The following is a 70,916-nucleotide window of genomic DNA, read 5'->3' on the forward strand; positions in this document are numbered from 1 at the left end:
TCCTTAGAGGCTGCCATTGCCAATGAGGTTTGGGGTTTTGGTTTTTTCTTTTTTTTTTTTCCTTCTTTTTTTCCTTTTTTTCCTTTTTTTTTGGTGTTTTTTTTTCTTTTGTTTGTTTGTTTGTTTGGTTTTTGTTTCTTTTGTGTTTTTTTTTTTCTGTTTACAGGGACATGTTGGAAGCTGGAATATACATCCTGCATTACAAAGTGCAAAATACTACATGCTCAGAGCCCAAGCATGATGTCTGAAACAGTCCACAGCAAGATGTAAGAGACAAACCCACCACCCTCTCCCTCCCTCCCTCCTCTCTGGGACATGCTCCAGTGCTCCTCCCCAGATGCCTTGGATAAGCAGTTTGATCTTACTTTGCTTTTAGTTTGGTTTACAGGATCCAAAGTGGATCAGAAGGGAGCCCTCTCTCCCCAGTCCCTCCCCACCAGGCTGCTCCCTGGCATCCCTGTGCACGTGTGGTTTGGGGGTGGGATGCTCAACGTGCTGCTCTCCATGTGCAGCACGAGGACCAGCACCTGCTCCATTCGTGTTGCTGAAGGTGCCTGAGAGTTTTGGGGTGGTTTTGGGGGGTATTTTGGAGGAGTGGGGGTGGAATCTGGGTACGTGTTTTCACCCAGGAGAAGTTGGCTGTGAATTAAAAGTGGTTTTCCAGCCTTGTCAAGGTGGGGAGCAGCCTGGGGAGGAGGAGTGAAGGCAGGAGGGTGATGGGGCTGCTGCTCGCACCCATGTGGTCCCTATTCCCACCCCCCCCAGCCCCAAGAAATTGAGCAAAATACCAATTGCTGCTTTGTTTGGGAAAGAAGAAACTAAATGGGGCCTGTTGCCCTTCTCCCACCTTTCCCATCTTGATGGGGTTCGTGCCTTCCCCCTGCTCTGCTCCTCCTCTGCACAGCAACGCTTCTCCTCTGGCCAAGGGGGAGGGAAGGAGGGAAGGAAGGAGGGAAAGAAGGAGGGAAAGAAGGAGGGAGGAAGGAAGGAAGGAAGGAAGGAAGGAAGGAAGGAAGGAAGGAAGGAAGGAAGGAAGGAAGGAAGGAAGGAAGGAAGGAAGGAAGGAAGGAAGGAAGGAAGGGAGGGAGGGAGGGAGGGAGGGAGGGAGGGAGGGAGGGAGGGAGGGAGGGAGGGAGGGAATGAAGAAGAAAGGAGGGAAAGAAGGAAGGAGGGAAAGAGGGAAGGAAGGAGGGAAGGAAGGAAAGAAGGAAGCCTGATTTTACTTTCCTCCCCCATTTGCTCCATCATTAAAGCTGTTGTGGATTTCTCAGCCTGGAGCACCCCAGGACCCCTTCACCCTTCAAACAGCCTCTCCCCGTGGTCCCCTCATCTCGTGTCCCTTTGGGGGTTCACTGCTGTTGCCACAAACATACAGAATGAATTATTTGGGGGGAGGGGGGGAGGAAGGGGGAGGGGAAGGGAAACGAGGTTGTTGTCTTTTAATTTTCTTGGGATTCCTTCTCATCCTTTCCAGTGTTGGGGGGGCAGAGTGTTGATAGCATTTTGCCATGCCACACAGCATAGTGTTATACAAGCAAAGAATTTTGGCTAAAATCCAAAAAACATTACCCAGGAAAAAAGGCAAACTGTGAGTGAGACTCAATCATTTGTTGTTCTTCTGTGAAAAGACTTGGAAATTGTCAGAGGACAGTTCAAGTTAGGATTCTTTTTTTCTGTGTTTTTTTTCCCTTTTTGCTGCTGTTGTTTGGTTTTGATTTGTTTGTTTTTGTTTGTTTTTGTTTTTGTTTTTTTTTTCTGGGTTATTTTTTTTCCCCCCATCCATACATGTAACTGTTATTTTTGCAAACAAGACAGTCTTGAGTTAGATGAAAAAGTTAATAAACAAAATGGCGACTCCAATATTTAGTAAGATCACCATGACTACCAGGATGGGAGCCGAGCCCTGCAAGAGAAAGAGAAGGAGAGGAGTTAGAGGAATGGGCTGAAAAGCTGCCTGGGGTTGCTGTGTCGTAGGGGCTGCGGCTGGGACACGGTGGGGCTGCAGTCCAGAAGACCCCAGGGATGATTTAGAGACCCCCAGCCCAGCCAAACACACCCCAGAGATGTTTTACAGACCCCCCCCTAGTCCAGACCAGCAGACCCCAGGGATGATTTACACACCCCAGACCAGACCAGCAGACCCTGGGGATGGTTTACAGACCCCAGGGATGGTTTACAGACCCCAGACCAGCCCATCAGACCCCAGGGATGATTTACACACCCCAGACCAGACCAGCAGACCCCAGGGATGGTTTACAGACCCCAGGCATGGTTTACAGACCCCAGCCCAGCAGACCCCAGGGATGTTTTACAGACCCCCCCAGTCCAGCCCATCAGACCCCCGGGGTGATTTACAGACCCCCAGACCAGCCCAGAAGACCCCAGGGATGATTTAAGGACCTCCCAGACCAGACCAGAAGACCCCAGGGATGTTTTACAGACCCCCAGACCCCAGGGATGATTTACAGACCCCAGCCCAGCAGCCCTCAGGGATGATTTACAGACCTCCCAGCCCAGATCAGCAGACCCCAGGGATGATTTACAGACCCCAGCCCAGCCCAGCAGACCCCAGGGATGATTTACAGCCTCCAGCAATGATGCCCATGAGCCTTGGGGTGGGGACCAGAGTCCAGGGATGAGCTCTGGACCCAACGTGCCCTAAAGCCCCCCGATGCACACACCAGTTTGGACAGTGGTTGCTCTTGGATTTCACTGTGTCGTGGGCATGGGCAATCTGGCCTTAAAAGGGTTAATTAAAATCAGCCCCTGGCCTGGGCTAGTTAATGAAAAGGAAACAAACCAAACCCAAGAGATGGTGTTGGAGCACTTTGGGGGGGTGCTGGGGGTGTTGGTGGGGGATGTTCCCCTGTAAGTTGCTCGTACAGGTCTCCTGACAGCAGCACAGGTCAGGCTGGCACGCAGTGGTCTGTGGTATGACATGGTTTGGGGGAAGCTCTAACCATCTTTCCTGAGGTCCCACATTGCTGCCAGCCCGTGTCAGCCACCCACCACAGCCAGAGCTGAAGCCCCCCCCCCCCCGAACCCCTCCCTCCCTGAGCATAAAGACAGCCCAGTCAACTGGTGTGGGACCCTGGGAGCACCCCAGGAATGATGGGAAGAGACTGGCCAGCATCAGGTCTGCAGACAACCCTGTGCTGCAGCATCCTTCTGAGGAACATGGGTCAGAAAAACATCCCCCACCTCATACAACATTTGCTGTCCTGAAGCTCTAACGCATCAGGGCGAGCGAAGGTGCAGGTAGGTGGTAGCTATTTCTTGGAGTAGCTGGTATCCTCATCTATTCTTGCTGCAAAGGAGCTGTGCCAGCTTTAATCGCCTGGAGTGGTGGAAATGGCTTTTCTGCCCTGGGAACAAAGCTCCCAACTCCTTTAGGTTGGTGTGGGGCAGGGGTGGGAGCCCTTTCCATGCAAGTTCTTGGACCAGGGGTGGGGAAAAAAGAGGAAAAATAAAGAGAAAATAAAAATTAACAAGGAGAAAAAAAAAGGAGGGGGGAAAAAAAGAGGAAAAAGCTCCTTGCTGGCCAGAGATGGTTCCTCTCCTGAGCTGATTCAGTTCGCATTTGGGAGTGGGTGGGAGCGAGGATGCTGGAGCTTGCTGGAAAGGCATGTGTGTAGCTTAGCAACAGGGTCAAAGGAAGCCAAGCAAAGGAGGGATTGCAGAGAGCCTCTCCCCGCAGCCAGGTATCCACGCCTGGATGCTCCCAGCCAAGCTCTCTGCCTGCACCCTGCAAAGGCTTTCAAAGGCACAAAGGTTGCCACCCCTCCACCCTCCCCGGCCTGGCCGGTGCCAAGCGCCGCGGTGCAGTGTGGTATTTATGGTTTGGGGAGGGGGGTGTGGAGGGTGTGTTCAGCTTCATTTCAAAAGATTATTGGGTTGGACGCTTTTTCAAGCCTCGTGTGAAGGTAATGACAGATTGCAAGTGATTATCACTGGCACTGGTGCTGCTGGCAGGGCACCAGGGAGGCACAAACTGCGCCTGGTTCCCTCCAGCCTGCAGCCAGGGGAGGCCCGAGCTGCTCCCGCTCGTGCTGCCATCCCCCTTGGGCCACTCACCACTCGCTTTCTGCCCCTGCTCTGCTCAGACTGGTACGTTATCTGTGCACTGTGAAGGAGGCAGAGTTGCACACCGGCTCTCACAAGCCAGGGATAAGCTGGAGGCTGCTTCTTCCTCCCCAACAAGCAGCACAGAGCTCGTCCGGCTGCCTCTTGATTCCCCCTGAGCTTCAGCTTTACCCACACAAACACGGATGCTTCCCCATCCACCTGTTGGGCTGAACTGAAAACGCAGCCCTGCAGTACTTGTGCTCAGAGGATGCTGATGGAACAGGGTCCAGGGAGGGAGCACGCCCTCCATCTGTACACCAGCACACCCAAGTCGTTCCCCCTCTAGAAAAATGGGGTGACTCCACATCACAGCAGCAGCAGCTGGGCTGCCTGTGCAGGGATGTGTTGCTCAGTCTGTGCCTCTTGCAGCCCCCATTCAGCCCAGAGGCAGGAGAAGAACCTTTGTTTTGCCACCGTGCCTGCGCCCTTCTTCCCCATTTGCCAGCAGGAGCCTCCCAGAAATAGGCTGGGTGACTTGGGAGGGGGTCTCTGCAAGCTGAGCAGCTCAAATCCGACTGTCTGACAACCTACAAATTCCACTTCCTTTTTACAGTTGTCACTTTCCAACCCCCTGTCCCCCATGCTAACCCCAGCACGGGCTCTGGGCGCAGCGACTGCAGGTGTGGCTGCTGCTCCCCGGTGAGACGCCGACGTTTCTTAGCCGGGGCTGGAGTCCTGCCTGCAGCAGCTGGTGGATAAGCAGCTTTGCCACTCTGAAGCTTCTGGTTTAGCTCCAATTACGAATCGTGCTGTGCTTCAAAATGCTTATGTCTGGCTTATTTCTAACTTGTAAGGTCCTTGGGCCTTAACCTCTGCTCGGAGGAAACGTTTGCCCTTCTCCCCTTTGATGGCAAAGATGTCCCAGGATACGTGTCATCTGCTTCTAAGAAGCGATTCCCGCGCCGTGCCCGGGCAGGAGATGAATCATTTGGGGCTGGTGCTTTGGAAGAGCTGTTTTGCTGAGCCCAGCCCAGCAATGGGTCAGTGAACTCCCTCTGACTGCACGCAGCCACGGCTGGCCAGTTGGAACTGGGGCTTTTACAGCTCTACACGCCACAAGCAAGCCCTCCATCTCCAGCCCTCCATCTCCAGCCCTCCATCGCCAGCTCTCCATCTCTAGCCCTCCATCGCCAGTCCTCCATCATGTGCCCTCCATTGCAAACCCTCCGTCGCGAGCGCTCCATCATGAGCCCTCCATCACAAGCCCTCCATTGTGAGCCCTCCATTGTGAGCCCTCCATCATGAGCCCTCCATCACCAGCCCTCCATCACCAGCCCTCCATCGTGAGCCCTCCATCGCGAGCCTTCCATTGCAAACCCTCTATCATGAGCCCTCCATCATGAGCCCTCCACCACAAGCCCTCCATCACGTGCCCTCCATCATGAGCCCTCCATCTCCAGCCCTCCATCTCCAGCCCTCCATCACAAGCCCTCCATCACGTGCCCTCCATCATGAGCCCTCCATCTCCAGCCCTCCATCTCCAGCCCTCCATCACGAGCCCTCCATCACGAGTCGCCCACATTTAGACAGAAGACCAACAGCCCCTCATTTGCAAATTCACACGTTGCTTTCCATAATTTCAGCGATGCTTTTTCTCCTCTTTGGCCTCCTGGAGACTTCAAAAAGCCCAAAGAAATCCCCGAGGCCAGTGGTACCGCGGTGCTAGAAAGCCAGAGGTGGAGTCGATGCGCTGAGCCTGGGGTTTGTGTGTCACAGACAGCAAGCAGCCCACAAAGATTCCCTTTTATCTGGGTTTTTGGGATGGTTTTGGTTTGTTTTAAAGAAAAAAAAAACAACCCTACAACCCTCTCTTTAGCCCTGAAGCAGCAGTGCTGAAGCAGATCATCAGGCTCTGCAGAGATGTCTTTAAACTCCCCTGCCTGTTATTGAGGAGACGGGGCTGTGCCGCCTCCCAGCAAGTCCAGACCCTGCTTTACTGGGAAGCAGACGCCAGTTGGCAGCTTCCTCTCACCCAGTTGTAGCTGTCTAAACGTTAGACATCTAGTCTGCACTAACCATCTAGGCTGTCTGTAGAGAGAGTGATGTGAGATGAATCCCACCCGGAACGGTTACCAGCCTGGCTCCAGGAAAGGAAAAATTAAATCAAGCTCTGGTGTGCCCCAGCATCATCCAGGGTGATGGCAAATTTCATCAGCTCATCAAGGCAGCTCTGGGGCTGAGGTTTTTTTAGTTGTCTTTTGGATAATGAGATCCCTGGGCTCCTTGGCAGGAGGAGGAAAACATCTGCCAAGGATGGGCAGCGTACGCCGGTGTGAGACAGGTGAAAGGGGCCCTCTGCATCAACAGGGATCATCCCCAAGGACTAAGATTTCCTCTAAAGGGAGCTGGAATGTGACTAAACCCTTGTTACAGCCCTGGGGTCAGTGTGGTGATCAGACCCATCACCGAAATGAGTGGAGGTCTCTCCCAGCCTGTGGTTTTGGGCATGCTGCAGCCGAGCATCACTGTTGCTGCCCCTCTGTCTTGTTTGTTTTTATCCTTTTAACTGTTGTGTAGCAACTCAGGAGCCTTACTGGGAATACAAGGGACAGCTGGTTTACAAATACAATTGTAGCATAATTAATTTAAGCATTAACAATCCATGATTACCTGTTATCACAGGGTACAAGCTCTGCCTCTCTGCCATGGAAACCATAGTGCAGGTTACCTAGGAATCCCTCTGGGATCTATTAAGTGTAATTACTCAGGACTTGGATCAGCAAAAAAATATATATACATGTTGTTTTCCAGCCTCAGCACTGCGGAAAGCGCTGAAAACTTGGCATCTGTGTGACATCTGTGCTGAACTGTCCCATAATCACCAGGAACAGGCTGCTGTGAAATGGTTAAGGAGCATTTCATAGAATCATAGAATCCCAGACTGGTCTGGGATGGAAGGGACCCAAGGGTCACAGAGCTCCAACCCCCTGCCACAGGCAGGGACACCAACCTCCAGGCCTGAAGCTACACAAGGTTGCCCAGGGCCCCAGCCAACCTGGCCTTGAACATCCCCAGGGATGGGGCACCCACCCCCTCTCTGGGCAGCCCCTTCCAGCCCCTCACCACTCTCTCTGGAAAAAGCTTCCCCCTAATATCTCATCTAACCCTTCCCTCCTCCAGCTTTGATCCATGCCCCATGGATCCATTTAGCAGAAGAACCATGAGGGATTCACTTCACTTTCTCCAGCGTGTCACAGCATCTCCCGTGACTCGAGGAAGGAGCCCAGGAGATGCCGAATATGCCTGTGTAAGAGGAACAGGCACCAGTGGGTATCTGGGTGGGGTGAAAGGGGGGAAAAAAAACACTTCTGCAGATAAAAACCAAGGGGGAAGCAGATATTTGTCCCCAGATTGTGTCTTGTAATGAGCTGTTCTGGTTCGGGCCCCGCATTGCAGAGCTGGCAGTGAGCCAGTGGTTTGGGGCTCTAGGTATAATTTTTAAGAGGGTTTTGCTTCTCGTGAGGTCAAAAGCCTGTGTTTGACCCCCAACCTTTTTGGAAGGAGAGGGGTTGTTGGGTTTAAAACCCTAAAATGAGTCTGGGAAGACAGGAGCCAAGCCAGCGAGGTGCTCTCTCCAGGTACAGCAAAGGGCCCCTGAGATTAAAAGGGTCTTTAAAGGACATTGTCAAGTGAAGCATCACATTTCTCCCCAGTTATGTACCTTGTGTTGTGACAAGCAATGCCTGTGATGTCTGCACCTGAAAGAGCTTAGAGAAGAATAGCTTCCAGTTGTCATTGGTCAGAGACAACCCCCAAGCCCTTGGCTCTGCACAGGCAGCAGCTCTTCCTGTAGCCCCTGAGGCGATGCCCAGTCCAGGTTTGTCTCTGGGATGGTGGGATGGCAGCTGGGTGGCTGCAGGACTGACTCTCCTCCTGATTCCCACGTAATCAGAGCTTGTACTTGCACAGACACGTGTATGTGCCATGGCCATTTGGGATCAGGGCTTGAGATGAGAGGGGTGAGAGAAGCCCTGACACGCCTCTGTTAGGAGACCTGGGGAAGGCTCCTGGTGGGGAAAAGAAAATGATGGAGAAACCTGATATGGAAAGGCTGAGAGGACTGAAGGAATAGTCCCCAGGGTTTCGTCCCCAACCACAAGATGGTCCCCTAACCCCTTTCCCAGCAGAGTGGTCTGAAGGCAGATAGACGGGAGCATCTCCGTGTGCAGCATGAAGATGCAGGGGAAGCTTCACCACACACAGCGTGGGTGCCTGTTCAGGCAGGGATGACCCAAGCTGTTGGCTTTATCTCAGTTTACCCCCTTGGCAGCTAAAGGCACCTAACTTTGGGAGAAAACACCCCACCCTTGAGAACAACCTGGCAGCAAAAGGGACCATCCATCACCCACATCAGCAGGGATGTGCCATCTCTGGGGCAAGCTGCTGGGCTCTGGTCCCCCCCATCCCATGCCCACTCCCTCACTCCTCCAAAGCCTGGGCTGAGCCCCTTGCCTGGGATCCCTCCCTCATCTCCCAGCTCTGGCTGCTCAGCGTGCTCCAGCACAGCCCTGCTCTGGCTGCAGATTGGCTGCCTCCTCCTCACTTTCCCCAGCGACAGCAAAACCTGCTCAGAATATCCTGATGGAAAATACGCCTCTCGAGCAGGAAAGCGGGTGAGGAAGATGCTGCAGCTGCTGGAATCCCTTCCCTGCCTTCCCAGCGGGTACCCAGAGGCAATGAGACGGGTCTCTCTAAGACCCCTAACCCAGCAGACCCCTCCCTAACTCAGCAGACCCCCTAACCCAGCAGATGCCTCCCTAACCCAGCAGACCCCCTAGCCCAGCAGAACCCCTAACCCAGCAGATGCCTCCCTAACCCAGCAGACCCCCTAACCCAGCAGAACCCCTAACCCAGTAGAACCCCTAACCCAGCAGACCCCTTCCTAACCCAGCAGATGCCTCCCTAACCCAGCAGATCCCCTAACCCAGCAGATGCCTCACTGTCTCTACTTGCTGGGACTGTTTCCCTGGGAAAGAAGCTGGGACCACTGAGGTTTTATCTGACAGCGTGTGACGATGAAAGAAAATGTCAGGGGTGTGGCTGGGGTGGGGCTTTTTTCTTGGCTTCTGCCCTACCATGGTGCTTTCCCGGTGAGATGAGATGGGGGGGGGGATTTTAAAGGGCCAAGTCTTGAGCCTACTCACATCCCCAGGGTGCCTGTAGTGAGACCACAACGTGTCCCTAGAAATCTTCACCTAAACACCCATGATTGCTCCTGCTAAATGAGGACAGGCAGATGAATCAGGCTCCGTCCGTGCCTGAGTGCTGGCCCTTCTCACAGGCATGCTGAGGAAGGACCTCTGTGCCTAAATCACCTCTTTCCTCTTTTAGAAGCTGCAGATGCTCAGCACCTGCAGAAACAGAGATGTATTATTCTTTACCCCTCCCCTCCAGCCCTAACAACGTGGGTTTTGCTGATGGATAGAAGGGTTGCTGGCATTTTACAAAACCTCTTTCTCTTCCCAGCGTCTCAACAACCCCCTTTTCTCCATCTCAGATCTTCTCAAAGGCTCTAGGAACCTGTGAAGCATTCAGGCACGGGCTCCAGCTTCACACCTCACAGGCCTGTAAGGCCAGAGAGGATGATGATGGTCATCTAAGTCCCTTAATCTGACAGCACCGACACCGGGCCCGGCACGTTGGTTTCTGTCTGCCCCAGCGATGCCAGCGGATGTGAGTTTGTCCCGTGTGTGCCAGGCTCAGTGCACAGGGACACAGAGCGATTGGGTGGCTCTAAATGGAATTTTAGAGCATTTATATGGACGACTGTAGCACCAGCTTGATGACCCTGAACCCCCCCCCCCCCCCCCAGGGTCCCCTGACTGCAAACACCAAGCAGCGCTGGATTTCATCAATGTTATTGAGCGGCAGCCTCAAGAAACGACCTTTGTAAGAGCAATTTCCAATTACTGATGTGTGGCTGCAGTGAAAGGGGGGGTCTGGGAGCTTCTTTTGAAGGGACTGGTGAAAAACAACCAAGAAGAATGAAGTTTCTCTATCTCATCCAGCACCCAAGAGGTCCAACTCCTCTGCTGAGCTCTTCATCCTCGCTTCCTGAGCGGATGGACATCGAGGTGGTACCCCAACCCACCCAGCCACACTTCTAAGACAGAAACCCAGAGGTGTGGGGAGAGAAATGATAAGTTTAAGGCTGTGTTTCTGCAAGAAGGTGTGTGCTCACTCCCAAACCCGGGGCTGGTGGTCCCAGGCAGAGCCAACACTGGGCTCATCAATGGCAGGGCAAATGATTTAAAAAAATGAGCCAACCTGTGAGGATGACCACAGTCCTGTGCTGGGATACACCAAGTAGGGCAAGAAATAGCCCTCCTGAGCTAAGAGCATCCTTCCCGATCGCTGACAGGCACCTTTCTGAACGAGCCCAGCTGTCTGGGAGAGGAGAGATGCCCTTTTCAGTGAGCAGCTTCACAGATGGCAGCGCTGTGGATCCCAGGGAAGCTGACTGTCAGGCAAGCCCAAGGGGCGTGTGGGCACACCCGTGTCCATGCACACATGTGCACACGCGTGTGCACAGCCGGCCCCGCCCCTGCATGCTGATGGTGTGGGTGTGGAGCACGAGCTGGACGCGGTGGGTTTTGTGTGAGCCCCCCCATGTCCCTGAGCGTGCACCAAGGGAGGTGGATGGGATAAATCCTTCCCCCCTTAGCTTCCCCCTCCTCTTCCTCAGGGACTCACTACGCTCGCCCAAGTTTGAAATGCTTTGAGATCCTTGAAGGTGGGTGCGGGCGAGGTCACGGCGCCGGGCAGGAGGTTGGAACAAGGATCACATCCCATTCCTCTCCTACACCTCCTTCCCCTGCCCGATGACCCCCATCCCTGCCAGGCCACAGGGAACAAACCCCTGCTAGCACGGCGCAGCTCTTGCTAGAACAAATTGTTGCTGGCATCGTAGGTTATTTAAATCCACATATTATCTCTTCCTCTGTATTACATTAGCTTCCTCCCAAACCTTCGCCATCTGTTCCACCCTCGGTTATGAATGTGAGAAATCTGAACATGCTGCTTCACAGCTACAGCACTTAAAAAGTATGATGTGCATCCTAATGGCTTTCGCGTGCACCTCTCCGTGCAGGCTGTGCCCCTTCCTTACTGGGATTCACTTGAATCAGCCAATTAATGTGCTGGTGCCTCAGTGGGTCTTTACCTCCGGCTCTGACGTGCAGGCTGGGGTCTTGCCCGCAAGGTGGGAGCTCTGTCTTGGGCTGGGAGGGGGAGATACTAGGGCTACTCACGCCAGAGATGTCCCTGAGGAACTCAGTGAGGAGAAGTGACGGTTTCATTCCTCCCCTGGGACCTGTGTGTCTCTCCCAGCTCCCCATCACCACGTGAAGCCACATTCTCAGCGGCGCTGGGACCATCTGGGAGCCCCACAGACTTAGAATCATAGAATCCCAGCCTGGTCTGGGTTGGAAGGGACCCCAAGGGTCACAGAGCTCCAACCCCCTGCCACAGGCAGGGACACCAACCTCCAGGCCTGGAGCTACACAAGGTTGCCCAGATCCCCATCCAACCTGGCCTTGAACACCCCCAGGGACGGGGCACCCACCACCTCTCTTCAACAGGGCTAATGTCCGTGCAGCCACCGCTGCTGCTTTTCCCCTCAGAAAACTTGCTGGGCTCCTACTGCTGCCTGTCATTTCTCTGGTGCTTCACAGGTGTCTCAGCTAGCAGGGGAGGGAGGACATCCCACCCGGGCCTCCACACCCACTCACACGCCCAGGATGTGAGCTCAGGGCTTCCCTTGCAGCTCGTCAGGGTTTATTTGCTGGGCTGGCAGGATGTGTCCTATAGGAAAGTCCAGCAGCAAACCCAGCGTGTGGGTGCTTTCAGACCTGCGAGATGAAGAGAAAGCTACAGGGCTGGGGCAGGGGGGGTGGGGTTTATCCACAGCCACAGCATGGAAGCTTTGGCAGATCTGTAGTTTAGTCCTTCCTGCATCCCAGCTGCAGATGGTTCTGCTTAGACAGCGTTCCAGTGCTCCTCCCAGTGTAGTATGGCCTGACCTGTGGAGCCCTGACAGCCCGCAGCACTCACTGCACTTGCCCGTTACTTTCCCTGCCTGAATTCTTGAATTGCATCCTCATTCCCATGGAGCTTCCTCTGCTCCAGCTCACAGCTCCTGCCCCTTGTCCTGTTGCTGCCACCCCTGAGCAAAGCCTGGCCTCCACCCTTTACATATTTATAGACATTAATGAGGTCACCCCTCAGTCTCCTCCAGGCTAACGAGGCCCAGCTCCCTCAGCCTCTCCTCACAAGGAAGGGGTTCCACTCCCTCCATCACCTCACTGTCCCTGCACTGGGCTCTTTCCAGGAGCTCTGTGTCCTTCTTGATCTGAGGGGCCCAGAACTGGACACACTATTTCAGGTGGGGTCTGACCAGGGCAGAGCAGAGGGGGAAAGAACCAGGAAAACCTGAGCAGCGGCCAGTCCCTTCACCATGTGCCCTGCTCCGTGACCATGGTTCTCTCCTCTGCCTGAGTCAGGTCCCCAGTACAACAGGGTGACAAGTTCACTGGTTCAGCAGGCAGTGCCATTGCATCATGGCAGCGTGACACAGAGCCACAGCAGGCTGATGCCCAGCGACCAGGATTTAAGCACCGATGCTGCAACAGGGTCCCTCCGTGCTCTCAGGCCAGCGTGAAGTTCTGTTGCTGTAACCTAACCATGAGGAAGCATCACCAACACCTTGCCTGCTCCTGTGGCTTAGCTTTCCCACCAGGACAATGCCCAAAAGCCCAGCCCAACCATATTTTTACTGCTGGTCCCAGGGCTGGGTTGCAAAACAAACCCTAAACTTGCTACTCACGTCCTCCAGTGGAAAACCTGCTGTTCCTACCAAGAGAGCCTGCAGAGAAAGCCCCACACCGGCTTCCAGCACATGCCATTATGCAGGATGGGAGAAGGGAGAAGGATCCAAGGTGCAACCCCATGGTAATTTGGGGTCTGGCTCAGCTGGCCGAGCCACCTCCCTTCCCACTCCACCACAACAGCTCTGCACTGGGGTTTCTCAGCCAGGTCCCCACACACAGTTTCACCTACTTACCGTGCTGGATTTGAGCGCATCCCCACTGTCCTCTTCAGATTCTAGTGCAACAGGTAAAGATTTCTGTGGCGGGGAGAAGGTTAAGTCCCACCTTAGTAGCCGAGGTTCAGCTTTGTCCCCGAATCTCAGGTTTTCCAGTTTCTGCACTGTGGGCTCAGCAGAGGAAGCTGGCCTGAAATTCTCTTTGTTCTGGGACTTAGACCTCAGTCTCTGAACCCCGAAGCCCCGGTCTTCCCCGCGGTGGTCATCAGCCATGCTCCGGCAGGGTCCCCCTTTGCTATAGTGTCTTTTTTGGGTGTGAATCTCTTGCATATAAGAATCCATCCTCATGAGGGGCTTCATCTCCATCTCGTAATTGCTCATCTTCTCCTCATCTAGCTCAAGCAGTTTGGAGCTCCCTGAGCTGTGGTTGTGGGACCTGTGGTGGGAAGTCCATGAAACCGTGGCTGGGGAATCTGTCCACCTCTCTCTTTGCTTGTGGTTGGAGGCCGAGTGTTTGTGTCCTCCACTCCGACCTCTGTAGTCTTCAGGGACGGAGGCTGACCCCAGCTGACCGCTGCGCAGCGTCCCGCTTCTCATGCCGCGAGTCCCGCCGACCTTCTCTTCGCTCCAGCTGTTGGGTCGCAAGTAGTCCCCGCCACGTCCCTCCAGCAACATCTGGATCTCCCCACCCCTCTCTTCGTCCACCGAGACCTGCCTGGAGAAGTGAGCGCTCTTGTTCCTGCAAGAAGGACCCAGGGGCGGCGTGGAGGAGGGACTGGCAGGGAAGCTCTGCAGCGGGCTGTCGTCGGGGGTCAGGTCGGACGGCGTGGTCCCTTTGCGGTACAGCTCGGGGCTCTCTTGCTGGAGAGGTGTCCCGGTGGAGAGGACCTCAATGTCATCGCTCGAGTTCTGGCGCTTCGGTCTCTGGCATTCGAGTCCTTCATTTTTTGCGTGGTCATTAGGAGAAAAGAGAGAGGGAGAGAGAAACACCACGGGATTATTTCTATTCCACGGGCCCCCCACCGGGTTTTTCACAGCAAGGAACAGGGCTGAGGTGGTTGGATGGGCGGCAGGGGACCCGCGGGGCACGGTCAGCACAGCAGTAGTGTAGCACGATATGCAGCTTCTGCTACTAGCCCCAGAGCAAAGGCATGGCTGGTTTTACACCACCAAACCCACTATCACCCAGTGTCCTCAAGACAAAGGTTGTCTGCTCTAGGGTTGTGTTTCTCCACTGTGCAGACCCAAAAGTAACAGCCCACATTGCTCTATGGCTCCATTCCTGCACCATGCACGCAGTTTCTCTACCCCCATCCCCAAGTGTGTCACGTCCCTGTCCCTGGATATTGTGGGGGGGTCCACCTGGCCATCTTTTTCCATTAGCTCCCAGTCTGCCAGCATGAGATGCAGCTGGGCACAGCCCACAGCTCACCCCATCCCCATGCTCACCTCTGCTGGGCGCTGCTGGCATCACCCTGTGCCCGACTCACCGCTGGCATCACCCTGTGCTTAGCTTGCTGCCGGAATCACACCCTGTGCCCGACTCACTGCTGGCATAACCCTGTGCCCAGCTCGCTGCTGACAGCCTTCACACCTCTCCCCAGCCGGGGAACACATCAGCTTTGTGGCTGTGAGATGCAGAAGTGGGGGTCTCACCTCTGAGAACTTGGAGTTGCTCTCACCTGGGCAAGATGCATAAGCCTCCCATTAAGAAGAAACCCCATGAGCCATAGATTCAAGAGCTTTCCTGCCCTGTATGGACAAGGCGGACACGGACATTCCCCTGCTCAGCCCACCTTGCAGGACCTTAAGGGGAGCACGCAGGTGGTCGTGCCTCATGCGTTCAGGTAGCAGGGTCAGGGCTACATGAGTACATGAGTACCTGTTGTCTTATCTGTACCAGACAGTGATGCCCTGGGGACAGGGACTTGGGGACGGGGACTTTGAGAGGGTGTCTTTTGTGGGAGGTGGCCAGCTGGCAAGAAACACATCTCTTCTCCCAACAACTAGATAAACCCCCACAACTTATCCATCATGGATGAAACCCTGACTTATTTCCAGGGGGTACAAGCTAATGGTGGTTAATTCTCATTTTACCCTCTCCAGCCATAGCTGTTCCCAGCTGCAGCCATGCTAAGTTACGTGGATAATTAGATAAATATATTAATGGCCTAATGCCCCCTGAAACGCATCTAATTGCAATTGCTACGGCTGGGCAAGGAACAAATCTCAAAAAGGAAGAACTCCATTTCTTACCATGGTTTAAAAAGAAATGCTCTGAAGCTCCTGCTCTAATCTCTTCCCTATCACATCTTCCTGGGGAGCTGCTGCTGCAGCCAGGACGTGCCTTTGCCTGCAGCCATCCCTGCGTCCTACCACGCTGTGGTCCAGATATGAGCGGGGAGTACCAGGAGCATGGGGATGGATGTCCCTGCTGAAGGTAAATAGCAGCAAAGCTGCTTGGGAATTTCCTAGGGAAGCAATTTCTCAATGGGAAATCCACCTTCTAATGACAGACAATTTGTTTTCTGGTATTATTTGCCCCAGAAAATTCTGTTTGTGGCCTGGGACAGTGCTCAGTTGGGTTTAGTTCATTCCCTGTATCCCTTTTTGTCTGTGGGTGAATGAACGTCCTGGAATTCATCTGGGGTGCTCCAGCAATCCTCGGACCTGTGAGAAATTGTGGTGAAGGAGGAAGGCAGAGGTCACCCCCTCCGTTTGCCTGCAGAGTGACCATCTCTGGGCAACAGCACAGACTGACTTGGTGGCTCTTGCTGAGATGCTCCCGTTCCAGCTGCCTTCCCATTTCTTCTCAGGCTGGAGGGGTGGAAACTTGAGAGCTTCCCACCAGCTCTGGTGACTCCAGAGACGATCTCCAGCAGCACAACCAGCCACAGCCTCCCTACACCCTCTGCACCTTGATCTTCCCTGGCCACCCCCAGTCCAGTGCTGGAGGCGAGAAAGCCCAATGATGCTCCAGCATCTCATCCCAGACACCCCCACCAGCGACCACATTATTAATCACTCTCTATCCCTAAATCTTTCCCACCCAGGCCTGAGATGAGCTGACCTAATTCTGCCTCTCCATGGGTTAATTCCCTGAGTTTTGCATCCCCTGGTTGAGGCTCATAGATGAGCAGGGGCTGGTGATGCTGGAGTTCAGCTGCCCCTCCAGCCCTGGTGCCCGGTGGGGATGCAGGCGTTTCCCTGTGGAGGAGCCCGGCAGATGCACGGTGCTGTCTTGCCGCCTTTCGACACCCGAGGATGTGCAACAATTATTCTGAGCTAAAATTAGTGGTGGAGCACGTGATGTTCCTGGAAGAACGGTTGTGAGAGCGCGAAGGAGGATGCAGAGCACCAAATCTGGATCTCCAGCAGGACGGAAGCAGCCGTGCCAGGCCGCAGCACCTTCAAAGCTCTTGTCCCCTGGCACCGTGGTGCCCCTAAGGACCCACGTATGGGATTTTGGGAGTGGTGCTGAGCTCCTGCCTCTGCCATGAGCATCCCACTATCACCCTGGGGATGTCACTTCACCTGCACTGTGTGGCCCATCTGCTGACCCCAGCCATGGCCAGGGGTGTCTGGCAGCGGGGGTACAACCGCAGCCAGGGTGATGGATGGGGAGATGGGAGATCTCACTGGCACACAGAGATGCAAAACCACTAGGGAAGAGGGTGAGCGATGTAGGGTACCAGTCTGGAGTCTGTTCAAACCAGGGCTGTGCCGTAGGGATGCTCTGGGCCAGGATTCCCACGGGGCTGAGGATGAGGTGGGCAGGAAAGGATGCTCGGGAGGTGGGTGGTGCACAGCACCCACAACGCTGTGCGAAGCATGCGCATCCAGCACCCACAGGGCTGAGCAAGGTGGGTGGCACACAGCACCCACGATGCTGTGCAAGGTGGGTGGCACACAGCACCCACGGCGCTCTGCAAGGGAGTCACATCCAGCACCCACAACGCTGTGCAAGAGGGGCGGTATGCAGCAGTGTGCAGGGCAGGCTCTGCAGCCCCTGCAGTGCTGTGCAGTGTGGTGGCAGCTCACCCTGTCCCTGCTGCTGGTTTCCCTCCCCATTCAGCTGCTCCCCCACCTGGGGTTACGTGCTCTGTGGGGTGGCACAGCCTCTCACAGCTGTTATCTGCCTGACTTGCTCCCAGGTTTTCCCCATCACGTCTTGGATGGTGTGTTTGTTTTTTAATGTGCTCTAAGTGGAAACTCCTTCTCCCCCTCCACACAGCCCCCCCTTCACTCACACACAACCCACCCAGACGTGAGCCCCAGGAACACAAGCCCCAACACAAGTCAAGCACTGTGTCCCTGTCAAGGAGCTAGTAAAAAATGTATTACCTAAAAACATATTTTCAAGAGGTGGTTTAACCCAGCAAAGTCTCTTGGCAGGAGGAAATGGAGAGGAGGAATATCTCAGGGCTGAGGAAGCCCCTGGGACCATGCAAAAGCTCAGATCTTTGATATACAAATTGGACATGAGCGGGAGAAACACCGAGGGGTGTTTTAACAGGGCTGTGCCTTCTTCCAGTGAGCAGAGAGAGGTGTGACGCTCTGCACACTCTGCCCCCCTCCAAAATGCCCACCCATGATGTCTGGGGTGAGGGGTGTGCTCTCCACAGCACCCCAACTCAGGCTGGAGTCAGACCTCCAACCCCATTTGGCTCAGAGCCGCGGAGCCATGGGATGCCCCCAGCCGCCCCCACGTTCTCCACGCTGCGGTTAAGTGAGGACTCAGGGGCCGGCTGGCCCAAAAGATGCAGCCATCCCATTCCCCTGGCTCTGGGCAGCGGCGCCGCCGCCGTGAGTCACCAGCACCAGCCCCTGGAGCAATTAAGCCCAATGAGTAATCTTCAGTTAAGAGAGCTGGAGCCGGGGAGAAAAGAAATGATAGACGCCTCCTAATGAGGAAAACCTTTGAATAAAACCATTCACATATATTAATTACTATGTTAATTGCTGCTGCAGGGATGTGGAGCTTCCCTCTCCCACTGGCGGCAGCCCCTCTTGCTCCTGGATAGGCGCAGCCTTCGTGGGGTGACTCCTCCACGTGCCCCTCGCCCGGCAGCAGCTCCGCTTCGGATTCCTCCTCCCTGAGACTCTGGTCCATGAGCACAAAGTTGGACATACTAAGCTCAAAAGCTCTGGAGGGATGGAAAAGCTGCCAGGAGAGACTCAAACACGTGTTCCCCAACACCTCTGTGTGCTCGTGGGACTGGTTTGCACACCCAAGTGAAGGGCGGGGTACTGATGTGCGCTGCCCCAGCCCTCTGAGCCCAGGTGTTCTAAAGAGAAGTCACAAACCTATAGAACTGTATAAAATATATACAATAAAATATAAAAATAAAATATAAAAAATAATAGAATATAGACCATACAATAAAATAAAATATGAAACTAAACTAAACTATTAAAATTAAACTAAAATATTTAAACTAAAATGAAAATATATAAAATGAAATAAAGTAAATAACGAAAACATGAAAAATAAAATTATATAAAATTAAATAAAATATAAAATATAAAACATAGAATATAGAATATAAACAATAAAATAAGATATAAAACATAGAATATAGAATATAAGCAATAAAATAAAATAGAATATAGAATATAGAATATAGAATATAGAATATAGAATATAGAATATAAACTATAAAATAAAATAAAATAAAATAAAATAAAATAAAATAAAATAAAATAAAATGCCACAGGGGTAAAATCATTGGCTGTCCCTGGGATCATTTCTATTTGCATTCTGCTTCCAGAGCAGTCGCTGGGTTTTTGCTGCAGGACCATCTATGTGGTTTTTTTAAAAAAAAGGGGGTGTTTTGGTGTGAAAAGAGGAGATCCCTGTAATGACAGGACTGCACGAGCTGGAAGTGTTGAATATTGAAAGCCTTGTGCTAAAACTCCTGAAACTGGTCTTACGGGGCGGTTTCCCACCCTGAGGGTCCTGGTGAGGCCTGGGAGCTGCAGGCACACTCTGAGCCTTGGCACGGGGCTGGTTTTGGGGAGTTTTGGGTCTCTGCAGGGCTGAGTGGGGCAGAGAGCAGCATGGGGGTGTCCGTGGGTCTGTCCGGCATGGCGGCACGCACTGACCGTTTTCCCTGTGCTGGAAGGAAGGCGAAAACTCTTTGGCAGTGATCCTGGCGATCCGCGCTTCCTCCTGAGCTTTCTGCGCCGCCGTCACAGCCGCCTCCGCCTTGGCCCGGGAGTGAGACGTCCTGCAAGGCAACCAGAGAGACAAGGGCAGCGTTAGGCAGCTCCCCGCTGTAGGCCGAGGCGCGGAGAAACCCTCATTGCTCCTAAAAACCCCGTTAGGCCGCAATGGAGGAGCCATGTGGGGCACTGTGGGGAGCAAGGTGGGGGGGGATGTTACAGCGGCGACATGTTCATGAGCTGCTTCTCAGTCTGCAAATGGTCCTGGCAGTTTGGAAACAGGCACAGGATGCTTTGTTTCCCTCAGGGATGTGTCACCCCAAAGCAGGGTGGTCCCCTCCGTCACGCATCCCTCCGTGGGGGAACCAGCCAGCGGCTGCAGCAGCCTCTGCGAGCAGCTCCCATGAACCTCTGGAGCCAAAGGCCTGGATTTAAAGCCAGCCTTTCCGGGTTTATTTTTTAACCAAAACCACTTGCTTTCAGATGAAAAAGAGAAGCTTCCCACCCCCGCCACCACACGTCTTGCGTAAAACGCTGGGTGTAAACACAAGCCCTTCGTCACCAAGAGCAGCAGTAGGAGCCGGGTTGGGGAGGGTAGGGGGATGCTTCTCATCAGTCCTGCCTTCAACAGCCCTTAACACACCTTTACTGGGGCATCTCTTGTCACTCTGCATGAATGTCTGTCCCCTGCATTCCCATGTTACCAGCGATTCCCTGGACATTCATCTTTGGTGGCTTTTCATCCCCTCACTCAGGATCCACACACACTGTTACACAGCCCCTCCGCAGACCATCCTCCTTAGGCTGCTTTGCCCCTTCCCCTCAGCTGAATTACTAAGGCACTTCAAAAAAACCAACCCCAAACCCTCCTGTTCCTACTCACCCTATGCAGGCAGCATTATAAATAGCTCCACTGATTCCTTTTCCCTCCAAACTCAGCCCCTCCACCTCCTTTAATCATTTTTTCCCCCCTTCTCTCTCTCCCCTGCCGCTCTCTGAATTCCCTCTAATTGTTCCACATCTGCTTGGAGAGGAGTGCCATTTCTGACAGGCTCCTATAAATGGAAAACAGGGCCAGTGATGTGCCTGGCGTTGCATCACGCAGCCCAAACTGGGGATATGAAACCGGGCGGGCACGGGGCTGTTCACTGCCACCTCTTTGAGCCCTGGGTGAGATGCCTGGTCCCCGCTCCCAGAGCTGACCTGTCACTTGTTTTGGAGTGCTGACGAGTTGTCTCTGCTCTAAGAAGTGGTTTATTTATATAAATTGGCTGCTTTTGGAGTAGACACGGGTGCGACCTGTTCTCTCAGAGCTATCCAAGACGGTGGAGGGGCTGTGGTGATGCTGTTGCAGGTCCCACAGGTCCTCTGTGATGGATGCAAGGGAAAATTTGTTTGAAATGGGGTATTTTTTACCCACTCTGGGTCCAGTGCTCACTCTGTTTGACACTCATGCAGCTTTTGGAGGAGGGGATGAGCGTATTCCAGCCCCATCCCCTGGCAGGGATCCCAGTTCAGCTCTTTTAGGAGGAGGAAGGATGCTGGGAGCAGGAGGCTGCAGCAAACTGCTGGGTGAGGAGGAACAAACTGCTTCTGGTTTTGGCACAAACATGGTCGGCGGGGAAGGCTGGGGTGTCAGACTGGGTTAAACCAGCCCGGTGCCAAGGATGCTGCCACCCAAAGCTTAAAATTAAGGTGCTGACTCTCTGAGGTTGTTAAAAAGGCTGGCATCTTCCATGGGAGCTTCTCAGTGGTCTGGATGTCAGCTCCTGAAGATCCCTCTATCCCTTTGCTGTCTCCTCAGATTGGAAACTGTTCAGGGGAGGGACTGTCCCTCCCATACTGCAGCACATCCATGGAGCACGCTGCCAGTCTCTGCTGGCCTGATACAAAGGATTAATAATGTCTGATAGTGTCTGGACCAAACTCAGCAGGCAGGATTACACACTGCCTCCCTAAACTCCTCCCTGGAGATGCCACTGGAGGCAGTGATCTGTCACTTCTTGCCAGGGAAGGAGGCTGGAAGCGCTGAAAAGCAGATTGTGCCACTTCCAAGGGTCCTGGGGACACCAGAAGGTGTCTGCAGAACAGGAGGTTACGCTGGAAGAGCAGATGTGGCGACACCACCCAAGTCATGCTCCCCTCTTCAGTGTTCATCACCCCTCCTTTTTTTCACCAGAATGGGTCAAAATCACCATTCCTGGGGGAGGAAGGGAGGGATTTCCTGGGGGATGGATGGATGGATGGATGGATGGATGGATGGATGGATGGATGGATGGATGGATTCATTGATTGATTGATTTCCACACCTGGAAAACTAACTCCATCACCTTCCATACTAATCCCTGCCTGTGAACTCCTGGATCAGCCCGGGAAGAGCAGCAACTCTGGTCTTCAGCCCATAAAGAGTTAAAAATCAATCACATTAATTAAGCCATCTCCAATCCAAAAGACTCCACTCAATACCCACGGAGCGGATGCAGCGCCGAGCGCGGCGCAGAGGCGCAGGCAGCCTTAATTGTTTGTAATGCTCTCTAAGATGCTCGGAGGAGCGGCGCCGTCGGGGTGAAAAGCGGCATTACCATGATCTATAGGTTGCATAATAAAATACATAAGTATTCCCAGAGAAACGCCAGTAATCCAGTTAGCGCTCGCATGACTTTGCCACGTACTAAATTTAACAGCTGTCTCCTTTCTACACGCCCGCTGCTCCGAGCGTGCGGCAAATCTTAATCCCCCAGTTAATTGCTGGAGTTTGTTTCCTTGCAAAGCAGGACTTTCTCCCAAGAATCACCAGGTTGGAAAAGACCTTTAAGATCATCAAGTCTGACCATTCCCATCCTGTGCTGCCCCAGATCCCTGAGCACCTCATCTCCCCTCTGTTAAACACACCCCGGGGGTGACTCAGCCCCTCCCTGGGCAGCCTGTGCCACAGCCCCACAACTCTGCCAGGGAAGAACTTTCCCCTCCCAGCTGAGCTGACCCTGCCCTGGGGCAGCTTGAGCCCATTGCCCCTTGTCCCAGCTCCTGTCCCCTGGCTGAAGAGACCATCGCCCACCTCTCTGCACCCTCCTGGCAGGGCAGTGGAGGTGGGGAGAAGGGCTCCCCTCAGCCTCCTCTTCTCCAGGCTCAACACCCCCAGCTCCCTCAGCTGCTCCTCAGAGGATTTGCCCTCCAGCCCCTTCCCCAGCCTGGTTGCCCTTCTCTGGACTCACTTGAGGCCCTTCATGTCCTTCTGATGGTGAGGAGCCCAGAACTGGACCCAGCACTCAAGGTGCAGCCTCACCAATGCTGAGTACAGGGGCACAATCACCTCCAACGACACACGGACGGGCCCCGATCGAATCACTCTTCTCCTGCCCTAAGTGCTGCTATAAATCTTCCCTGGGCAGAGATACCATCCTGGAAACTGCTGTCAAAATAAGGCTGGATCCTTCCCTATGGAAGCACTGCAGCTGGAGGAGGAGGAGGTGGCTGGGGATGCTGAGGGGTGGGAGGAATTAAACAGATCCTCTTGCATCCCTCCTTCGTTACCATCCCCTAATGAGCCCGCTGGACAAAAGCACGGTGAGAGCACGGTGTCCCTCTCATCTTATCTGACCTGATTTAACATTGTGCATCTGCTGGAAGGTGTTCACCTGGGTTTCTTCTGCAATGGATGGGTGAGCAGAAGAGGAGCAGCAACGCATCCAGAGGTGATGGGGATGGCTGGGACCTCTCTGAGCATCATTTGCTGATGAAGAAGGACTTTTGAGGACAGCCACAACCTCTAAATTACACTTCAGTGCACTTCACCATCAAAGTGAATTGTGTTTGGGCAAGAATGGGGCTGGGAAGACACAGAGAGGTGGTGGTTGGGGTGCTTCATGGCTCTTGAGACCCAAGGGTCTGATTTGGGTCAGGGCAGATGTCCATGCTGGGACTGGCTTGGGCTATTTTATTTATTAATTGTTTTGCCAAGCTGACTCACTCTTCTTGGAGGATGGGTGGGCAAGTGGTCAAACTGGCAAGGAGAGCTGGCAGGAGGCAGGGAAAAAATCCCAACCAACCAGATTTCTGTGGATCTTTGCAGATCTCCTGTGATTTGGCCAGAACTGGGAAGGGAAGGGGTAATGCCCACGAGTGGTCTGGAATGCCAAGTTTATCAGCACCAGCTAATCTATAAGAACCTGGAATAAACTGATTTTTCCAAGGAAGAACTTGGCTTTTTAGGAATGCCAATGGTGACTCTGGCTGGGCTTTTGCATGAGAGAGGAGTTGGTACAAGCACTGCCACTGCAGATCTGATGCTCAGGGATGGTTTAGCCAAAAAAAGGGGTGAGCTCTCAGCAAAATCTGTGGTACCCAGTGGCTTCACGAAGGAGTGAAGCAAAGATTAAAACCAGGCAAGGTGTTGATGGGATGCTTTGGCAGGAGAACAAGTGGAACAAAGCACTTAAAAATTAGGCTTGAAATTCAAGCTAGTTTAGAGATGGGCAGAGATATTCCTGAGGGGAGATGGGTCGGTTCAGGAGTCGTAAGAGTGATGCTGGTAACCACAGGGATAGCACCTGGTACCACAAGAAACCTGCAGCATTTCCATATCCCTCACCTCCATCCAGCTTGCTCTGAGCACAGCCTTGGCATGATGGGAGAGCTGGAGCTGGAGGAGGGACTCCCCATCCTTGTTCCTTTAGGTTTTTTTGCATTTCTGGGTGGAAAAGGGGTTGTTCTTCAATAAAAACCAGGCAGCGGCTCGCTGAGCAAAAGGCTGGCTGGGGCCAAGGGAAGCTGTGTGCTGGATGCAGGGGAAATCCAAATTCTTTGTGGTTTAAGTGTGAAAAAGCATCGTGTGGGCAAGATTCCTGGGAAAGAAGGGCTGTTCCCCAAAATGCACAAGGCAGGTCTTGTTGGGGAGGATTTCCTTTCTATTGCAAGCAAACTCCCTGCTCCTCTGACATCCCCAGGAACCCAAAGCTCTGCAGAGGGGATCCCTTTCTCAGGGGGATTTAGGCTTGACAGAGGAGTATAAAAATGCTGCTTTATTGCTGTTTGTTGGGGTCTCTCCACAGGGATGGGCATCCCCAGTGCTCCAGCATCCCATGCCAAGAGCTGATGGAAACCTTGCCTGGGCTCTCCAGAAAGTCCCAACTCCTTGATGAGGGCACACACATGTTTACCACAAACCCTTTGCTCAGCACTGAGCTGGTTTCAGCAGCACTACAAGGGGTTTAATCTTTTCTACCTTGTTTGTGGTATCTCCAAAAATCCCAGTAACTATAAAGGGGTTTGCTGCCTTCTCCCCTTTGTTTTGCACTTCTTTAGATCAGATGGAGGGACTGGAGTGATGCACAGACTGCCCAGAGCATAGAAACAAAGTAAGAAAGCTGATTTCAAGAGAAAATGATTAAAAACTATTATTAAAGCCTTCTTCCATGCAGCTCTTTAAACTCCTCCTGCCCTATAAAAGATAACCCATATTTTCATGGAAAATAAGCAAGCTCACCACGTGCCATCCTCACCGATGACTTTGCTTGGGCAGATGAGTGCTGCTGGCTCACAGGCAACTCCCAAGCATCAAGGATAGAGTTAACCAGCCAGTGAGCTCATCCTGGGACATAAGGAACGGCCTCAAGTTTTCCTCAGGGGCTGGGCTGGCTCCACTGGATTCACTTTGTCTCTCAGGTCAATATGTAATCAGGCAGCTTTTTGGGTTGGTTTTTTTTTTTAAATGTGCCTTTATCTTCCAACAGGAGGAATGTTTTCCCCCTCCATTACAGAGGCTCATGTATTTTTCAAATGGCAAAACTCAATTAAAACATGTGCTAGCTGCAAGGAAATACTTGAGGAAATATTCCCAGAGAGAGTTTTCTGGGCGTTCCAGACGTGATGCTTCTGCTCTCCCCTCCAACCCCCCAGCTCTGTTTGCACCTGAAAAGCAGCTGGGCTGGCTCAGGGATGCACAGGGACACATGGAAGGGATGCATTTTTATCCTGGGAAGGGATGCATTTTATCCTGGGAATGCATTTTATCCTGGGAAGGGTTTCATTTTATCCTGAGAATGCATTTTACCCTGGGAATGCATTTTATCCTAGGGATACATTTTATCCTGGGAAGGGATGCATTTTATCCTAGTGATGCATTTTATCCTGGGAATGCATTTTATCCTGGGAAGGGATGCATTTTACCCTGGGAATGCATTTTATCCTAGTGATGCATTTTATCCTGGGAATGCATTTTTATCCTGGGAAGGGATGCGTTTTATCCTGGGAAGGGTTTCATTTTATCCTGGGAATGCATTTTACCCTGGGAAGGGATGCATTTTATCTTGGGAAGGGATACATTTTACCCTGGGAATGCATTTTATCCTGGGAATGCATTTTATCCTGGGAAGGGATGGCTGGATGAGGTGAGGAAAAGGAGCTTCTCAGCCCAACCACCCCACATGCAACAACCAAGCTCATGTGAGTCCCTCCAGCCCTGTTACTTTACACTCCCACTGGCACAGGATCCAGCCCTAATTGCATCGAGCTGAGACACACCAAGAAACACAGAGCAAAAGTCACCAAGTGATCGATAGTGGTAACCAAGCCCCAGAGCTGAAGAGAGAGGAGCTGCTGCATCCCCCTCCCCAGGCTATCAGATCACCCTGCAACCAAGGAGAGGCATTTCCAGACCCCGGCGTGGGAGAGATGAGGGGTGGAAAGAGGTCCCACTGGCTTGGGGCAGTATCTCTAACCCTGCCTGTGAGGAGGGGGGTGTTGGCTGGTCTCCATGCTCTCCTAGATGGGACAAATTGGGACTGAATTATTAATAGCTGCTGCAGACTGTCTGGCTTCTACCTCTGCGGGAGCATCGCTGATTTAAGGGCTGAGCTGGGGAGAGCTGTAGAGCCCATCCTGCCTCCCTTTGCCCCCAGAATAGGCTTTGGCTCAGCACCCTTCAGCAGGCACAGCCCCCTGCACACCCAGAACCTCTCTGATCCCCAGAGACCATCACAATAACCCCATGACAAGGGCCAGGGTAGGTGCGACCCAGGGCCAGGCTCTGTCTAGACATTTCCTTCAGGGAGTGGGGAGATGGCAGCAATTAGCAACCTGTTTGTTATTTTCCCTATCTGGCATTTATTGCCCCGATAAAACCCACTCTTAATTCCAGCTTGAACTCCTTCCACAGCTCTCCTGGCTTGGTTACTGCACTCAGCTTGCCTTGAGTGATTTGTGAAGGCAGTAACACAGTGCTGGTACTCAGGGGGTGGAATATTAGACACACCAATTAGCTAGCTGTGCATAAATTCCCATTTACCTGCTTATCAGAAGCATATTTCCCTTGCCCACTTCCTCTGTCTGCTTTTTCTACCACCACCGCTCCCCCCTTTCCCCCCCTCCCCATTCCCCATCGCTGGAATTCTTAATCAAGGAAAAAAAGCAGCTTAATGTGACCTCTGACATGACGTAATGCAGCCCAAAACGTCTGCTCTTGGCTTTTTGCAGCCAGACAGAGAGCAGGTGCTGTGCATAGCAAAGAGAAAGCCTGGCTTCCCTGTGCCTGCTGCCAGACTGCCTGACTCCAGGTGATTTTTGGGGGTGGAGAGGATGGAGCACCCCTGCTCTGTCTATACCAGTGGGGAGCAATGAGGGCTGGGCAGAGGAGTGGGAAACCTCCCATCAGCAAGAGGGATGGGTAGGGGGATGGTTGGGATGGCATGGGGCAGAGGGAATGGTTACTGTGGGCTCTGAAGAAATTTCTCAGAAGGGCACATTTCATGAGAAAATGTCTTAATTAAAAAAAAAACCAAAACAAACTAAAAATTAAATAGTCAAACTCTTTAATCCTGAAAAAAATACCCCCATGTGTTTGTTATCACCCAAGAAAGTGAAATTATAGAGAATGTGGAAGATTCCCAAAAGCCCAAACCAATACCCCCAAAAGCCCAAACCAATAGTTTCCCTGTGGAAATGTAAGGTTTTAGGGGAAAAACATTCCTAAGTCAGCCAGGAAACCTCACTGAGAGCAGGCACCTGAGTCCCAGCACAGCACATGTAGGGTCACCAAAATTCATGGATACAGGGATGGAGCCAGTTCCCATTCAGCTCCTCGCTCCAGGAACCTGTGCCAGATCTTCTCTACCTTTACATTTTGGGGCCCACAATCAGGGACCAGGCATCATGTGCCATTTCACACTGAAATACCATTTTTTTCAATCAAAGTAAGGGGAAAAATGTCACCAGGTTGTGTCCTTCTGTCCCATGCCTTGCTTTTAAGTAGACAAAGCGAGTTGCACTGGAGAACTGAACTCAGGATGTGGGATGGTGCACAGGGATGATGACTTGGGGGGGTGAGGATGGGCCACAATCAAATGTCAGCTCCTCAAAATCCTGGGAAAAACACGTCTCTGATGACAGGCCACAGCAAGCAGTAAGTTGTATCACAATCATCTTGGCTTCTCCCATCCCCAGGCATCCCCAGAACCTTCTCCTGGTGGGGAGGGATGAGAATGGCCGTAACACCACAATCCTCTCCGCCTCTCCTAATTGTCATCATCCCAAATCAGTCATGGGGCCTCTTGGATTTATTCATTTCATCCCTGTCATCACTAATGAAAAACACCGGGCCTGGCATGGGCAAATCAAACTTCCAAGGGCTGGGCCAGAGGGAGCTGGTACCCAAAGGTACATCTGCCACCGTTAGCTGCCAGCATCTCTCTCCAGCCAAGGGCTGCAGAGAATAAGCAGAGCCAGGCAGACCTGTGTGTTTCCCTCCCAGTGGGTTCCCAGCCTTTTAATTCTTTGCCCCTCCAGCAAGGGCAAAGCCGATGGGTCTTTCGCACCGGAGACGATGCACAAGCTGCCCTGAGATGTTATTTACAGCTCACAAGGTAATTAACATCTGGAGAGGGAGTCTCATCTCCTGCCATCTGTCACTTGGAATGAAGGGATGGAGGATGCAGGTGAGCGACGCGGCCAGGCGGTACCTGCCGGCGCTTCGGTGCCTGCCAGCCCAGACCTGCACGCAGGAGACAGGCTTTGCCTTGGAAAGAAGAATGGCTTGGATGCCATCGTCCCCACCACTTGTCCTGGGAAGCAAGTTTGGCCTTGCTCTGGACCCAACACTTCACTGGCTCCACGGGAAGAGCTCAACCATGGCAGCGGTGGAGCGGGGAGCTGCTCCGGGACACAGCCGACCTCAGGGCAGTCCCCTCTCCCACACCAGATGCGGAGGCAGCAAGAAGAAACTCCAGCTCCAGGGATGGAATTTCCCCTTTTCTTATAAACCCAGGAAGGTATGAGATAATTGCAGCAATGCCAGGAGAGTCGTTATATTCCGGGAAGCGATGGGTGGTGATGCAAAACCTGCAGGAACCCGCTGGGAGCAGGGTTTGGGAAGAGTTTAGCATCAAGGAGAAGAAAGGCGTGAGCAGAGTGGGGGGGGATGCTGCCTTCTTGCCAGCTGCTGTGCTTTGGATGGGGCAGGTTTCCCTGATTTTACTGGGCAACTGTTGAGTACGTAATGGAAAATGGACATAATGGACCTGGACATAATGGAAATGGGAACCGCTGACGTCACCCTTCTTCATCCCCTGACAGCCCTCCACGCACACATCCCTGAGGCACATCCCTGCCACAAACCCTCCTCTAACCCTGTGCAAAAATAGCCCATTACAAACGAGCCTGCTGCTTCCAGGCAGGAGGTGAAGCAGGTTGGAAGAAATCACTAACAACCCTTGGAAAAGAAGGGGGGGGGGGGGGGAAATCAAATATATAAAAGAAGGTGGGGGAAAAACAAACCCCAAGCCCCCCAAAAACCCTCAAGAAAAAGCAAATGAAGGAGTGAAAGCTCCAAGGAACCCCCAGCAGTGCTGGATGATCAGCATGTTGCAGATCTACACTGCCTGTAGTAAATGCTAGAAGGGACCAGCAGAAAAGCCCTACACCGATGCTGCATTCGGGAGGAGACTTTTAAATGCACACCAGGCCAAGCTACAGCTCCCTGAGCAGCCATAACTCAGCCTGCTTGGACATGTGGAGTGCTGGGTTTGGCTGTACATGCTGCCGACTGTAATGACTTCAGGCTGGCTCCTGCATTCCGGTTGCATCGCCCTGTCTCCAGGCAAGGCTGGCTCCAAAGCCGGCACCGCTGAAACCCTCCTGAGCCTGTCCCTGCCTGTTACACCAGGGGTTTTGATGGGAGGTTTGACCATGGTGGGTTTGGATAGGTGTGGATTTACTCATCCTCCTGGATTTATGGAGGAGAGGAGGGTGGAGAAGCGGTTGGGACATCATCTCCATCAGCCCGGCCACAAATCCAAAGTAACCTGTGCAGGATGGATGAAGGATGCTAGGAAAAGCTCAGCATGACCTGCAGGATACCTGCCATGAGCTGGGGAAGGTCAAAAGGAGGAGGGTTTGGGAGACCAGCAGCACCCCACTCTGGCCTCCGTCACCAGAAGGCTCCTCAGAACATCCCATATCCCCCCGTTTCTCACTCTGACCTCATCAGCTGGGTGGTGCCACGTACAGGATGAAGAGCTGGGTGGAAACCTCCATGTCAAAGGTGCGAAATGGAGCACAGAGAGAGAAACCCAAGCAGACCACAGGCACAGGGAGCAGATGGAGCCTCTGGTTTGCCTCCAGAGAAGCTCCTCACTTCCTTCCAAGGGCCATTGGCACTGCTCAACCCTTTGGGAAGCCTTTCCCTACAGCCAAGGGACAAGTTCCCAGGATAAGAGAATGTGGGGACTCCAAACAAACAACTCCAGGTGAGGGAGGTGATGCCAGGCAAGCAAAGCAGAGCCGTTGATTTAATTTCAGCTTCACTTTGCTGCCTAAAAGAGAACAATTCAAACCAAATTCCAAAGCAAAACATGAGGGAACCACAAGGAAAAGTCTTTTTTCCTTCCCTGACCCTTCACCCCATTCGAGTTTTTGGCTGAAGCTGTTTGGCAGTTTCACAAGGTTTGGTCACCTCAAGCAAAAGAGCCATTTGGCAAAGGAACTTTCCAGGCAATTCCTTTTTTTCTCCTTATTTTTTCCCCTGCTGTTTGAACCACAAAGGCTCAGAAGATGCAGCATAAGGTCCAGCTCACAGTTCTCCTTTCCCCTGGTGATGGGCTGATGGATGGATGGGGATGATCCATGATGTACCTCCAACCATGCACTGTTTTAACTGCCCAACACCCAACAGCAAAACCCACACCAGCTCAGAGGGAACTGAAGAAAACAACCCCCAAAACAACCAAAACTCATCCCTAGTCAACGACAAACTCGTTTAACTGAACTTAATACTTTAATTCCAGCGTAGACTGGACTCAGGCCAAGACATGGAGCTGAAATGGCCTTGGGAGCACTGATGGGTGCTCTCCAGCTGTCAGAGGAGAGCTGGTTGATACCCTCTGGGACTTCTCCACCACCTCCAGCCCTGTGGGTTAGAAGAGATGGCTCTTTTCTGGGTGAGGGGATGGGGTTCTAAGGGATTAGGTTAAAACCATCCTCTGAGCGATGGAAAAATGTGTTTCTGTGCCCAGAGCCCTAGGAGATGCCTGGTAAGTGAAAAACATCCATGTTTTGCTCCATGAAAATGCCACCCCGGAACAAAAATGCTCCCCAAGGAAAACCAGCCACAGAGAGCATCCCCTTAACCCCACTGCTTAACACCACCCCAGAAGGTGCCAAGGGGGGATGAGGACCGTGCTTGGCTGTGCCCCAAACCCAGGGTACCACCATCCATCCGTGCAGAGGAGCCCTACACAGAGTTTGGTTGGACATGGACAGAAATCTCAGCTGGAAATGGTACCTACCAAATCCACCCTACTAAAAGCAACATCAGATGCTAAATGGCTGCTGTCACCAGTCTCTGCAGCTCCAGTCCCCATGGGGAGAGGCAGAGGGGACAGGAGGGTTGGGTGAAATTTCTCATCATTTGGAGTACTGCCTGGGGCTGAGCCAGCCCCGTCCACACCTCCCCCAGTCCCCCACATCCTCCACAACCCCAGTGGGTGCAGGCTGGAGGGTGAGGGGCTGGGGATGCCTTGAGGGCTGCGCTCAGCCCATGGTGCCCAGGAGGAGGGAGCAGACCCCTCTGCGGTGGCCAAAGCCCTGCGGATGGAGGGGGGAAATATGGCATCCAGGTTGCCACAGCAACAGGCAGCTCCTGCCTCCCTCAAACTTCACAGCCCACCCAGAAGGAGCTGCTTTCCTCATCCCCACTGCCTGCACAGGCCCCTCCTCCCTGTTGCCTGGGGGTTACCTAGGAGCCCAAAAGGCAGCCTGGACCCCTAAATACCCCACTTCTCATGAGGCATCTCCAAGATGGAAGGCCATGCTTGAGCTGCTGGGTCCACAGAGGGGTTGGTCTGCTCAGCCCCACTGCCTGAGCCCATCCCAGTGCACCCTGAGCATCCCACAGGATCTCATGGATGGGATGCTGATGGCAAGGACCAGCTGGAGTGGTGGGTGCCCTTTCTGGTCCCCAAACACCGAGGTGCCCCAAGGCCAGTGGATGGCCCCAGGTTTGCAGACCTGTGCTGCCTCCAAGGCAAAGCCTATGAGAATTTCCACAGAAGCAGCCAGCAGCACAACAGGGGAAGGGACTCAGAGCCTGGTCCTGCCAGGAGGGAACCTGGGCTTTTCATTATTTATTCTTCACCCCCATGCTGTGGCCAAGGGCTACCGACCCCTGTCCAAATCCCACCCCACCCCACTCCTGCTGGAAAAGTTCCTTCTTGCCAGCATCCCTTGGCTCTGCCACCTCTTTCCCACAGGGTCTGTCCCATGCAGATTGCCCTGGACCAAAGGAAAACCAGTAGTCCCCAAATAATGTGCCACATCCCTGGAGGGGGACACATGGAGACGGGACAGGGTGGATTTGGGCTGGGGTTGCAGTGAGGCTCTGCTGTCCCAGCTGGCAGCCAGCGGGCAGCAAAGGGGTTGTGGGTGTGGGGTAAAAATGAAAGGAGGGTCTCATCAGACAGCAGGCTGAGCACCAGGCATGGCCACATCACTGACACCATGGGATTTTAGGGTGCTCAGCACCCTGAAGAATTGGGGCCTTTCTTAGTCACAACTTTAACGGGATAATCAGTCAGATCCATGGGTTAAATCCCCCTGGGATTTTCTAGGGGGGGGTGGAAATTCGCTTAGCAGGGTCTATGGCCAAATCCTCTAATTTCCTGGATTAGGAAGCCAGGACAGCTTGTCATTTGTCCTGCACAGAGGCGACAGAAACCTCATTGCTCCAGGCTTTTCAAACTGACTGCAAGAGCACTGTAGGATTGAGATTCCCCCCCAGCCCAGCTCCTGTGATCACCCCACGGCGGTGCCGGTCCCCCCCCCAGCATCCCAAAGGCTGGCTGCAGGAGGAAGCAATGCTCCCAAGCACCAGCAAGGAAAATAATACTCAAAATTTTTGCCCAGCTCAGCATTTTCATCTTGTTTGCTCTCCTGATATTGCTTTCACCTCTCTCTGGGGAGGAAGGGGCTTTGAGAGGGGGTGAGTGGGACAGGAGAATGGGGGTGTTGGGACTGTTGCTGCAGGGAAGCAGGTGGGAGGGTGGCTGGGGTGGGAGCAGTGCAGCCAGCAGGAATGCATGCCAGAAACCCAAAAGAGTAGCTGGGAGAGGAAAAAAAGCATGCAGGCCTGTCTTGCGAGGTGGGAAGGCTGCATAGGGACCCCAAACCTTCCCCTCAGCTCTTCGAAGCGATCAGAGCTTTGGGGTGCAGCATCACTGGGGTGCAGCATCGTCAGGATGCAGTGAGGGAGCTGCAGCTCCCACCAACATGGTTTGGGGGATGCAGGGGTTTGGGGTGGTGGGACAGTTATCATCCCCCACTTTCACCCCTTGGGCTTGGCTGCAGGTTTGTGGGTACCCACACTGGTACCCCAGCCCCCCAGGGAGGGGTGAGGATGAGGATGGAGGAGAGTGTCAGGGCTGTGAGCCAGCCTGCCTGGCAGGCAGCTGCGCAGGCTGGGGGAGGATCACCCCCCTCCCAAAGATCCCTGAGAAAAGCAACGCTGCAGTTTCTGCTCCTTGAATAGGAAAAGCAGCAGAAGGGAAAAACAGGGGCTGGCTTTTTTGCTGTTGGTATAGGCTTTTTCTTTCCCTCCCTCCTTCCTCTGATGAAGGGCTGCTCCACTGGAACGTGAAGAGGTTTCACCATCCTCTTCCTCAGCTCAGGAAGTCAGGGCAGGCAGGAGGGATCTCACATGGGTTGAGGGGGGCTGAAATCATCCTGCACTTTTTCCTGAGGGGGGCTGATGCTGCAGCAAGGCCAGGCAGCAATGCTGACCCCAAGCTGGTGAAAGGTTTGGGTAAGAAACCAGGCAGATGATCCAGGCTGTGCGATGCCGGTGAGGAAGAGGAGGAGGAGGCAGCATCCCCTTTGGCCCCCCCACGCTGCCCCTCACCTCCTGCCCAGCTCTCCAGGGGAACCCCTTCCCGTGTAAGCAGCGGTTGCCAGGAGTGAATCACCCTCCTCCCACCCTTCCTGGCTCGCTGCTGGCCTGTGCCATCCCTGCCCCTTTCCATCTGGTCCCGCTGCAAAGGCGACCGCAGAGCCGGCACCGGCACATCACGCTCTGGCACCGGCACCGGCACTACATCACGCTCTGGCACTGGCACTTTGGGCTCCTGCCTCTGTGCAGCTCTCCCCATCCAGGTGTTTTGGTTCCTCCTGCATCCCAAAGCCCATCTCCTGCTTCACTCTGTGCCAGAACCAGCCCATCACACTGCACTTTGCTGTGTCTGACAGGACTGCGGAGATTTTGGAGGTCTTCCCCTGTGAGCATGGGAAGGACGGGAGAGTGGGCAGATGCAACAGGCTGTGAATGGGCATCACAACCTCGTGATGTTGGAAACGACACCATGAATTCATGTTGCACACCTAGGCCATGGAGAAGGGGTGTTTTATTCAGCTGACCCAGCAACAAAGGCAATAGGAGCCACCACGTCAGGAGCTGTGGCCAAAGGATGTCAGAGCACTGAGGGGCTGGCAAACCTCACGCTGAGCCACTCCTCTTAGGAGCTAAAAAGGACCCTGGTGAGGTTTTTCTCCATCAGATTCCTTTTGCAAAGCATCGTTTTCCAGCTTGTTCCCATCTGCACACAGATGCAGAGGCAGGCAGCAGGGTGGCAGCCGGGGACACGCGGAGCCGGCCCTGTACGAGCGTGCCAGCTAGCCCTGACTTTTGACACAGCCACAGAAGGGCTTAGAGCTGTAAGTCCTGTCTGAGCAGGAAGTTATTAAATTGGCATTGCAGGAGGACTTAAAGAGTCACAGCACAGAGCGAGCCAGCCACGGGGTAAGGATGCCACGCTCCAGGGTGCCACCCGGCAATTCGCTGTTCCTCGAGGGTGTCCTGGACCTGAGGTGGAACTGGTGTTTGCTGTTGAGTCAGAGGTGCCCGTGTCACCGCGGGTGACAGCGGCACGCGAACGGGAGGAGTAACAGCCGATCCTAATCGCTGCTGCTGCAGTATCGCCTGACCCCTGTCAACACGCAGGAGCTGGGCAGGAGGAGGGGAGGGAGGTGGGAAGGGGAAGGAGCTGGAAGGAAGGAAGGAAGGAAGGAAGGAAGGAAGGAAGGAAGGAAGGAAGGAAGGAAGGAAGGAAGGAAGGAAGGAAGGAAGGAAGGAAGGAAGGAAGGAAGGAAGGAAGGAAGGAAGGAAGGAAGGAAGGAAGGAAGGAAGGAAGGAAGGAAGGAAGGAAGGACGGACGGTGTGCTCTGCCGCAGCTCAGCTCTCTGTCCATGGAGGTGCCAACCCTGGGCTCCACTCCTCTGCATTGCACAGGGGCTGGCCAGGGGCAGAAAGGGCAGGAAGGAGAGAGAAAAGCCTGATGTAAAGAGAATTCCCTCCTGTCCCAGCTCATCTCAGCCTTCAAGTTGCCTCCATCCATCCATCCATCCATCCATCCATCCATCCATCCATCCATCCATCCATCCATCCATCCCCTCTGTGCTTTTCTCCCAGTCACTCTGTTCTCTGCACCCCTCAAAGAAAGGATGGGGGGACTGGGAAGGGATAGAGGGGGCATGCTTTCCTGGCATGAGACCCAGCAGGTACTGGGTGATGCTGTCAGTGACCCCATCAGTCCTCAGCTAATGGGTAGAGGTGACTCTGGCACAGCCTCAAGCTCCAGCTGGCGAGTGCCGCACCGCAGGTAGCTGTGGATGCTGAACACTTGCATGGACTCACCGGGGAAAGGGACAGCAGCACCTCTTCAGGGGACCATAAGCAGAGGAAACCACCCCCCTGAGAGCCAGAGTTGCCCAAAGAGGGGGTGGACAAGGTGCTGGGAGTCCCCGACACGCTTGCTCTGATCCCTGAAGCATTCGCTCAGCCCCATCCCTGTGGCTGGTTCAGCCACGACCCGTTTCAGCATCAGCCTGCTGCCAGCTGATCCCTGCCACCCCGACCCAAGGAAGGGCACACACAACTCTTCTGGGGCCACAGCGTCCCCCTTAACCCACGTCCCTCCTCCTCCTCCCCCTTTCTCCATCCGCAGCGAGAGCCCCTCCAGCAGCACGAGGCGGGGATTAGGGCGAGACTAATGCGGGCGCCCCGCAGCCACCTCCCCCAGGCATCAGAGAAGCCAGCAGAACCCTTAAATCAAACACAGCTCAGGACAATGGCAAAGCTGCAGGCACAGGCTGGGGAGAGCATTAAGCAGCATTATTATGGCTCAGCATACTGCCAGTAGTGACATTACCACAACTTAAAATGTTTGGGATCAGGCCTGCAGAATCTATTCTCTTTTCTTTTTTCTGTGGGTTTTGCCTGGGCTGTGTTTCCATTTTTATTTATTTATATATATATATATTTTTTCCCCCTGAAGAAAATACCTGTTTGGTTCAAACAACCTTCTGTGCTTTGCTGTTCAGCTCTCCAGGGCTTTTCTTGCCTTCCTGCTCCCCATCGTACGTCAAACACGGACGGATGCTTCGCCCTCACTGCAGCAGCCCCAAGAAGCAGCCATGCTGAGCCCAAACACAGTTTCCTTTCCCCACCCTCCCTGCCAGGTTGTCTGTATTCACTTCCCTTTTCTTTTTAATCCCTCCAGTTTCCCTTTCTGAAGTTGAATGACACTGTGCTAATTTGTAGCCCGACTCCTCCTGAGACTATTGAGCTTAATTATATTTTTCTCATTGTTGGTGAATGCCTCAGCTATAATTATGCCTGGAAGTGCATTACTTAGGACTAACCTGAGAAGAGCATCCCCTCCAGGGTGCCGGGGCATGGGCTGCTCTGAGGAGTGGTTATTTAAGGTGCTGAACAGCAGGGTCCCAAGAACCTTGTGCTGGAGAGGAGCCGCTTGCCAAACGCCGCCCGTCCCTGCAGCTCACATCCCCAGCACTGGTGATGGCCCTTCCTCTCATAAGCAGCCCAGCCACTAATTACAAAACCTTGAGCTGTGGTAGCAGAAGGAAACCCTGGAGAGAATCAGGGTCTGTCTGCCTTGCATTAAAACTACCATCATCATCATCCACTGTTAGAGCTGGAGTCGGTCCTGAGCTCCCCCTGAGCATCCATCCTCCATGTCCAGTGGCTCTGCCAAAGGCTGAGGATGAGTTTTCTGGCTCACCTCTCTTGCCTGTGTGTTAGAGTCAAGCTGACCATGACACATCAGTGCCTATGGACAATTTACCTTAGGTATCAACCTACTGAGATGGGAGCCAGTGTCTCTGGTGCATCCTTCATCCTTCCAGGGTAGGAGCAGTAAGAGTGATGGCTCTTGGCTCGTATGAGGGGGGAGGAATGAAGCACCCCATAGCACAAAGAAGCCACTCTGCACCTTCCTTTTACACAGGCTGAAAACAGGGTCCCTTCTCTGGCTACCTCTGAAACTCAACAGCTTTTGGGGAGCCTTCCTGACCCCCTTCTCACCCATTGACACCACACAATTTCAGCAAGCTGGGGATATAAGAGGAAAGAAAGCATTCCTTCATTTTAATTGCATCAGAGAGAATTTAGGAGACCCATCCACCAAACCTAAAGACTATATCCTTAAACGAGCTGGCTTTCCCATGTCATGGATAACGTTGTGCTCCGTTCAGACTAAAACAACTTCAGGAATCCAATTTCCTTGTCTTCAGCACACTGTGTTTTTAGCCTACTTTCCTTAGGAAATGGGGCTTACTTGTGTGATTGTGCTGTTTATATATCTATATGCCATCACTCCCACACTAATAACTTTTGAACGTGTTGGCCAATTCCAACCAGAGCTGACAGAGCGGTAGAAGTTTCAAAAATACTGAATTTCTTACAAATTTAATGAAATCCGTGGGTGGCCACATATTTTTTCCCCCACCAAGGGAAAGGCTGCAGAGTGAACTCAGCCATATTATTAGACAGAAGAGAATACACACACACACATACACACGTACACAGCCCAGCACTCTTTACACAATTCCCAGGTGTTGGTAAGCCAGAGCTCATGTTGGTGTTGGGTAAGGGAGGGGTACAGCACCCCTGAGACTCAAAGCCACTGGAATGAGTGTTGGGATTCCCCTGCCAATGCTCCTGCCACTGATTTCCTTTGCTTTTTGGGCTACATGGTTGGGTCTGGGTGCTGCAGGAGAGTGTTTAGAAGCTTTAAAATCAACCCAAATTCTAGGAGAGTCTTTTTAGCTGGTTCTAGGTTTGTAAATCCTCCATCTCTTCTGGCTCTGCATGCTAGGATGCAGCTGAGGAGAACAGTGCCCATGCAAAAATCCTCATGATGGGGAAGATGGAGCTGAAGGATCAGGGGGTTCAGACAAAGCAGCTCCCCCCATTTGCATTTGGAGGTCCTTGGGCCTCTCCAGTGTGCAGCCAAATTGCAAACTCAAGAGAGAATCACAGAATGAGCAGGGTGGGAAGGGACCTCTGGACATCACTCATTCCACCCCTGTCAGAGCAGAGTCCCCCCCCGCAGGCTGCACAGGGCAGCACCCAGGATCACAGGGTTAGAATGCCTCTAGAGATGGAGGGACACTCCCCAACCTCTCTGGGCAGCCTGGCCCAGGGCTCTGCCACCCTCCCAGCAAAGAAGTTCCTCCTCAGGGTCAGGTGGAGCTTTCTCTGCTCTAGTTTGGGCCCACGGCCCCGTGTCCTGGCCCTGGGCACCACTGAACACAGCCTGACCCCTCCTCCTGAGCCCACCCCTCAAGGATCTATCAGCACTGAGAAGATCCCCCTCAGTCTTCTCTTCTCCAAGCTGAACAGCCCTGAGTCCCTCAGCATCTCCAACAGAGAGATGTCCCTGTCCCCTCAGCATCTCCATAGCTGTGACTTGGGGGCTGAGCCTGTACACCCACCTAATCCCACCTTCCCCATGTCTCCAGCAAAGCCTAAACTCTAGTTTGGCTCTTCACTGGTGTGTTTTGGGGCCTCAGCAGCAGCCTTTAACAGTGGGCAGCAAACACCCCCAGGACGGATGTCATTCACGGTCGGTTCTCCAGCGCTAATGCACAGCGCGGGTCACGCCGGAGTCCGTCTGTCCCCGGCTCGTGCAGCGAGAGGCGGCCTGTGCAGCAGATCAATAAAGGGCTTTTCAGCACCCCAGCAGCCCTGGCGCAGCACCCGAGGCCACGGCAGTGCCACAACAAGAGCTGAGCCCCGCATTCCCAGGGTTAACTTGCTCCCACCCGTGTCTAGTCAGGAGCACACACCTTAAAACTGAGCGCAAAGGATGGAGGGTACAATGTATCCTGGCTGCAGGACAGGGGATCCTCATGGAGTGTTTTCTGGGGGGGGCAGGCTCAGGCTCTGATGGAACATCCCTGGAGCAGTGTGTTCCTGTTCAGTAATTTCTTTGTGGCATCATTAAGGGGGTCCTCTGGGTGGTCCCCAAACCCCACAGCTTTTTCTCCTGCTGCATCCTCCAGCCCAGCACTGCTGCTGCTCTCCAACAGAGCTCAGGACCGCATTAGCCTGGCTGGTACAGAGGAGGAAGGTGCTCATCCCTGGGCATTGCTATCTTCTTCTTCTTTCTCATAATTAGATGGTGGAACATTACACACCAAGAGCTCATTGAAGTATTTCCAACAGTGCGGGGGCATATCCCCTCTAAATCCCACTCTCATGGATTTCCAGGACCCTTACCACCTGGGGACAGAGGATGCTCAGCTTCTCAGAGCCTGTATCCCACCACAGTAGACAAGAGCTCCACATTTCCAGGATTCAGGCCTTTGGATTGAAGCATTCACACCCTCAGATCACAGGGAAAGATCTGGTTTCTCCATGGCTCTGAAGGCTGTTTCCTACCTGGCAGTCTAATGGGATTATTTTTTTTCCTGGGGTTTTTTTTCCTCCCTCCAAAGCTTTGACAACAATTTGGTACAACATCAGCTCAAAAACATCATCAAGCCCAAATATGCTCCCAAAGCAGGCCTGGGAGTCTCATTCACATTGCAGATAAGTCATCAGCAGACATGCTGATAAAGATTTCAAGTGTGGCTCTGCATACAAATCATCCAGCCCCAACAATTAATCCAGCACAGGCAACTGAGGATGTACCTGGGTTTTTCCCTTTTTCCCCAGCCTGGCTGCTATGTGCGGTGCTTGCTCACAAACCAGAAAGGATTGACCTTTAATAAACCACCCCCTCCAAAAAAAAGCCTCTGAATACATCAGAATTTCCTCCTCTGGTCTGGGTGCTTGGCTGCAAGTCATGAAGCTCCAAGGTGCTTGAGCTGGCCTTGCTTTGAGCTGGGAGTTGGACCATACTCCAACCTAAACTAGACAGAAACCACTTCTTCACCCCAGTCTGGCTAGTTTTCAGGTCAGTCAGGTCCCTGCCCTAAACCACTGAGCAGCTCCATGATGGTCACAGCCAGTCTGAGCACTGGGGTGGTTCCTGGGGCTTGTAGGGATTACTTGGGCACCCAGATCTGCTGCTTTCAAGCAGCGCCTCAGGCAGGGCAAATCCTCCCAAAGCATCAGCTGCAGCCAACGATCTGGTCTGACTGCTTTCCCACTCAAAACCTCTTTTGGGAACAGAAATAGCTGGGAATCCTCCCAGCACAGGCCAGCCCTGGGATGGTTTCTCTTGGCTGTGTGTCAGAAAGAGGATACGGGGCAAGAGCATCTCAGGAGCGCTTCCGCTAAGGGTATTGTCCTGCTTATTAAAGAAGCTAGGGAGAAACAGGGTAAAGAACCCTCCAAAGTGACAGCTATCAGCCTGGGGAGCCCCACACAGTGCCCCCCAAGTGCAGTCCCACCACGATGCAGCCACCTGCTGCATAGCAAACACACCTCTTGCCCCGCTTCCAGCAGCAGCATCCCTAAAATACCCCTCTGAGCACCTACCACCACAAAGAAGTCCCATCATCCCACTCCCCCCCATCGAACCACATCCACTGGGGAGGGACCCGTGCCGAGGCGCCGCGTCGGGACAAGGGGCCACCTTACCTGGAGGCCGCGATCTCCGCTTTCTGCTTGGCGATGGTGGCCGCTCGCTCAGCCGCCTCGACCGCCCGATCCACCTTCTCGCGGATCTTGCTGGCCCGCAGCGGGATGAGGTTCTTCCTCTTGCCGCTGACCAGGACGTTCTGCTTGTACTTGCCCTCCTCCTTGGTGCCATCAGGGAAGGTCATGCAGCCGTAGCCGTGGCGCTTGTTGTTGGCCCACTCGCCCTCGTACTTCAGCCCATCCGAGCGCTGGCTCACCCCGAAGCCCGACCGCTTGTCGTTCTTCCACTCACCGACGTAGATCTCGGTGGTGGTGGCGTCAATGTCGTCTTCGATGACGGAGAGCTCGGCTTCGCCCTCACCCAGGCTGATGGTGGAGTTGATGTCGCTGGCGGTCGAGCTGACCGTGCTCATCCCGGCTTCGCTCCGGAATGAGCTCTGCTTGCTCCGTTGGCTGGCCAAGGAGCTCTTGGACTCGGACTTACGGAGCTTGAGCCCGCTCAGCAGTGACCGCCGGAAGATGCCCTTCTTCTTGCTCTTGAGGATCTCGGCGTCGCTGTGGGCCATGAGGACGAAGCCACCTCGGGAGACGGCGGGGCTGCCGGCCACCGCCGGCGAGGAGTCGGGGTGCAGCGCCGTGCCGTTGGTGTGCTCGCTGCGCAGGGAGTTGATGGACGTCCTCAGGGGTGACCTGATAACCGCAGCCATGCCATAGGGAACGCTCTGCCGGACGCCGTAACCCTGGCGCATCCCTCCGACCCACTGGCCCTGGTATGTGCCTGGGGAAAGGAGACAAAAGCAGAGAGGGAGGGGGTGGGTGTCATGGCCTGGCATCCTGCAGACCGCTAGTGGCATCAAACCCCTCAGAGATCCCCTCATTAGGAGGAGCAGCAAAGTGCAGCTCTGGCTGCCTGTCCCATCTCCATGGCAAGGACTGCAATGTCCCATTGTGGGAGGAAAACAATGACACCTCCGTGGGATCAGGGACATGCACCCCAGTATTAGAAACCAGCCAAGGCACCAGCATGCGGGGAGCAATGCTTGAATCCCATAGAGCAACCCCTAGTTTGGAAGGGAAGGGACAGGGATGCAGGATAAGGGAACTGTTATCCAGGAGCAGACTCCATCCATCCCATCCATGCTGCCGGCAGCAATCAAAGCGGATGGTATATTGCAATGCATTTATTTATACACACAGCGCCTCTCATCCGGCACGGAGCGGAAGGGAGCGGCTCTCTAGAAATAAAGGCCTCCCAGGGAGAGATCCATTTGGCTATTCTCCTTGGAAACGTGCCCCTGTTTGAACTCCCCCCCATTTGCGTGGGCACTTACTGGAGTTGCTTAACTGGTCATTAGCGGGATGAATCGCACGCAGGACCTCACCACAGCGCTGGGAATAGAGGCACAAGAAACCCACCCAGCCTGGGAAGTGCAACTGGAGCGCAGCGCTCACCCTGTGCACTGAAATGAGCGGTGGTAATCTGCCCCAGGGTTTCTAATCCCTTCTCCTCTGGAGCCTGGTGACTGGCACGCTTCCTCATTTTATCCTGGCTGGTGGAACTGCATGTGGGGCTTGTTTTTATTCTTAGGTCAACTTAATCTTCTCCAGACTAGCGTGAGATGCAGTGATTCACCGTCCGCCTAAGCTCTCAGAGCCTGAGGACAGCTCTTCACCTGGTTACTGGTGCTACTGGGATGCTGTGGCCAGTCACAGCTGCCCTGCTGCCTGCTGTCCCTGGCTGGTGATGCAAAGGGCCCCACGCCAGGATGGATGCAGGCAGTGCTGTGCAGCATCAGGGCCCCCCCTTCACACCAGCCCCACTCTCACATGCCCAGGGAATCTTAAAATAGGGAACCCTGTGGGAATCAAACCTAAATGGCTCCGATGAAGCTCCAGCTCAGGCTGACAGAGGTTTTCCACCCCCTCCTGCCCAAAACACTCCTTGCCCTTAGCTATCTCGCTGTGATGTGCAGGCGTGGGCAACCCGCTGGGTCCACCAGAGCCGGCTTGTTTGCCTGATAAAATACTGTTCCCTCAGACCCACCCGCCTTGCTGCAGTGTTTCCCTTCCCAATGTTTTCCACCAGCCCAGCAGACAGGATTATAAAACAGGCTGTGCCAGCCATCCCCACCCCAGACAAACCCTGCTCTCGCTGCCAGAAGCCATGAAACCAGCACCCAGGAACGCTTTGGGGTGAATTTTGGGGTCCTTCAGCTGTTTTATCAAACAGCTGCCAGCACTTTGCACAGATCCCCTGGGGCTCAAGCATCCTTCCTGGTGCTCCAGTGCAAGCAGCCCCTGAGGTGCTACACTATCTGGGTGACAGCCTTGTGTACCCCCAAAACATGCCAGACCCAAGGTAGGGGACCCCTGAAGGCTGCCTCTGAGAAGGGACGTGGAGAGGCAAGGCCAGGCAGAGGAATTACCAGGGTTTATAAGATTAGCACTGGGGAAGGAGGCAGAGCTCTGGGATTACAGCAAGCACCATCAGGGCAGGGTAAGGAGGTGGTGGCAGGGCTGGTGGGGAGAAGGATGGGGGACAGGTAGCAAGATGGCTGGTAAACAGCAGAGGAGACATCAGATGTGTCCTGTGGTTGGGCTTGAGCAGAGAGCATGGCTTGCCCTGCTGCAGTCCACTTTGGTATCCCCAAGAACAGGCAGCAACTGATACCATGCACCCATGGAAAGCAGCACCTGGAACAGGGCCTGTGGTAGGGGAGACCTCCCCAAGGCATCCATCTAACCATCCATCATTATATCCATCCATCCTTATATCCATCCATCCATCCATCCTTATATCCATCTATCCATCCATCCATCCATCCATCCATCCATCCATCCATCCACCCACCCATCCTTTCCCTGCAGACCTGGCAGCATCCCGCTCCCCTTTCTGGCTCCCTCCCAGAGCATCTCTGTAGGACAAACAGTGAGAGAGATTTCCTCCAGCACCCCAAAGGCAGCCCCCCAGATGGCTCCTGGCACCATGCTTAGCCTCTTGCTTCCCCTGGGGATGGATTCAATGGGTTTTGGGGAAAAATGCCAGTGTGGGCAAGGGGACAGTGAGAAAAGATCTGCCAGAACCTGCCCTGCCCACATCCTGAACCCCACTTTGGGTGAATCCTTTGACTTGCTCCCTGGCCCCGGGCAGGTCCCTTGACCTCAGCGTCCCTTAGCAAATCCACAGCTGAGAAAAAACAACCCCAAACCCCTCAAAGGGATTAAAACTGAAGCACCACGAAGCGAGCACAGCCCTTTCTCTGGGCGGCAGGGAGCAGAAGGAAGCGTGTTTGGAGCAGGCGTGACGGCGCGTCTCAGCCGGAGCAGAGGCGGCAAATTGGTCACAGCGGGTTCCAGCTGCAGCGAGCGGCTGTGCGGAGCTCCAGCGAGGCAGAGGTGCCCTCTGGAAGCTGTCATCAGCTCCCCGTGGCCTGAAAACCTACTCCTAGGATTGCACGGCTGCCAGGAGCGATCGCTGCAGCTCCTTGGCAAGGCTGACTGCGCTAGGCGGGGGATGCACCGACGTGAGGAGCGGTCCCATCCTGCTTGCTCCTTTCCCAGCATCATGGAGCAAGACCCACAGCCCCAGTCTGCATTCACAGGGGCCATTGCTCTCCAGGTTGCTCCCCCACTGAAGGCAGCAGCAGCACGGGCTGCTTCTGGGGGTGGCCTTCAGAGGGGCATGGTCGCCTCCTTGATGGCCAGCAAGACATCTGCCCACCTTCACAGCCACCAGCAGATCAAAGCACTGCCTTCCAAGGAGCTGGTTTCACCCGTTCTCCCTCACCCAAACCACGCTCCTTCCTTCATCTGATTCGATTATGGTTTAAACCCTTAAATATCCCAGGATTTGGCCACGAATGCTGGAAGGTCTCCGAGCCATCTGATCTGCATTGCTAAGCACTGTCACCTCCTCCCCTCGCGCTGCTCGGCTTAACCTCTGCCCCCTAACATTTGCAGATATATGCACAAAGCTTAATCTCACGAGGAGCCAGGAGACTCTTTCTCCCTGCAGAGGAAACAGGATTTCATGATTTTTCCACTTTATGCACCAGGACGGACCGGCTGTGGCTGTTTCAGAGCTCGGGAGGTGAATGGGGAGCAAGGCCCTGCTGTGGCGACCACGGGATGGGGCTGGGAGTGAGGGGATGAGCACATCTTGATGCAAAAGTTCCCCAGATTGACCCACCAGGGTGCCAAACAGAGGTCCTTGAGGACTTCAGTGCAAGAGTAGAGAGCTGAGAACTTCCTGGGGGAGCGGATGCTCTCTTTAACTGTGGGTAAGAGGGGAGCATTCCTCCCTAGGGATGGGAATTGCACCCATGGGAAGCATGGGAAGAGGAGAGCAAGCCAACACTACTGCAATCCTGGCCACGGGTCGATTGCTTGGCCCAAGCCAGGGCACTATGGCAAAGAGGCAAAGCCACCATGATGGAGGAGAACTGCTGAGGAGGTGGTGAATGTGCTTTTTGAGGCTTCACCAGCCATGCAGGTTGCTCTTATGGATGACTGCAAGACACCACAAATATCCTCCCTACTTCTGTGTGGCACTGGGCAAACAGGACATAGGGTAGCCCAGAACATCTTGGACATGGAAAGAAAACCCTCCCAAGGCAGGTGCCTGGTGACTGACTACAGTAATACCACCAAAGCAGCAGCCATTCCTGGGTCACAGCTCCTGCCTTGCCATCAATATTCCCCAGCAGCTGAGCTGTGCAGCCAGGGGTAGGGATGGGCAGAAATTGGGGACAGGAGCATGCTAGGAGAGTGCTGGAAAGCCAGACAAAGAGATCTCAGCCACTGCTACTGCCCTGCAGAGGAGAAGGCTTGGTCCTCCCCTGGGAATGGGGATTTCACCATCCATAATGGCAGCAAAACCAGAGCCTGAGGGAACAAGCAGGTTGTACTCTCCTCTGCTGTGGTTTTACCCCGGGGGAAGACTCCTTGACTCCTGGTGTCATCACTCCAGCAGGATTTTGGCAAGATAAAAGCGATGCCACGAAGGGCGGGGATGTGGCCACACGTGTGCACGTGCATGGAGCAGGGATAAGGAGAGGGAATAACTCGTGGCAGGGAGGAGATCACTGAAGTCATCCTGAAAGATGGATGGGTGAGAATATTCCTCTTTTGGAAAGAACATATGGGGCATGAGGAAGGGAACAGGCTCACAAGAATGATGAGGGAAAATTGGGATGGGATGGGAATGCAAAGGGAGGAACATGGGTAATGTGGTTGTTGGCCACTTGTGTTTTTAAACTGGTTTTTTTTGGGGGGGGGGGGGGGTCTGACTCCCCTTGGAGCAAGGCTGGGTTGTTTCCAAATGGCTTTTAAAACTCCTGCAGGGATTTCCATTGCCTTGAGGACCGTGCAGAGCCCCATCCTTGGCTGGAGCCAGCCAGGCTGAAAGCAGAAAGCGGGAAGTCTCTGGCCTCCAAAGCATCACCCCTGGTGCTCCAGCAGAAGATGATACGTTGTGAGAGATGACAAGCACCAAGAAGTAATCTAATCTGCTGCCGTTATTCAGCACTTCCTCAGCATTTGGCATGGGAGGTTAACAGTCGTTCAGGGAAGAGAGCAGAGTCTGCAGGGCTGCTCCTGTTATCCCTCTAATGCCCAAAGCCCTGAAGCTGAGGTTCACCCTGCTTTGCACCTTACAGAACTGAGGAGGTGAGTGGGACCCCCGTGCAAAGCTGGTGGTGAGATGCTGGGTGCAACCTCTGTGCCTCCCTGTTCCCTGCTGGAAAGAGGGATAACGCAGCAGCACTCTGGGTACTGGGAAAACGCATTCACTCCGATGCACAAAGTGGTCTGGGAGGATCTGAGGCATCACAGATAGGTTTCTGTCCACTTCCTTGGCTTTGGGAAAGAGTTTTGGGGAGTTTTCCTGGGGAGCAAGGAAGGAGGAGACCAATCTCCATCTCCAGCTCATCTGGCCTGTGCACAGCCTGTGCGGCGGGGCTCACGTGGGTGCTCGTGGGCTCAGGGGGGCTGCTCACTCTTGCAGATGAGGCCAGCACCATGGCTGGGGAGAGGCAACCAACTCATGGCTTGCACACCAGGCTGAAACCTCACAGGCAAGAGGAGTCACTTCATCAGTGCCATTTGTCTCCATACCGGCTGCCTTTCGCACATAAGGAAGCAATGGAGAGGGAAAGAGGACCTGAAACATCTAGAAAACAGCCTGTCTGGCCCAGATGGGAGATGCCTGCAGTGCTGCACTCAGCAAGCCAAGATGAGACGTGCTGGAGGCTGGAAAAGGCCTGGCTTTGCTAGCTGCTGCCCAGAGCTGAGGGGCTGACCGGTACCCACCGTCCTCTGCTTACAGAGAGATGGTGACGACCACCAATGATGTGGGGGGGAGTCCAGCTTTCAGACAAATAAGCAGGACCAGGAGTTCCCTTAGGGCACACTGGAGCAACAGGAGGAGTTTGAACAGTACAGGGCAGGGGGAAGCCCCGAGGGAAGATGATGGGATGCTCACAGCCCAGCAGTCTATGCAGGGCTTCCCTTGGCCCAAGGTGGGGTCATGCACTTGGCTATAAAGTGGGTCTACCTTCCCCCTGGCATTGGGAGGAGACAGAAGTTTGGATTTTTTGGGTTGGAATGGCTGCATTCTCCCTCCCCCCCCTCTCCTTGTACCCAGGGATTTGGCATTTTGCAGGCAGCCGAGCCCTCTGGCCCCACTCCAGGGACACCATTAAGCACAAGCGTTCCAGACCCAAGGCTGCTCCCAGGCTGCTCCCACACCGAGACGGCCGGGTGGGTGTCCTGTGGGATGAAGCCCTTGGCAAGCACACGGGGTGAAGCACACAGGAGGCTTGCACAGACCTGCCCTGCCTCGCTCTGCTCCTGCTTCCAGGAAATCCAGGTGGTTATTTAGGAGGTTGTGGGGATCTTATTAATGTTTAGGGGATTTTATTAATGGTTATAAATATCTCCAGTGTGGGAAACAGGGGGCCATGGGCAGCCTCTTCTCAGTGTCTGTGGGGACAGGACAAGGGGCGATGGGTTCAAGTTGGAGCACAGGGAGTTCCCCACCAATGTGGGGAAGAACTTCTTCCCAGTGAGGGTGAGGGAGCCCTGGGACAGGCTGCCCAGGGGGTGTGGAGTCTCCTTCTCTGGAGAGATTCCAGACCTGTCTGGACACCAACATATACGACCTGTCCCAGGGACCCTGCTTTGGCAGGGGGTTGGACTCAGTGATCTCTGGAGGTCCCTTCCAACCCCTACAATCGTGTGATTCTGTGAAGCATTTTGAGGGCCATGGGCACACACACATTATTATCACTCCACCACCTCGGAAAAAATCAAATGCTGAAAGAAATATTCCTTGCCCATCACTAACACCAAGTCAAAAATCCCCCCTCTCACAGATCAACACAAGATATTTCCAGATTAGCCAATGATTTTCATCAGTGATGCTGCCCAGGCTTTCATGGACCATGGGAGCAGCTCTCTTCAAAGGGGATGGGGGTTTCTCTGCAGCCCCTGTCCCATCCTTGAAGCACAGCCAGATCCGCCTGTTAGGGTGACCGTGTTCAGCCACAGCACTGATCCAAACCCCCCCTCAGCCCATGACATTGGGGAATGATGTCCAAGTCACCTGAAGTGCCCATCGACTTCTCAAAACCCAGCAGCAGTTGTTAGACCTTGCAAATCACTCGTTTGCCTGGTAGAAGGATCCTTCCAGGTATGTTCACCTCCCCTCTTATCTCTAAACCCTGCAGCACTTTAATTAAAAGATGTCTGATGGCAATAATTAGGCCGGTCTCTTGAATTATGATACAAGGAGCGAGTTTTACAGGTATCACTTTCCCACTAGTCGCTGTCAGAAAGGCCCCAGGGGGGATTCAAGCTGAAATCCCATTCAGCATCTCAGAAACGCCTGTCCCAAAGAGGAGAGGGATGAGGGCAGAGCGGGGACCTGGGGATGCTAATTCAGCCTCCATCCTGATGGTGAGATAATGGAGACATCGTTGTCAGCCACCAGCCAGCAGTCAGGGATTCTCACTGGTGAAAATACGACACACACCCCCCCCCCAAACATGCTACCTGCATGTCTGGGTCCTCCTGAGCAAGCACAGGGGTGCATGTTTGCTGCCAAGACACCCCACGTTCTGCACTACGACTCCCTACAGCAGGACAAGGCTGGGTGACTTCCAGCCCTGGCCCTGGCTGCTGGATGGAGAGCAGCAATCACCTCTCAGATGCCCACCTAAATCCCCTGCTGGCACAATACTCAGGGCTAGGACTTGCCACCCATGTCACCCACCAGGGAAGGTGGGAATCAGTGATGGTGCAGGCGTGCAATGACTAATTATCCCCCACGCCCATCCCTGCACCAGCCCTGCCAAGGCTCTCCGTGCCTCTGACCATCATGAAGGCAGGCTAAAAGCACAGTCAGATGCTTCTGCTGTGGCTGCTAATTTGCCAAAAATATGCTCTGGTAACTGCTTACACAGGGGAAGAAATAAAGTATGGGGCTTTGAGTATGCAAATATGATCTGCAGGCAGGACCACGTGATGGGTGTTAGTCATGTTGCTGGGTATGTCCATACATGATGGGCACGGTGAGGTCTAGGCATCCTTGGAGGAGAGGAGGGAAGCAAGGCAGGTGAAGGGAGAAGAGAAGAGAAGAGAAGAGCAGAGCAGGGGGGGAGAGCAGAGCTGTCTCAGGCTGCTTTTGCTGCTGCCTGGGTGCTGGGTGGTGTTAGGGTTGTTGCTGGGGAAATGAGAAATCCTCACAGGTCCACAGCAGATTGCACTTTGTAAAGGTGAATGGCAGGGATGCTCCATCCCAAGGAAGAAACCAGCTGGATGATGTTCTCCTACCACAGGAGATGGCTTTGTAAGCAGGCAGAAGTGGGTGCAGGGCTGGGGGCTGGGGGGCTGGGAAGGGGGGCTGGCTGTGCACAGCCTCACGTTGCAGCCTGGAATCTGCCTCCTCCTCCTCTCTGGATGCAAGTGCCAGTGAGGAGTAACTATGGCTGGGCAGCCCCAGAACAGGATTGCTCAGCCACTCTCCTCACATAAGAAGCCATTAGAAAGGCAGGTTCAGGTCTGGTGAGAACACTCACCAAGGGGATGTGAGCCCCATGCAAAACACAGGGAGCCCTTTGCCCCAAAGATGCTTTGCAACCAGTAGAGCAGCAGAGAGAAGCTGCCTCCCTCACTGGCAAACACAACTGTGTGCCAGAGGGGAAACTGAGGCACGCTGTGATGAGCTCCTCCAACAAAATGCTGGCTTTGCATGGCCTACAGCACAACTGCAGCAGGGCAGGGGATGGGGCAAAGCCCAAAGCTGGTGTCCTAACACAAAGATAACCCCCCAGCTGCAGGAGCTAAGCCCTTTTCCACAGGGACTTCAGGAGAGAAGCAACTCCAGAACAATCACACGTGGATATTCAGCAAGAGGAGCATCCCCCAGCCCCATGACTGCATCTGGGCTCTGAGGCACTTTGGCTGTTTGCTTCAAGGGGGAAAAACTGGATTTGCTCTCTGCCACAGGCAGGAAAACACAAGTCCATCCTGAGCATCCCCTCCCTGCACCTGCTCTTTGTCTCTGTACCACACTCTTCCTCAAGCCTCCATCAGTAATCACCTTCTCCAGCCAGCATCTGGAGAACTGCATCAAACCATTATAATGACAATCAAATCTCAGCATCGTTAATTGTGATGGAGCTCATCATGCATCTCAGGCCAGTCCTTAAAGCACCAGGTCCTGGACTCAGGGGATATTTAGTTTTTCCAAAGGAAAGAAATTTCTAGTCTTCCTGGGAGTGGGATGTGCTGGGATCACCAGAGCCAGGGAAAATGAAGCAGGGAGCATCATCCCCTGGTGAAACAGGACCAGTAGTTTTGTCCAGGGCAGCTGAATCCCTGTGGATTCACTGACTGGGTCCAAGACTGGGATGAAGCTTTAGCAGGAGGGACGTGAAACACATTAACATATCGCTCGGCACCTTTATTAGGGCTAATGTGCTCCTCTCACAAAGCAGAGTGAAATCGGGCTAATGCTTAGACCCTTAATCCTCCAGCGCTCTAATCCTCATCACAAACTCTCTGATCTCACCCCATTTCTCAGCAGAGCTCATGGGAGGAAGGGCTGATTCTCCAGCACTCGCACATGACGCTGTTTTTTGGAGGGCTCCATCCCTTGTGAGGCGTGGGAGACGCTGCATGGGATGAGACTGAGCTCCCCATGGGTCTGGGATAGGAGGCTGCCCCAGGAGCTGGGATGGCACAGGATGGGATGGGCTGAAGTAAGAGCAGGGTTTATTTATTCCCTGAAGAAATAAATGATGGATCACACAGAATCACAGGGGTGGGAAGGGACCTCCAGAGCCCATGGGGTCCAACCCCCTGCCAAAGCAGGGTCCCTGGGACAGGGCACACAGGTCGGTGTCCAGATGGGGCTGGAATCTCTGCAGAGAAGGAGACTCCACACCCCCTGGGCAGCCTGTCCCAGGGCTCCCTCACCCTCACTGGGAAGAAGTTCTTCCCAATGTTGGTGCAGAACTCCCTGTGCTCCAACTTGCAGCCATTGCCCCTTGTCCTGTCCCCACAGACACTGAGAAGGGGCTGGCCATTTCCCCCTGCATCCCATACTTAAGATATTGATAAACATTAATAAGGTCCCCCCTTAGTCTTCTTCTCTCCAGGCTGAACAGCCCCAGCTCACTCAGCCTTTCCTCACAGGGGAGATGCTCCAGGCCCTTCATCATCTCCATAGCCTCCTCTGGACTCTCTGCAGGAGATTCCTGTCTGTTTTATCCCAGGGAGCCCAGAACTGGACACAACACTCCAGGTGGGGCCTGAGCAGGGCAGAGCAGAGGGGGAGGATCCCCTCCTGTGACCTGCTGGCCACACTCCTCCTGCTACCCCCCCAGGATCCCACTGGCTCTCTGAGCCCCCAGGGCACACTGCTGGCTCATGGATCCCCAAGGAAACACCGCCCAGATCCAAAGTGATGCTGGAAATCCTTCCATACATCATCAGGGTGTGAATAGCCACAAGCTTAGGGACCATGCTCCAGCTGTTCACTCATTCATGAAAATTCGTGATGCTCTGCTGTATGCTCAGAGGAAGTGGAACCTCTTCAGGGAGCAAATTTGGGAATGGCTCTTCTCAAGGGGATGCACAAGCACCCATTGCAATTCTTAGGGCTATTTTTCTTTCCTGGATTCAAAGGCCAGAATCTGCCTGGGAAAAGCCAATATCAAACCCCAAAATATAAACACTTCCCATTCATGTAGGGTTTTTTTTTTCCCTCCAAGCTCCCCTTTTGTAATTAACAGTCAAATAAGCTAATTGTATGTTAAACAGCTGATTTCAGGGGGAACTCGTATCCCATCTCCAGGAACTATTACAAACTCTCACAAGGAAAGAAATAATAAAATAAACCCTTTCTTGGTCAGGATGTCAAAGCCAGACCCAAATCAGGCAAAAAATCTGTTAAAAAAACCCCCTCAGAGGGCAGATGCCAAACTGCAGTGTTACCCCCTCTAAGCCCAGCACCGACCCCATCCTGCCTGGCTCCTGTATCTTCAAGTCCTGCCCACGTTAATACAAATCATTCATCTAAGCTCAGCATTACCTGACTCAGAGCATTCAAAATTAATGGGGTTCATTTTAAAATCGAGGTATTTTTAAGGAGGAGGCATTTTTAGCTCTTGTCTGCTGGTTTCCAAGCCTGTAAGAGCGGCTTTTCTGCACCAGCCTGGGTGCAAGCCTTGCTTTGAAAAGGAAGCTGAAAAATCTTGCAGCATCACATGAGCCCACAAGCTGGAGCTTCCAGGGAAACAAAAACAACAAAAAAAAAAATAAAAAGAGATGTTCAGCTCCAGGAGCAGATGTCACCCGACCACGAGGAGCCCCATGGGATATCAAATCACGTGTGGATATCCTGAGATTTGCATTAAAAGCCGTGAGAAACCCCCGGGGTAACCCAGCCCAGCATCCCCAGTGAAAGGGCACTGAAACTGTGCTTCAGGATTCAAGTCACCTGCTGTTGTGGGTCAGGGAAACGGGTTGGAATGAGCCAAGGTCGGGGTCCTACTCCTTCCCCTGGAGCATTGCCTTGAGAAGATGGAGCTGGGGGTCTAAGCCTGTCCAGCAATTTCTCCCTACATCTCCCCAGGGTCAAAAATCCTTCTTCCTCTGCCCTGAAACTAAGCAGTGTGTTCCAGTGAGATAAGTGATCACCATGACTTCACATCATCTATTTTTAATGACACTGGTCAGGATCTTCATTTACTATTTTGATTCATTTTCCCATGTTCAGCACCCCCCAGAATTTGGGCTGCCCCTCTCCTGTGACCACCCCCAGCACTGCCAGCATCTTCTGTGCTGCATCTAAACAGCAAAGGTGCCTCACAAATGGTGCTCCACAAGTTCAGTCTTTTTTTTTAATTAGAGGGTTCTTAGGGGGGTTCTTAGGACCAGCCAGGGCCGTGTCTGGAGTCGTCAGGAAGCAGGAGGATCAGGGATGGGGGGCACGGTTGTATTCACTGGCTTCCACCCACTATTTAAAGTGCATCAGCAATTCCTTCCCTGCAGCAAAGCGAGGTGAGAGCTGATGGTTTTAAGGAATTCTGACACCGCACGGAAATTGGCCTTTGCAAGGTGGTTCCTGTGGAGGAACCTGTGAAAAACCCTGCACGGGCAGCCCTTGGGGATGCTGCTGCCCTCGGTGGAACTGGCCGGTGGTGGTTCATCCAGAACCACTTCTTGGGTCAGGTGAGGAATCACAGAACCATAGGGGTTGGAAGGGACCTCCGGAGATCACTGAGTCCAACCCCCTGCCAAAGCAGGGTCCCTGGGACAGGGCACACAGGTTGGTGCCCAGATGGGGCTGGAATCTCTCCAGAGAAGGAGACCCCATACCCCCTGGGCAGCCTGTCCCAAGGCTCCCTCACCCTCACCAGGAAGAAGTTCTTCCCCAGATTGGTGTGGAACTCCCTGTGCTCCAACTTGAGCCCATCACCCCTTGTCCTGCCTCCACAGACACTGAGAAGAGGCTGCCCATGTCCCCCTGTGTCCCACCCTTCAGCTATTGATCCCCATTGATCAGATCCCCTCTCAGGCTTCTTTTCTCAAGTCTGACCTGCAGCCCCTTCCCAGACAGGCAGGTCCCCCTGTGGCATCCCCCGGTCCATCCTCTCCCAGAGAGACCCGTTACACAAAATATTTCCCATTTTTCATCTCCTCAGCCACTTCAAAGCCATTTGCTTGGTGGCTCCTGGCACGCCTGCAGCTGAAAGTGTCACCAGTGTCACCACAGAGGTAGGGAAAGCAGGACATGGAGCTGCCACAGCTCCTGCCCAGGCAGGACGGGCTGCGCGAGAGCCCACGCCACCAGCTCCCACCGCACCGCTTCCCTCTCCCCATCGTTTGCAAAGCACAAAATTTTCCCAGCCCGGGCCAAGAAAACCCACTTGCCTACTCACACGGTGCTAACAATGAAAACACTAATTATATTTCACTCACCTATCAAAGGGATGATTCATTTTAGGTGAGTGGGCACGGAGGATTACACAAGACGAGCGCCGCGGTGCGACCGCCCGTCCCTTTCGGGGTAGCCCTCCTGAGAACAAGGCTGCACGTGGTCACCTGGGATGGGGCAAGGGGGTGGCAGCAGCGGGGAACCGTCAGGGCCTTGATGCACTGCAGACACCTCCAGCACGGGGATGAGCTGTGAGCTGCTCCCTGAGGGCTGGCCGGGCAGTGGGGACCCAAAAGAAGGGTTGGTTCCCTCCCCGAACCCCTGCCTGCACTCGGATCCCAAATGTTCAGGTGGGGAGAGGTGGAAGGAGGAGATCAGCAGCTTTGGCAGGGATGGAAAGGGTGGGAGCAGCTTTCTGCACTCGCTCCATGTCAGCCATGGTCATGGGTTCAGCAGCTGGCTCCAACCTCGATGCACAGACTTAGGATGTCCCTGGCCACCCTGCTGCAACAGCTCGAACCATCCCCTGCCCTAAATCCCTGAGCATCTCCAAAGGCTCCAAGGAGATACAGAAAGGCAGGAACCAGCCGAGATGTCTCCTAGTCTCCAGACCCACTTGGGAGAAGGTCTCCAATGGGAGGAGGTGTCCAACCCCCTGCTCCAGAGAGGTGCCAGCAAGGGCGATGGTGGTGGCCCCGGCTCACGGCGCTGATGCAGCCAGATGCAGCTCCTGTCACCTCGAGCGAGGGTTGGCATCCTGCTCCAGCTCCAGGCTGAACCAGGCCCCAGCACCCGAGCGAAGCAATCCTCAGAGCCTGCTTTATGTAAGATCAGGGTGCTGCTGGATGGGGGCAGGAGGTGGCAGGGATTTTTGGCAGAAGGATAAGGACCTGTCAACGGTGTCAGGGTTTTGGGGGGGTCCAAGTCAGAGCACGCATGGACGGGAATGATGTGGTGATGTACGTGTGTGCTGCAGGTGTAGGAACACAGGTCGGGCATGCAGCGGTGCCAGGGAGATTTGGCAAAGCGTGGGCTCCCAGGGGGGGACAGCAAGGCTGTATTTGGGTGCTGCACAGGGTGGGGGTTGCACTGATGGGCACAGCCCAGGGACTGCTGTTCGCATTCATCCGGTGCGTGCCACGGGGGTCAGAGTGGGCTGGTGCTGGGCTGGGGGCAGACCACGTGCGGTGTGGGCACGCAAAGCGGAGGGGCGAAGCGGCGTCTCGGCGTGGGGAGGAGAGGCGTGTGTGCATGGCGATGAGTGTGTCCACGTGGGAGGTGTGAGAGCTGCAAGCTGCATGTGGGGGAAGCGTGCGTGCGTGTGTGTGCGTGGCAGGCGTGAGCACCCGGCGTGGGGAGAAGGGAGGACGGTACCCAGGGTGGGGAGCAGAGCCAGGATGGGGCTTAAGGGGTAGGGGTGGTGGGGTGGTGGCAACGCAGCCACCACATGCCATCCCCTACGTCCACGCGTCAACCCGCGTGCATCCCTCACGCGAAGCGCCGCTCCGCGCTGCCAGCGGCTGGTGGAGCGTTGAGGTTGGCCCTTCCCCACTGTTGGGCAAGGCAACAGGAAAATCAGAGTGCGGCCCACGGATTCTGGGGCAGCTCCCTGCCTGAGCCTCGCTGAGCGTTTAGGGACCCATCCCCAAGCCCCTGGTCGACGTGCAAAAATAAATAAATAAATAAATAAATAAAGCTAGCTAGGGAAGGGATGAATATTTATCTGTGGGTGGCAAGTGACAGATGCTGGGGCGAGGATTCTAGGATGCTTCAGTTTGATGAAGGTAATAACTCGAATAGATTAATGAGAAACATCCTTCCCAACGGTTGCCTCCCCTGTGCCATAGCTACGCCGCCGGCCTTCCAGGAGAGCTCCTGCACCCACCTGCTTCTCATGCCTCAAGGCACAAAGTTCAGGAAGGTTGGGCATCCCAAAGGCTGGAGATGCCCAACAAGGGTGTTTTCCACCCAAAATGCAGACAGGCAACTGGGAAAGGACTGTGACTGCTGGGTACTTGCAACTGAGTTGGTGAAAAGTGAGATTTCACATGGGTTGGGTTGGGTTGGGTCATCCCATGGTGATGACCCCATTGAAATGGAGGGGCCCAGTTGGGGTGTGCACAGGATGTCCCTGCTCCTGGCAGCAGGATGGGCTTGGCCACAGTCAGCATAGCACCGTGTGTTCCTGGCATGGCTGTCCCTTCCTTCTAGGGTGGTCTGCAGAGTCCCCGGGGAGGGGGGGACACCCCGTTTCACTACCAACTCAGCCCTTTCCTCCCCCTGACCCTCTTCCCTCCTCCTAAAATGACAAACACACAAACCAGCTCCTTGGTCCCCGCACCCCACGAAGCCGGGCTGGCCTGCCAAGCTGGAAGGAAAAGCTCTTTCCTTCTGGTAGGTTCTCCAGGAACAGTGAAACTGCCAGTAAACCACCCTGATTTGGGGATGCTCCCCGGGTTTCCCACACACTTGACAGAGGAAGCGTGCTGGGGTGTGGGCACGTGTGTGCCCCAGGGACAGGGCCAACCCCGCAACACCCAGCCCTCAGAGACCTGTAGTTTGTGGAGACTTCAGTCCTCCTTCCCACAAACCTCCCTGGCAGGGGCTGGGTGCCAGGAGGGGAGCAGGGTGACAACACTGGTATTGGGAGCACACAGAACCTCCTCTCCCTCTTTGCCCCCCCATCCCTTCCTGACCACTTTGAACAAGGGGGAGACCACGATTAATCTCTGCCCAAGCTTTATTCCCCACGGAAGGGCTGCTGGGAGTGATCGATGGCTTGCACAACACATTCCAGCTCAGACCCCAGCGTTATTCCAGCGAGCTGAAACAAAAGGTTGCAGCGATGTTTTCCCCTTAGGAAAATGCCACCAGCACAGAATTACCATTAAAAACGATAACAGTTTATAATAATCAAGAGATGGTTTGCACCTCTCCCTTGGGGAGCAGGTAACGCTGAATCTGAAGCCACAAAGCAGCAACCCAGGGTTTCTAGAGAAAGCTCTTGCAGCACCTCTCAGGGAGGCTGCCATGGAGCTCACCAACGCTGCAACTGCCTTAACGAGCCACTCCTGGAAAACGAGAGCATCTTTCTTTTTGAGATAGATAGATATATATATATATAAAGGAAAATAAACACTGAGGAAATCAAAGAGCCTGCTGGAAGTGGACACGGCTGGCAGGGAAACACGGGGGCTGCGCTGCTGAACGCCCCTGGCTGCTGGCAGGTAGGCCTGCCTCGTATTATGGTGGCAATTCAGATGGAAGTAGCCACGAAACATGAGAGAGAGAGAGAGGATGATACAGCCACTTACAGCACAGCACCAGCTGCTTCTCCTAGTTCAGCCTTAAAGCTCATTAGTCTGGCAATTCTCTCTCTATTTTTTTTTTGGTTTGGGTTTTTTTTTGATGGCTCCAATTGGGCTTTCTTGTTTTTAATTTAATCCTGGTTTCCCCTCAACATCTCGTTAAGCCGTGTTGACGGCAGAGAATAGCTTGGGTGATCCCTCTGAGCCCCTACGCTAAGCATTAAGCCGCAAACTAGGAATGTAAGACTCTTGTCTGAATTAAAGTCTTTCCCCTGGTGTTACTGAGCACAGGGCTGCGTTCACAGGGGCTGCAGGGTGGGCAAAGACACTCCCCCCTCCCAAGCCCCTCGCTGGAAGCATCTGCAGCACCATGGCTGCACCCATCTGCCCCGGATCCCCTCCCTCCCCCCCCCCAGCATGCTTTCCTCTCCTCTGCCCCGGTTTTGCTTCAATGCAAATCCTACAGGTTCCAGTGGTGCAGTTGGAACTGCGAATCCTGCGTGCACCTTGGCCCACCCTGTCCTCCCACAGCCCCACCAACCACCACCACCACCCCCCACCCTAGGCAAGAACTGGGCATCCCCCCACCAGCGCAGCCAGCCCCCCTCCCCAAAAAGCCAGGTTGAGGAGAGTGGAGGGGAGGACCCCGCGCCCCAGAGACCCACTGAACATATGGGGCTACCTGTGGCAAAGAGCCGGGCCGATGCTGTGCCGGGCTGGCTCCTTGGCTCCCGTGGGCTACGAGCATCCCTTGCTCCAAGCTAGCAGGTTGCAAACTCACAGACTCCAGCCCGAAGCCAGCGTCCCCATTCAGAGGCTCATACCCACACACCACCACCCACTCCGGCCGCGAAGGTACCGCTGCAGCACCTACCTCCATCCGAGTAGGTCTCTGTCCCGTAGCCATCCTGTAATCCATTGCTCCAGGTGCCTTCGTACTTGGCCCCATTTCCAGTGCATTCTCGGACCCCGTATCGTCCCTTAAATCCATGGGTCCACTCTCCTTTGTACACCCACTTCCCCTTGCTCTCCATGCCAATGCCATGGCGCTTGCCCTGCGCCCAGGTGCCCTGGTAAGTGTTGCCGCTGGGCCAAGTGTAGACCCCCAGCACCTCAAAGCCGTGACTCCAGGAGCCCGAATATTCACCTTGACCCTTCGGGCCGGTACAGATTCCGTGGCCATGAGCCTTTCCGTCCTCCCAGCCTCCACAGTACGACCCTCCATCGTCAAAATTAAACCTTCCCCCACTGGACATGCATGTAATTCGGTTTGCAAATCCCCCAAAAGGTGAAAAGAAAAAAAAAAAAAGAAAAAAAAAAAGGAAAAAAAGGGGGAGGGGGGTGGGGAAAAAAACCCCGCAGGGAATAATAAAATGAGAACGATGACTTGGGGAAAAAAAATAATATATATATAGATAGAGAGAGAGAATCAAATCAAATCAAACTCGATCGAAATCATGCACCAGATCCAGGGAGCTGCTTAAGCCAGTTTCTTGTGATTATTCATTCTCTGGGAGTATGTTCGGGATCAGTTCGCTCTTCCCCTGCTGTGGAAACAGGATCATTAAAAAAAAAAAAAAAATAGGAGGAAAAAAAAAAAATAGCAGCAAGAACAGCAGCAGCTATTGGGTTTTGGTGCAAACGACTCCACCTAAAAACCATCCAAGGCAGGGAACGGGGGTGGGGGAGAGGAGGGAGGGGGGGGGGGGGAAGGAAAAGGGAAAAAAAAAAAAAAAAAAAAAAAGAGGCCAAATGCCAAGAGAAGGAAAAGGGGAGAGAAATAAAAGGCGTTCCGCGCTCCGCTCCGCTCCGCAGCGCGCCCGCGGCCGGCCGCTCAGAGCCCCCGCTGTGCCCTCCAGCGCGGGCTGCCCGGCCGCCCAGCCTGGCTCCGGCACAGCAGCAGCAGCAGCAGCAGCAGGGCCGGGGGGAGCGGCGGGAGCGGCGGCATGGCGGGGCGGCGGCGGGCGGGCGGCTCACAGCAATGCGGTGCCTCTGCCGCCCTCCCTCCCGCTCGGCTCCCCCAGCCTCTCCCAGCTCCGGCCCCCGCAACGCGCACGCACCCCGCGCCCTAAAAACCCGCCATCGCCTCCGTTATCCTCCTCCTCCTCCTCCTTCTTCTTCTTCTTCTTCCTCACCCCACCCCCCCACCCCCCCCCCCCCCGCCGCTCCTCTCTCCTCCACCCCTCCCCACCCCTCCCTTCCCCAACCCGCCCCCAGCAAACCTCACTCCCGGGGGTACCCGCTCGCCTCGCCCGGCGGATCCCACATCTCGGCCGGAGGATGCTCGGAGAGAGAGAGAGGTTGGATGCCGGGGTGAGGGGCTGGGGGGGTCGGGGGAAGGGGGGAGAGGGGGTGGGGGGCAGAGGGCCTCCGCTCGCCCCGCTCTCCCCACGGCCTCCCCCCACCTTCCCGGTTCCCCACGGGGATAAATCCTGCTTATTAACGAGCAGGGATCCTGAGCTCTCCGCTCTGCCTCATCTCCCGGCTCGGGATGGATTTAAAGAGACAGGAACTGCGTCGCCGTCGCCTCCCGCCCCAGCAGGGCCGCGGCCCCCCGCAGCCCCCCGCCGCGGCTTAGGGATGCTCCCCGAGACTTAACGCTCCCTTCATCCCCCCCCCCCCCCGCCCGGCTCCCAGCGCTCTCCCACCGCTTCCCCGGTGTGATGAGGGGCAGGCTGGACCCTCTCCAGACCCGTGGGGGCTCCCCATTTGCAGGTGGATAAGCGTGGGGGGTGGGCGGGGGTGGGGGTGACAGAGGGATGGAGCCGCACAAGGAGAAAGGCACAAACGGCCCCGTTGGGCGCCGCCAGCGCCGCGTCTCCGGGCAGATTTAGCTCCCGGTCTGGTCCAGCACACTGCAACACCGATTATTTATTCATGAAAAGGCCGCGCTGTCGCTCAGGGTTTACGGCAGCACCTCGCTCCCCTCCCTTCATCCCACGGGAATCCTTCCCATCCACCGCGAAGGCTCCAAACAGCAGCAACCCCCTCGCCAGCCCCATCCCCATCCCCAGGTTATATTCTTTTTATTATTTATTTTTCTGTCTTTTTTTCTTCCCTCCCCCACCCCCCCATCCATCCTCCTGGGATTGCTGAAGACCTGAAACCATCCCCAGGCAGCAGCAGCAGCTCGCTTGGTGCCTCTAGAAGCACTCAGGGTCCTGCTCCTACCATGCACCCCCCTGTTCCTAAGCATGCCAAATATTTGCAGTATCAGGGTGTCTCTGTGGGTCCATGTGCATCCACACACACACACATCTCTCTCTCTATATTTGCATTAACACACAGGTGAATTAATACATGAGTATTAAAGGGGGAGCTCTGTTTAAGGAACATTAAAAAGATGCTCCAAAAGTGCCTATAAAGCAAAACCTGGGCAGTGTGTGGAGAACACAGCTCTTCCCAGAAACCTCTGGTACCAGGACACACCGGTTCCTCTCTGCATCCTGCCATCGCCACCGGTGTGGCTGGAGTGCTCCTTCAGAGCTGAGGCTATTGCCTCCGATTCCAGATGTGGCCCAGCCAGGATTCCAAGGGAAAACAAACCCCACGAGCTGTGTGAATCCTGGTGATGGGAACCCCAGGGGATTTAGTGCATCCCCCACTGGAAGGAACACTGACACACAGTGCCTGCCTCAGTTTCCCACCTATGAGGACATTTCAGACTGCATCTTCCCACTCAGGCTTGGGGTCAGGGAGGGATTTTTTCGCTATATCAATGCATTTCCTTGTCCATCCATCGAAAGACATCACCACTCTCATCTGGAAGGAAACCTTCCTGACTCTCTCTCGGAGCTGGAGGGTTGAGATGGAACCAGGGTGGGTGGAGATTTTCCCACTGAAGCCTTTTTTTCAGCTGAAAATGTCTTTGCAAACTGTACCAAGTCCTTTGTGAAAGCAAGAACATTATTCATCAGGGGGGCAGTTTGGGTTGTGGGTTTCAGGTAACTGCATTTTTTGGATACCCAAACTCCCTTTTTTTTCTCTTGGAAAAAGACTTTGGGTGGAAACCCCCAAACTTTCCAAGGAAAACCCTACAGCTGAAGCTGCTTAAATGCATTTCCACCCCCCTTCTGTTGTTTTCTCAGTAGTTTTACACAGTTATAGTAGTTTTACATGTTAATTGGCATGTTAATTAATGGCCAGCTAGTTCTTCAGTGGGGTATAGAGACCAGGGGCTGATGCCTGTGCTCACACTGAGATGCAATACACCTCCAACCGATGCAGGGATGCTGCTCCTAATAAAATAGGTGTGTAAAATAACAGCATGTTTAATGAAAAAGAAATCACTAATAATGACCTGAGGAGGCAGAGAGATGAATGAGATTTACTAGTGATGAGTCTGGGATGGTTTTTGGGTTCAGAAGGAGTGTTGCTTTGGGAACAGCAGTTCTGTGCCTGAAATGCAGCCACATGCTTCATCTTCTGTGGATGACCAGGTTTAGGTGTCATGGGTGTAGCCTGCCTTGCTGCCCCGTGCCTGGGGTGGAGGGTTCAGCCAGAAAGGACCACACTGGTCCTTTCACCTGTCCCCTGTGCAGGTGATGGGATGAGGGACAATGGGCTCAAGCTGCCCCAGGACAGGGTCAGCTCAGCTGGGAGGGCAAAGTTCTTCCCTGGCAGAGTTGTGGGGCTGTGGCACAGGCTGCCCAGGGAGGGGCTGAGTCATCCCCTGGGTGTGTTTAACAGAGGGGAGATGAGGTGCTCAGGGAGCTGGGGCAGCACAGGGTGGGAATGGTTGGACTTGATGGTTTTAAAGGTCTTTTCCAACATTGTGATCCTGTGACCCTGTGGCCATCTCTGTTATTAAAGGGTTTAAGATGGGCTTAAGATCACCAAATAAACAGTGGTGGGAATACTGGGTGAAGGGGCTGGATGGACAATGACAGGCATCAGGGCGATCGTGGCGGTGGCCGACCATGACCCAGCCACGCTGCTGTCCCTCAGCCTAGCCCCAGATAAACCTGCTCTTCCCAGACTTTACCCAAAGGCCAGGATTTGATTTAATTTAAAAGAAACTCTCACACCCCAGTCACCTGCAGCCCTTACAGCCTTGGGGGAGTCCCTGTCAGACCAGTTCACATTTCCTTGGTGTTCCTGATGTGCTGGAGGCTGAGGGAGAGGAAATTCCAGCTTAGATTTCACACCAGCGTGTTTTTCCCTCTGGAAGATGCTCTTGCTGCTGGTGAGTGCCAGGTTGACCTCTGCAGATGCTCTGGATGGAGCTGGGCTGCCCTCAAACCTCAGTGGGAGTACATTAGACTAGACTAACTCTGGAGATGCTTCCTCGAAGGGCACACAGGCAGTGTTAGATAGGTGTAGAGTAGGGTTTGTTTAATAACTTGGTGCATGTGTGGATGGGGGGATGTTTGGGATAAAAGAATAATGATGAAAAATACATTAAAAAGAAAATCAGCTTATGATAAGTAATGGAGCGTGGATGGGGGAAGACAAAATAGCACTGGGCAGCAGGAGAGAGGGAAGATGTGGAGAATAAAACCAGCACCTGCCTATGTCAAGGTGGTGGAGAGGGTTCAGAGGAGCCATGAAGGTGATTAGAGGGCTGGAGCAGCTCCCCTATGGAGAGAGGCTGAGGGAGCTGGGCTGGGTCAGCCTGGAGAAGAGAACAGAAGGCTGTGGGGGGACCTCATTGCAGCCTCCCAGTCCCTGAAGGGAGCAGTGGTGCAACCCGCCAGCACAACGTGGGGTGGCTGAATACAGCTGGAAATGTGGCAGGGCAGCAGGGTGATTTCTCTGCAGCCTGTGCTAAAACCACCCTCTCCATCTGATTTCCACTCAGGCTTGGCAGTCTCGATCTGCTGGTCCTGATCCACATCCCACTGGGACTGGTTTGGGAGTGGATCATCTCCTTCTCCTGAGCACCAGTGGTCCCAGGCTGGTTCCAAGTCATTAGTGACATGGAAATAAATGATCCAGAGGGTTTCTAGATCAATATCCTGGGAAATAAAGTATGAAGCAGGAAGGGATGGCAGGAGGGACTCGACACAATCTGCTTCTTTAAGCAGCCACGACCATAACATCAAATAAAAATCTTGTGATCTCTGGAGACTTCAGACAGAGCGATGGATGCTGGAGGTCTCGAGCTACTGGTATTAAACATCCTTAGAAATTCAGGGTTGGGGAGGGGAAAAGAAGATAATTTCCTAATGCCAAAAAAAAATATATATATACTGCCTCCAACATGAGGGAATTCCACATTTGACCCCATACTGGCAGGTGAAGATGAATTTCTCACTGTAGTAGGCACAAGCAATCCCAGCTTGATTACATTTGTACCACACAAACCAAGTCAAGCTCAGAGCAGCAATACCCAGACATTCGTGGTGCTTTGAAAGGTCCTGTTCTGCAAAGCTCAAAATCATTACAAGTCAGAGACACCTGGAGGAACAATGTAAATGAAAAAAACTGTGTTGAAAAGGGAGAAGCCTTTTGGATTTTATATTTTTTCACCCAAAAAAAGCAGCAATGCAGGGAGAAATCATCATTAAAAACACACTGGTGTGGCCTGGAAAGGAGGTAAAGAGCTGCAAGACCAACACATGGAATATAACCAGGCAAAAAGAGGGAAAGGGAAACTGGGAGTGATTAATAGACCTCAGAAGCCAGGGAAATTAAAGATAGAAGGATATTTTCCAAGATTTTTCATGAAAAGAAGCCTTTGCGTTAGTGGTGGGCTGATGCTGCAGAGAACTGGGAGGTTCACTGATAGCACAGAAGAGGCAGGAATGCTCCATGCAGGTCTCTTCCTCGTATCCAGTGGGGAAATAAGGTGATGCACTGGTGAAATGCTTTCCCAGAGTATGCAGGAGTATGGTACATTGATGGAACTCGGTTCTTTTTAACCCAGCAGATCTGAATAACTTGTGAGAGTCGTGCAGGAGGTTGGCCAAGGAGCTGTCCCAGTAGTTAATGGGGATTTTCAGCAGGTCTTGGAACAGTCCTGGGCAGTGCCAGAGGACTGGGGAAATGCCAGTGCTGTGCCCACATGTGAAGGAGTGAGGTGGATGAAGGTGCTTTGAAGCTTTTAAGCCTGGGAGGGATCTTGGACAACCAATGGGACCCCAAATGTGGAATTTGATGGGTAGAGAATTAAAATTTTCTCTGCTGGCAGAGTTGTGGGGCTGTGGCACACGCTGCCCAGGGAGGGGCTGAGTCACTCCCCCTGGGTGTGTTTAACAGAGGGGAGATGAGGTGCTCAGGGAGCTGGGGCAGCACAGGACAGGGATGGTTGGATTCAATGATCTCAAAGGTCTTTTCCAACCTGGTCGTTCTGTGTGTGAAAAGAGGGTGATGTGAGGAATGGCAAACAGGAGTTTGAGGGGAAACAGGCAGCGGGGAGCCCGCCGCCTCCCGCCGGTGAGGCTACAAGGGTGTTAGGGAGGGATAATGGTACCATTGCAACACCCACAGCTTTCTGCATGGCCCTTGGCTTGGTCCCACGCCACGGATTGATCAGGAAGCAATACAAAGCCATCAGGGCCCACATTAAATCAGTTAAAGCTGCTTCTGAGGATTGCTCATCTTGCATGGCTCCCCTGGCCGTGAGCAGGCAGTACAGCCACCGCCTTGGCACCACCACCAAGCACATCAGCCAGAGTATTCCCGAGGTCTAATGCCATTAGCTTGGAATGTACAGCTTTGGAAACTGGGATGATTTTAATTTTTGCTTCCTGTTCATTTCCTCCCCCAGTAAATTGAGTTCCAGGAGCACACAATCACCTGAGATTGTCCCCAAGTTTTCTCTTATCTACTTGGTCTCTAGCTAAATCACCCCCAAAACCAACTAAAGAACCAACTGATATTGCAAAATCACTCCAAAACCAATTAAAGTACCGACTGATATTGTAAAATCACCCCCAAAACTATTAAAGAACCGACTGATACTGCAAAATCACCCCCAAACCAATTAAAGAACCAACTGATATTGCAAAATCACCCCAAAACCAATTAAAGAACCAACTGATACTGCAAAATCACCCCAAAACCAATTAAAGAACCAACTGATACTGCAAAATCACCCCAAAACCAATTAAAGAACCGACTGATACTGCAAAATCACCCCAAAACTAATTAAAGAACTGACTGATATTGTAAAATCATCCCAAAACAATTAAAGAACCAACTGATACTGCAAAACCACCCCAAAACCAATTAAAGAACCAACTGATATTGCAAAATCACCCCCAAACCAATTAAAGAACCGACTGATATTGCAGCGAACGGGACTGCTGCTAATCTTCCAGTAGATTGTGGCTTATGAAAGTGATGGAAATGGTTGTGAATGACATTACTGGAAGGAGGTCAGCCTTTGAGTTGTAAGCACTGCTTTTCTTTTTTAATGTGTGGCCTCTTCCATGCTTAATAATCTCCCACAGGTCAACAAAAGTCAAGACCTGGGTTAACCAGAAAGAGAAACTCCCTCACGCCCTTGGGTTTAATGCCGGCTTGTGAAGAGCTTAGGAGAGGAGAAGGAATGCTTCATGTCCTGCAATCACCCTCCTTGTTTCAGAGGGGAAATGGGTCTTCAGCAAGAGGAAGGATGACCGATGGGCATGTTACAGGCATGTGTACAATAAATTACCTTGCTTGTCTTCTTTTGTGCTGGGCATGGGCTCAGTGCATTTACTGGTCACCGAATGTATCGCATTAACCTGCTGCATACAGTATGTGGCTGTTTATCCTGCCAATTACTGCAAATCTAATCAGCTTTAGCTGGGTAAAAATAGAGCCAGTTTCCGTGTGGAAATCAAGAGGCATAAAAACAGCAGCAAAGAAGCTGATCCTGATCAGCCGAGCACATGGGAGGGGAGATTTGCAGTGCTGGGAGCGTGGAGTGTGTTGGGATGCTTCTTCCTCAGGGCCAGGTGGATCTGCTCCCCCAGGACTATCTTGTGGGGAGGTGGAACCATGGGCAGGCACGCAGGGACGTCTCCTTTTGTGTGCTTCCATGAGTGAAGGGACAGGGCAGGAATCAGCTGGGAGGGAGGGATGCAGAGGTGTGCATGAGGAATTTTGCAGTAAGGGGAAAGGAAGATGGGTGGCTGATATGGGTCGTTTGGCTGGGGGAAAAATACAAAGCATGTTGCTGCAGGTTTAGATGAGTTGGGGGATGGATGGTGACCAGGGTTGGGTTCCTACATGCTGCGGGTCCCTGAGGGTGTCCAGAGAAGGACAACCAGGCTGGGGAAGGGGCTGGAGAGCAGCAAACCTTCCGGCTGAGGGAGCTGGGGGTGTTCAGCCTGGAGAAGAGGAGGCTGAGGGGAGATCTTCTCCCCACCTCCCCTGCCCTGCCAGGAGGGTGCAGAGAGGTGGGTGATAGTCTCTTCAACCAGGGGACAGGAGCTGGGACAAGGGGCAATGGGCTCAAGCTGCCCCAGGACAGGGTCAGCTCAGCTGGGAGGGCAAAGTTCTTCCCTGGCAGAGTTGTGGGGCTGTGGCACAGGCTGCCCAGGGAGGGGCTGAGTCACCCCCTGGGTGTGTTTAACAGGGGGGAGATGAGGTGCTCAGGGAGCTGGGGCAGCACAGGATGGGAATGGGTGGAGTCGATGATCTCAAAGATCTTTTCCAACCTTGTGATTCTCTGATCAACCTGCTATGCTTTGCCTGCTGTGATCTCAGAAGCCAGAAAATCAAGCCAAACAATGTGATTTCCCCCCCTGGGTGTCTCATTTGCCCGTTTATTTCACTCCATCAACCTACAATAACCGCGTGTTGGGCTGTTTGTTCACAATAACCCCCAGATCTTTCTCAGGGCCCTGCTTTGCCCTTCTCATCCCAGGTGGCAAACCTCTGTGATCACCAATACAAGAAGGAAATATACCTGAAGGGACTCAGCTTCTCCCCAGCCACCCCCATCTCCCTGGATTTCCCCCCCTGTTCATCTGCCGGAGGTCTGAGACCCCAGGGTGATGAATTTTCCGTAGCTGAAAGATGCTGGTAAATAAAACCCAGGTGGCTGGGCTCAACCAGAGAAACCAGGGCCTTCATTTGGAGCCTCTGAATTTTCTGTCTGAGAGCAAGGAGTGGGAATGCTGCTGGTAATTAAGGGACATCTGCCACCCGCGTGTTCCCGCTGGTTCCGCCAGGAAATGCGGCTGATGATAGAAGGGGAAGGGAAGAAAGGACTTGGCCTGCTGGGCTCCATCTTCACCCCTGCCCTGGGTGAAGGCTGCTCCTGCCTGCTGGTGCTGGGAAGGGCTGGGAGAGCTGGTGCTGGGCTCCTCAGCCTGCCCACCCTGGGGTGGGGCGTACCCCAAAGCTTTGCCAAAACTCAGAGCAGAAGCTGTGTCTGTTCCCCCTGGCTCACCTCAGGCTTGAGATGGGCTCCAGCCCAGGTGAGCATTAAAATCAGCTGGCAGAGTGGGGGTTTTGGTGTTGGTTTGGGGATGTTTGGGGTGTTTTCTGGAAAGAGCTTGGGTTTTTTACAGCTTTTTTTAATGGCCAAAGGCATCTTTTTTTTTAATTCATAACACTCTCCTAAGAACTCCAGGACTTCTGGAGCTCAGGGCTGCAAGTATTGGCCAAACCTTCTTCCTCTTCTTTTTCTTTTTCTTTTTCTTTTTCTTTTTCTTTTTCTTTTTCTTTTTCTTTTTCTCTTTCTTTTTCTTTTTCTTTTTCTCTTTCTTTTTCTTTTTCTTTTTCTCTTTCTTTTTCTTTTTCTTTTTCTTTTTCTTTTCTCTTCTTTTTTCCTTTCCTTTCCTTTCCTTTCCTTTCCTTTCCTTTCCTTTCCTTTCCTTTCCTTTCCTTTCCTTTCCTTTCCTTTCCTTTCCTTTCCTTTCCTTTCCTTTCCTTTCCTTTCCTTTCCTTTCCTTTCCTTTCCTTTCCTTTCCTTTCCTTTCCTTTCCTTTCCTTTCCTTTCCTTCCCTTCCCTTCCCTTCCCTTCCCTTCCCTTCCCTTCCCTTCCCTTCCCTTCCCTTCCCTTCCCTTCCCTTCCCTTCCCTTCCCTTCCCTTCCCTTCCCTTCCCTTCCCTTCCCTTCCCTTCCCTTCCCTTCCCTTCCCTTCCCTTCCTTTCCCTTCCCTTCCCTTCCCTTCCCTTCCCTTCTCCTCTGACTCCTCTCCAACAGTTCTGTATCTTTCTTGTATTGGGGGCCCCGGACCTGGACACAGGACTCCAGATGAGGCCTCACGAGGGCATAGTAAAGAGGAACAATCCCCTCTCTGTCCCTTTTGCTACTCCTTTGCTTCCTAAAAGCTGGAGTAGAAGGCTATCTGACATGCTTCATGAGTTGTGTTTAATAATAATAACAAAGAAAAAAAGCAAAGCACAAAACAAACCTCCCCAGAACTCAGAGCCAGATTCACGGGGTTTCAAGATCTGCTTAAGGAATCAGCGAGCAGGATTCAGGAGTAGTTAACAACAGCCTGTATTACACGGTACCTATTAACATGGGATAATCCAGGAGGAAAAGAAAGGGCAAGGGATAAAGGAACGTCGCCCTAGAACAGCGAGACATTTAGAAATCAAGCCATGAGAATCCTAACCCAGCAGATTAACTCAGGCATCACTGTCAAGAGGCACGGCAGGCACAGAGCACCGGAGGCTGCGGGGTGGAGAGGGAAAGGGTGGTTGAATTCTCACCCTGACGAAAGGCACATCTTGGTCCTGCTGAAGCAGAGGATGCCCGGAGTGCATGGTGCTGATAAACCCCAGCTGGGAAGTCTTCTCAATGGGGGGTGGAAATTTGGGGTTGGACTGAAACTCCATGGCTGTTCCCAGGGGCAGTGAGATGAATGGAGCTTCCCAAAAGGAGCAGAGCTGGATGCCACCTTCCCTGTCCTCTGCCTGCATCACTTCTTCACCAGTTTCAGCGTTAGCCAGGAATACAATCATCCTTGGGCTTCCATCTCCTCAAAACAGTCTTCTCACCCCCCCCCCCCCACCCAGGCTCCTCCTTTACCCTCTGCTCATATTTACCAGTATTACTTGACCCTTCCCTCCAAACTCCCTTCGTGATTAAAGTCACCAGGATTTTCAGGAGCCTGGGAATTTGGGGGTTGTTAATTCTGGAGAAGGTCTCAGCCTGAAAGTCAGCACCAAATCAATACCTGCTGTGATGTCTCTCCTTGCTTGGGCATGCTGGAGCTTCCCATCTTCATCAGGAAGCTGAAGAGCATACAGGGGGCTGTGTTTTTAAAGGAAGGGGCCCAAATCAACCTCTGGTGGGAAAAGCCTCCAAGTTCTGCATTGCAAGTGAAAATCTGGGAGGGGAAAATGTGGTTTTAAAGCCACCCAACTGCTTACCAGAGCTGCTGAGCACTCAGTCCTGCTCTTCAGCTCTGAACGTATTGATCCTCCGTGCTTGCACGTAGCTCTGGAGTGCTGCGGAGCATCCTTGGCTCTGGCTGGCATGCTGGCAGGATGCAGCCCCATACAGGATCCAGCCCTAAACCTTGTGTACAAACCTCCAATAGCCTGTTTTCCCTGCTGGGCCTGAGACAGGGAAATCACATCCTGGGGAAAAAACCAGAGCCCTCCAACATGAAATCCCAGCTGAAGTGGGCGAAGGTTTCACCACACGTTTGGACAGGGCTGGGATCTCTCTTTCTCTGCAACAAGCATCTGCTCTGGTGTCCCAGAAAGACCTCTTTAAACAAGAGCAGGCTGCCCATGGTTTCCATCAGTCTCAAGTATTTCCTATGTTTATTTTCTTGGCCAAGCCCCAGATGTGCCAGTTGCTGCACCGTGCGCTCTGCTGGCCTGCGCTCCTGCCGATGGACTTAGATGCTGAGAGTGTTTTCCTGTCCTACCCTAAACTGCTGACCTGTGCCATTCTGAGCCAGGCATCCCACCCCATGCTCCTCCCCAGGGGGGTTTATATATACTCCACAAAATGCTTTGTGATCGTTTTGGGAAGAAAGATGCTCCAGCAACGTAAGGTGACACCAACTTTTCTCTTTCCATGAGGATGTGACTCCAGCCTGGCTGTTTGTTATCCTGTGAAATCAGAGTGCTTCAGAGGTACAAGAGGGACCAGAGATCCAGGTGGGGGGTTTCTTCTTTGGCCACAGCAGCAAGGGAGACAAGCTGCCCATGGAGGGCTGCCCCAGCTCCACATGGACTGTGTGCAAACCAGTTTCCATCCTTGCGACACCAGGGAAACCACCGTGACCAAAGGGATAGATAGTCTCAGACACCAGCACCCAGCCAAGCATGGCTTTATTGCAAAGCTGCTGTCTTGGGCAAGTCACTTGCTCCTTTAACACCCCTGGTTTATTCATCTGTCAGCCAGAAATAATTGCCAGCACATGATGCTAAGTTTGGGGTTCAGAAGGACCCGGTTCCTGCCAGAGCTGGGGAAAGAAAACCAGGCTGTGTGCTGACTGCTGACACAGTCCTCACCCACCTGGTCAAGACCCTGCTGCTCCTGCTTTACACTGAAATGCTGGGCAGGAAAGCACAGATCAGCCTCACTGGTGGGGCTCAGGGTCGGCCCTTCATCCCA

The 70,916-nt window shown here is 53.5% G+C and overlaps 1 protein-coding gene across 1 annotated transcript; it reads right to left on the minus strand.

Moving 5' to 3' along the window:
- Positions 1-1,761: 1,761 nt before the first annotated feature.
- Positions 1,762-58,708, minus strand: JPH3 (junctophilin 3; the record flags this gene model as incomplete). Its single annotated transcript, XM_084270142.1, has 5 exons — positions 1,762-1,903; positions 13,187-14,106; positions 19,274-19,398; positions 40,701-41,478; positions 58,327-58,708. 5 exons carry the CDS (start codon positions 58,706-58,708, stop codon positions 1,823-1,825), a joined length of 2,286 nt encoding a protein of 761 aa, XP_084126268.1. The 3' UTR covers positions 1,762-1,822.
- Positions 58,709-70,916: the final 12,208 nt, after the last annotated feature.

Source organism: Gallinula chloropus (genome assembly GCF_964237585.1).
Source record: "Gallinula chloropus genome assembly, chromosome: 13".
Classification (NCBI taxonomy): Eukaryota; Metazoa; Chordata; class Aves; order Gruiformes; family Rallidae; genus Gallinula; species Gallinula chloropus.